Genomic DNA, 72,089 nt, shown 5'->3' on the forward strand with positions numbered 1-72,089 from the left:
TCCGGTGGTAGTCAGGCCCGATTCTATGCTTTTTCTGCCAGGCTAGATGTTGTTTCTTAAGAATCAGTGATCACAGGTATTGTCTCAGTGTGCCACAGGTAAGCTTCTATGTTATTTCACCTTGGTTCAAATTATTCGTATGTATCATCATAGTTTACTCATTATCTGAATATGCTCTGTGGGTCCTTAGTTTCACCTGTTCATGTATCTATGCCGGTGTGCGATACTATTATTGTGGACCGTGTATATCGGTATTGTGTGGTAACCATTGGGGGACTAAAGAATAAAGTTGATCTCTTATTGCTCAGTATGGTTGATTTCGATATAATCATGGGTATGGATTGATTGTTTCCATGTCATGCTATTCTGGACTGTCACGCAAAAACCGTGATGTTGGCAATACCGGGGTTGCCAAAGGTTGAATGGAGAGGTTCTTTAGATCAAGTTGCCAGTAGGGCAATTTCTTATTTGAAAGCCCAACGTATGGTTGGGAAGGGGTGTTTGTCATTTTTGGCTTTTGTGAGAGATGTTGAAGCAGATACTTCTACTATTGATTCAGTACCGGTAGTGAGAGACTTTTCGGATATATTTCCTACAGACCTGCCGGGTATGCCACCGACAGGGATATTGATTTCGGTATTGACTTGGTGTAGGGCACTCAGCCCATTTATATTCCTCTGTATCGTATGGCACCAGCTGAGTTAAAAGAATTGAAAGAGCAACTTCAGGAACTTCTTGATAAGGGGTTTATTAGGCCTAGTGTGTCGCCTTGGGGTGCACCGATTTTGTTTGTGAAAAAGAGATACGGTACTATGTGGATGTGTATCGATTACAGGTAGTTGAAAAAATTTACAATCAAGAATAATTATCCTTTGCCGCGTATTGATGATTTATTTGACCAACTTCAGGGAGCGAGGGTATTCTTCAAAATTGATTTAAGATCCGGGTATCACCAGTTAAAAATTTGGTATTTGGATATTCTAAAGACGGCATTCAGGACTCGTTATGGTCACTATAAATTTCTTGTGATGTCATTTGGGCTAACCAATGCCCCACCAGCATTTATGCACCTGATGAATAGCGTATTCTAGCCGTATCTTGACTCTTTTATCGTGGTATTTATTGATGATATCCTGGTGTACTCACGTAGCCAGGAGGAGCATGCACAACACTTGGGTATTGTATTGCAGAGGCTGAGAGAGGAGAAACTATATGCCAAATTCTCTAAATAGGAATTGTGGCTTAGTTCTGTGGCATTCTTGGTACACATAGTGTCCAGTAAGAGATTAAGGTTGATCCAAAGAAGATAGAGGCAATTCAGAGTTGGCCCAGACCATCTTCAGTTACTGAGATTCAGAGTTTTCTTCGCTTGTCCGATTATTATCGTCACTTCATGGAGGGTTTCTCGTCTATTGCATCACCTATGACTAAATAGACTCAGAAAGGTGCTCCGTTCAGGTGGTCAGATGAATGTGAAGAGAGCTTTCACAAGCTCAAGATAGCTTTGACTACAGCCCTAGTATTGGTGTTGTCTACAGGTTCAAGGTCTTATACTGTGTATTGTGACGCATCGCATATTGGTCTCGGTGCAGTGTTGATGCAAGACAGTAGGGTGATTGCCTATGCATCCAGACAGTTAAAAGAACATGAGAAGAATTATCCAGTCCACGACTTTGAGTTAGCAGCTATTGTTCATGCCTTGAAAATTTGGCGGCATTATTTATACGGTGTCCATTGTGAGGTTTATACCGATCACCGAAGTCTACAACATCTGTTTAAATAGAAGGATCTTAATTTATGGCAGCGAAGGTGGTTGGAGTTGCTTAAGGATTGTGATATCACCATTCTCTATCATCCCGAAAAGGCCAATATGGTGGCCGATGCGTTGAGTCGTAAGGCGGAGCATTTGGGTAGCTTAACATACTTACCGGTAGCAGAGAGACCTTTAGCCTTGGATGTTCAGGCCTTGGCCAACCATTTTGTTAGGTTGGATATTTTTGAGCCGAGTCGAGTTTTCGCTTATATGGTTTCTCGGTCTTCTTTATATGATCGCATCAGAGAGCGCCAGTATGATGATCCCCATCTTCTTGTCGTTAAGGACACGGTTCAACACAGTGCTACCAAGGAAGTCACTATTGGGGATGACGGTGTATAAAGGATGCAGGGCAGGCTATGTGTGCATGATGTAGATGGTTTGCGTGAGTTGATTATCCAGGAAACTCACAGTTTGTGGTACTCCATTCATCCAGGTGCTGCGAAGATGTATCAGGATTTGAGGCAGCACTATTGGTGAAGGATAATGAAGTAAGATATAGTTGGGTTTGTAGCTCGGTATTTAAATTGTCAACAGGTAAAGTACGAGCATTAGAGACCGGGAGGGTTGCTTCAGAGACTTGAAATTCTGCAGTGGAAATGGGAGCGTATTAACATGGATTTCGTAGTTGGGCTTCTGTGGACCTTGAGGAAGTTTGATGTTGTTTGGGTGATTGTGGATCGGTTTACCAAATCCGCGCATTTTATTCCAGTTGGTACTAATTATTCTTCGGGGCAGTTGGCTGAGATTTATATCCAAGAGATTGTGCGCCTACACGGTGTTCCAGTGTCCATCATTTTAGATTGGGGCATGTAGTTTACATCACAGTTTTGGAGAGCAGTGCAGCGAGAATTGGGCACACAGGTTCAGTTGAGTACAACATTTCACCCTCAGACAAACGGACAGTCCGAGCACACTATTCACATATTGGAGGATATGCTACGTGCTTGTGTCATTGATTTTGGGGGTTCTTGGGATCAATTTCTGCCACTCGCGGAGTTTGCTTACAATAATAGCTACCAATCGAGCATCCAAATGGCTCCGTATGAGGTTTTATATGGGAGACAGTGTCGGTCTCCGGTGGGTTGGTTTGAGCCGGGTGAGGCTAGGCTATTGGGTGCTGACATAGTTCAGGATGCTTTGGAGAAGGTTAAATTGATTCAGGAGCAGCTTCGCATGACGCAATCTAGACAGAAGAGTTATGCCGACACGAAGGCCTGTGATGTTGCTTACATGGTTGGGGAGAAGGTTCTACTCATGGTTTCACCCATGAAAGGTGTGTTGAGATTCAGGAAGAAGGGCAAGTTGAGTCATAGGTATATTGGGCCTTTTGAAATACTTAAAAAGATTGGAGAGGTATCTTATGAACTTGCTTTGCCACCTAGTCTATCAAGTGTTCATCCAGTATTCCATGTATCCATGCTCCGAAAGTATGTCGGGGATCTGTCTCATATTCTGGATTTCAGCATAGTGTAGTTGGATGGTAATTTGACTTATTATGTGGAGCCGGTGGATATTTTAGACCGTCAAGTTTAAAAGCTAAGGTCAAAGAACATAGCATCAGTGAAGGTACAGTGGAGAGGCCAACCAGATGGAGAAGCTACTTGGGAGATTGAGCAGGAGATGCGGACAAAATATCCACACCTATTTGAGACTCCAGGTATGATTCTAAACTCGTTCGAGGACGAACATTTGTTTAAGAGGGAGAGAATGTAACGACCCGGCCGGTCGTTTTAAGTATTATAACCCCGTTCCCCCATTTACTGCTCAAGTTATGCTTTACAGTTGTTTTATGACTTATCGGGTTAGTTGGTTCGGGTCCGGAAGGATTTCTTAGTGAAATGAGACACTTAGTCTCATAATTGAAAACATAAGTTGGAAAAGTTGACTGGATATTGACTTATGTGTAAACGACCTCGGATTTGAATTTTGATGATTCCATTAGCTCCGTATGGTGATCTTGGACTTACTAGCGTGTCCGAAAAATTATTTGGAGATCCGTATTGGAATTAGGCTTGAAATGGCGAAAGTCAAATTTTTGAAAGTTTGACCGGGGTGTTGACTTTTTGATATCAGGGTCGGAATCCAATTCTGGAAATTGGAATATGACTGTTATGTCAATTATGACTTGTGTGCAAAATTTGAGGTCAATCGGACTTGATTTGATAGGTTTCGGCGTTGAAAGTAGAAGTTGAAAGTTCTTAGTTTTATTAGGCTTGAATTGGGGTATTATTCATGATTTTAACATTGTTTGAGGTGATTTGAGGATTCGACTAAGTTCGTATGATGTTATGGGTCTTGATGGTATGTTTGGTTGAGGTCTCGGGGGCCTCGGGTGAGTTTGGGATAGGTGACAGATCATTTTTGGACTTGGCTTGATGGCTAAAGACTGCTGGTGTATTTTTTTGGTTTCCTTCTTCGCATTCGCGAGTGAGTCCTCGCGTTCGCGAAGGGGAATTTGAGGCAGGCAAGATTTTCACTTCACGTTCGTGAGGGGGACTCGCGTTCGCGAAGAGGAGCTGGGGTCAGGTGAGGTTTTTCATCGCGTTCGCGATTGGGTGTTGCGTTCGCAAAGGGAAAAATAGTTGGGATGGGTTTTTGCCTTCGCGTTCGCGAAGGGGAGCTCGCGTTCTCGAAGAGGATTCGGTAAAGCATCATATTCGCGAGCAGTGTCTCGCTTTCGCGAAGAGCAATGTTTGGCAGCACAATTTTGTGCATCGCGAACGCGAGGGACCTGTCGCGTTCGCGAAGAAGAGAGGTCTGGACAGAAAGTTTAAGTTCTGAATTATAGACAGATTGGAGCTCGGGAAGAGGCGATGTTTGGGAGATTTTAAAGGAAAACAATGGGGTAAGTGTTCTTAACTCATTATTGGTCAAATTACCCGAATCTATGATTGTTTTTAACTTAAATGGGTGAATTAAGTTAGAAAGATTAGAAAACCCTCTTGGTTTAATTTGAAGATTTCAGGGTAGAGTTGATGTCGGAATTAAGTAAGATTGGTATTGTAACGACCCGTCCGGTCATTTTGGGTATTATAACCATGTTCCCCTATTTACTGCTCAATTTATGCTTTATAGTTATTTTATGACTTACCAGGTTACTTGATTCGGGTCAGGAAGGAATTCGGAGTGAAATGAGACACTTAGTCTTATTATTGAAAATTTAAGTTAGAAAAGTTGACCGGATATGGACCTATGTGTAAACGACCTCGGATTTGAATTTTGATGATTCCAATAGCTCCGTATGATAATTTTGGACTTAGGAGCATGTTCGGAAAATTTTTTGGAGGGCCGTGGTGGAATTAGGCTTGAAATGTCGAAAGTTCAATTTTTGGGAAGTTTGACCGGGGGGGTGAATTTTTGATATCGGGGTCGGAATCCGATTATGAAAATTTGAATACCTCCGTTATGTCATTTATGACTTGTGTGCAAAATTTGAGGTCAATCAGACATGATTTGATAGGTTCCGGAGTCATTTCTAGAAATTGAAAATTCCAAAGTTCATTAGGCTTGAATTGGGGTGTAATTCATGGTTTTAGCATTGTTTGAGGTGATTTGAGGGTTTGACTAAGTTCGTAAGACATTTTAGGACTTGTTGGTATATTTGGTTGAGGTCCCGAGGGGCTCGGGTGAGTTTTGGATTGTTAACGGATCAAAAAATTTGGACTTGAACAGCTGCTAGAAGTTTCTGATATCTGATGATGTTTTCCTTCTACGCGATCGCATGAATGAGTCTACGATCGCATAGGCTTAATTGGTCAGTGGGGGTTGTGTTCTATGCGATCGCATGGGGATATCTACGATCGCGTAGGGTTAATTTGAGGCAGTGACATTTTATGCTTCGCGATCGCGTGAAGCGGGACGAGATCGCGTAGCTATGTGAGTTTGTTATTCGCGAACGCGAGAAGAAGGTTGCGTTCGCGTAGAGGAAATTGGGCAGAAATGGAAATCACGCGTTTATGCTTCGCGATCCCGTGGTTTGATCCACGATCGTGTAGGTCTGTGATGTTGTGCATCGCGATCACGTGGCAATATTCGCGATCGCGTAGAGCAAATTTTTGGACAGAGAGTTTAAGTTCTGAAAATGGGACTTAGTCCCATTTTCCGTGTTTGATGGGTTGGAGCTCAGGAAGAGGTGATTTTCGGGAGTCCTTTAAGGAAAACAACGGGGTAAGTGTTCTTAACTCAATAGTGGTTAATTTACATGAATCCATGGTTATTTTTATTATTTAATTGGTGAATTAAGTTGGAAAAGTTTGAAAACCCTCTTAGTTTATATTGAAGATTTGAGGGTCGAGTTGGGGTCGGATTTTGATAAAATTGGTATGGTTAGACTCGTAGTTGAATGGGCTTCTGGATTTGGTAACTTTTGTCGAGTTCTGAGACATGGGCCCCACAGGTATTTTTCGGTTTTTTATGAAAAATTTGTATTTTCTTATGGAATTAATTCCAATAAATTTTATTGTCTGAAATGAATTATTTATGGCTATATTCGAGGCGTTTGGAGACCAATTCAAGAGGAAAGAACATTACAGAATAAGAATTTCATGGCTTGAGGTAAGTAACAGTTTTAAATCTGGTCCTGAGGGAATGAAACCCCAAAATTTTGTGTCATTTGATTATTTTGGAGGTGACGCACATGCTAGGTAACGGGCGTGTGGGCATGCACCGAGGGGATTGTGACTTGGTCTGTCCCGGGAAACTGTAAAGCTGAATAACTTGTTGATAGTTATGTGCTCTCTATGTGTTGTGGAAACTTGACTATAAGTCATGCTAGAAACCATGTTTAGGCTATATGTTGGTTTTGTTGGGACCCACAGAGGTCGTGTACATGTGAATTATCTAATTAAATTATTGTTTTATACTCAGTCACAAGCACTCGATTATTTTATCTCACTCTCTATTGTTCATTATTGATGTATCATATCATTGCTGTTTGGGCTGATTTTATGATTGTGGATAGCCCGGGAGACTAGAGAGCTTTATGACTATGTGAGGCCGAGGGCCTGATTGTGAGATATTATACCATAACACGTGAGTTGGCCGTACACCACGTGAGTTGACCATGCAAATCTTTATATTATACTATAGCACGTTAGTTGGTCGTGCAACACGTGAGTTGTCCGTGCGGATCCTTATATTATACTATAGCACGTGAGTTGGCCGTGCGGACCAAGATATTTATATTATGGCACGCGAGTTATCCGTACAGCACGTGAGTTGTCCATGTAGATTATAGCGCTTGGGTTGTATGAGCCCCTCTAGACTCTGCATACTAAGATTCAGAGTTTTCTTGGCTTAGATGGTTATTATCATCTCATCGTGGAGGGTTTCTAGTCTATTGCATTGCCTACGACTAAATTGACCCAGAAAGGTGCTCCGTTCAGGTGGTTGGATGAATGTGAAGAGAGCTTTCAGAAGGTCAAAATAGCTTTGACTACAGCTGCAGTATTTGTGTTGCCTACATGTTCAGAGTCTTATACTGTGTATTGTGACGCATCACGTATTGGTCTCGGCGCAGTGCTGATGCAAGAAGGTAGGGTGATTGCCTATGCGTCCAGGCAGTTAAAGGTACATGAGAAGAATTATCATGTCCATGATCTCGAGTTAGCAGCTATTGTTCATGCCTTGAAAATTTGGCAGCATTACTTGTACGGTGTCTAGTGTGAGGTATATACCGATCATCGGAGTCAACAACATCTGTTCAAACAAAAAGATCTTAATTTGCGGCAGCGGAGGTGGTTAGAGTTGCTTAAAGATTATGACATTACCATTCTCTATCATCCCGGAAAGGCCAATGTGGTGGCCGATGACTTGAGTCGTAAGGCGGAGAGTTTGGGCAGCTTAGCATACTTACCGGTAGTAGAGAGTTTGGGCAGTTTGTTAGATTGGATGTTTTCGAACCGAATCGAGTTTTGGCTTGTGTGGTTTCTCGGTCTTTTTTATATGATCGCATTAGGGAGCTCCAGTATGATGATCCACATCTGTTTGACCTTAAAGACATGGTGGTGATGCCAAGGAAGTCACTATTGGAGATGATGGTGTATTACAGATACAGGGTAGGCTATGTGGGCCTAATATAGATGGTTTGCGTGAGTTGATTCTCCAGGAAGCTAACAGTTCGCGGTACTCTATTCATCCAGGTGCTGCGAAGATGTATTAGGATTTAAGGCAGCACTATTGGTGGAAGCGAATGAAGAAATATATAGTTGGGTTTTTAGCTCGGTATTTAAATTATCAACAGGTAAAGTATGAACATTGGAGGCCGGGTGCATTATTTCATAGACTTGAGATTCCGTAATGGAAATGGGAGCGTATTACCATGGATTTCGTAGTTGGGCTCCCACGAACTTTGAGAAAGTTTGATGTTGTTTGGGTGATAGTAGATCGGTTGACCAAATCTGCGCATTTTATTCCAGCTGGTACTAATTATTCTTCGGAGCGGTTAGTTGGGATTTATATTCGTGAGGTTGTTTGCCTACACGGTGTACCAGTGTCCATCATAACTTTTATGGAAAATTTATATTTTCTTATGGAATTAATTCCAATAAATTTTATTGACTGAAACGAATTATTTATGGCTAGATTCGAGGCGTTTGGAGACCAATTCAGGAGGAAAGAATATTGCAGAATAAGAATTTCACGGCTTGATGTAAGTAACAGTTTTAAATATGGTCCTGAGGGTATGAAACCCCAGAATTTTGTGTCATGCGATTATTTTGGAGGTGACACACATGCTAGGTGACGGGCGTATGGGCGTGCACCGAGGGGATTGTGACGTGGTCCGTCCCGGGGAAACTGTAAAGCTGAATAACTTATTGAGAGTTATGTGCTCTCTATGTGTTGTGGAAACTTGACTATAAGTCATGCTAGAAACCATGTTTAGGCTATATGTTGGTATTGTTGGGACCCAAAGGTCGTGTACATGTGAATTATTTACTTAAATAATTTTTTTTGTGCCCAATCACAAGTACTCGATTGTTTTATCTCAATCTTTATTGTTCATTATTGATGTATCATATCATTGTTGTTTGGGCTAATTTTATGATTGTGGAGAGCCCGGAAGACTAGAGAGCTTTATGACTGAGTGAGGCCGAGGGCCTGATTGTGAGATATTATACCATAGCACATGAGTTGGCCGTACACCACGTGAGTTGGCCATGCAAATCTTTATATTATACTATAGCATGTTAGTTGGTCGTGCAGCACGTGAGTTGTCCGTGCAGATCCTTATATTATACTATAGCACGTGAGTTGGTCGTGCAACACGTGAGTTGGCCGTGCGGACCAAGATATTTATACTATGGCACGCGAGTTATCCGTGCAGCACGTGAGTTGTCTGTGTAGATTATAGCGCTTGGGCTGTATGAGCCCCTCTGGACTCTGCACACCCCCAGTGAGCGCGGGTACCCATTGAGTGTGAGTGCTAAGAGACGAGTGTATGAGTTGTTGTGACGAGTGGAGTGATTGTTGGCCTGAGAGGTTGTACTTGTTTTCCATTTGCTGTTGCACTTAGTTGCTATCTGTCATTGTTGTGAAATTCTCTGAAAGATTTTATATCTGGATTTCATGAACTTGAACAGTATAAAATTGATTGGACTTAAACTGCCGGATTTGAAAGCATGTCTATTCTTTGTTGGAATTACTAGAATGAACTGTAACTGTGTAGCTCGTCATTATCTTCAGTTCCTTATTTATTATTGTTACTTGCTAAGTTGGTTGTACTCATACTACACCCTGCACTTCGTGTGCAGGTCTAGGTGTTCCCGGACATAGCGGGTGTTGATTTTTCTGCACAACTGATTTTTCGGAGATTCAGAGGTAGTTGTCGTATTTCGCAGACCTTGTCTCTCTTTTCCTATCTCCTTGCTTACTGTATTTTGGTCTTAGACTATTATAGACCTTATGTTCCAGATTTGTATCCATATTAGATGCTCATGTACTCAGTGACACCAGGTTTTGGGGAGTGTTCGTATAAGTATTTATGGGATTATGTATTGTATTTAAATATTATATTTTTAGACTTAAAACAATTTTTGGTTTATTGAGATAGGCGCCATCACGACGGGTGACATTTTTGGTCGTGACAGGTATGGTTAGACTCGTGGTTGAATGGACTTTCGAATTTTAAGCTAAATTTCGAATTTTACTGGAAAATTAGTATTTCTTATGGAATTAATTCCAATAAATTTTATTGACTTAATTAAATTATTTGTGGCTAGAATCGAGGCGTTTGGAGGCCAATTCACGAGGCAAAGGCATAACAGAATAAAGAATTACACTGATTGAGGTAAGTAACAATTCTAAATTTTGTCATGAGGGTATGAAACCCTAGTTTATGTGTTATGTCATTGGTTTAGAGGTGACGCACATTCTAGGTGACGGGCGTGTGGGCGTGCATCGTAGGAATTGTGACTTGGTCAATTCAATGGATCTGTGTTTTTGGATAAATTGTTGCTACCCATACATTTTTCCACGTATTAGGGAAATTGAACTATAAATCATGTTTAAACCATGTGTTGACACTGTTGGGACCCACAGAGGTTGTGTACATGTTGAATTCTCTGTTAAATTACTATTTTGTACTCATTCACAGTTTTACTTGCATATTACATCTCAGTCTCTCTTGTTCATTTTTGATGCATCGTATCATTGTTGTTGGGCTGCTTATCATGATTTCTGATAGCCAGAGAGACTAGAGAGGTTGATGACTGAGTGAGGCCAAGGGCCTAATTGTGAGGATATTTATGGGATCGGGCTACACGCCGCAACATGTTTTATTAATTTATGCCATGATTGGCTTGTTATAGCTCTTGGGCTGAAGGAGCCCCTTCAGAGTTTGTACATACCCCCAGTGAGGGCAGGTACCTACTGAGTGCGATAGCTAGTGCGGAGTGCTGAGTGATTGAGAGGATTGAGTGACTGTGAGGAATGAGTGACTGTGAGGAAAGAGTGACTGTGAGGTTGGAGTGAATGGGAGGACTGAGTGACTGTTACTCTGAAAGGATGCATTGATTTCATTATTGTTGCATTTCAACGATCATATATCACTGTTTTGGAAATTTCTAAAAGACATTATCTTCTGTTTCAGTCGAATGATATGAAATTACTGTGGAGTTTTAAATGTTGAACTTGAAAGCATGCCTATCTTTTTATGTTGGAAATTATTGTATTTGGACTTAGCTGTGAAGCTCGTCACTATCTTCAGTTCTTTATTCAATATTGTTACTTACTAAGTTAGTTGTACTCATACTATACCATGCACTTCGTGTGCAGATCCAGGTGATCCCAAACACAGTAGGTGTTGATTCTTTCGCATAGTTGATTTTTCGGAGATTCAAAGGTAGCTATCGTATTTCGCAGACCTTGTCTCTCCTTCCCTATCTTTTGTTTACTGTATTTGGTCTCAAACTATTATAGACCGCGTTTTCCAGACTAGTGATGTATAGATGCTTATGTACTTAGTGACACCTGGTTTTGGGAGTGTGTTTATTTCCAATGTTTGCGAGATTTACTCTTAAACTTAATTATTATGTTTTCAAATTTTAAAAGAAATTGTGGGTTATTGGTATTGCCGGCTTGCCTAGTATTGAGATAGGATCCATCACGACAGGTTAGGATTTTGGGTCGTGACAATCGCGAACGCGAGGGTCCTTAAGCATTCGCGTAGAAAGAGACCAGAACTGGAATTTCTGGTTTTTCATATTTAGCTCCGGGTGGTTCGAAAGTCACACAAGCCCCCCAAGACCCCGTCCAAATGTACCAACAAGTCTGTAAACATAACACAGACTTGCACGAACTCTCGAAACACATAAATCAACAAAAAAACTAAGAATCACACCCAAAAACCGAATTGGATCAAAATATGAACTTCAAGTTTCTAAATTCCTCCAAGCGCACCAAATCATACTTATACTACCCGGAATGATACCAAATTTTGCGTGCAAGTCTTAAATCACCATACAAAACTATTCCCAAGCTCGGAATTTCAAATGAACCTCGATTACTCCAAAACCTACTCCAAACGAAATTTAAAGAACCTTGAACCTTTAAATAGCTAATTTTCACTATTAAGCGCTGAAACGCTCCCGGGTTGTCCAAAACCCAATTCGAACAGACGGAAAAATCTAAAATCATCATATGAACCTATTGGAACCGTCAAATCCCGATTCTGGGGTCATTTTCTAAAAATGTTGACCAAAGTCAAACTTGGCCTTTTAAAGCCAAACTAAGGAACCAAGTGTTCTGATGTCAACCCGAACACATCCAAATTCTGAACTAACCATCCCCGCAAGTCATAAAATAGTAAAAGCACATATGGGGAGTCTTATTTAGGGGAATGAGGTTCAAGAAGATAAAATGACCGGTTGGGTCGATACAATTGGTGTTGGACCCGACCTTTGTTCCAGCTCGTCACTACTTTCAACCTAAGGTTAGGTTTATTACTTATTGAGTACATCGGGTAAGTTGTATGCTACACTTCTGCACCTTGCGTATAGATGTTAGTTGTTGTGATCGACGGGAGCTAGAATTGAAGACGTACCTGCGTTCCATTTGTAGCTGCCTCTCATTCATGGTAGCCTTAGATTTATAAAAATCGAACAGATGGTGTATTTATTTCATACCATCTTTGAAAATTCTAATCTTAGAAGCTCATGATTCGTACTACCAGTTCTTAGGGAGATGTATCAGTTTAAGATATTTTATTTTAATTAATTGCCTTATTAATTTCATTGGAATTGGTTAGTTGTTAGTTGGCTTACTTAACGGGTTGGGTTAGGTGTCATCATGACTAGTTGGATTTTGGGGTCGTGACAATATCTCTACCGGCTTTACTTGCAAAACCTAATCCTAATAATCAGGACAAGTGAACAAATTTTGTAATCAAAATCATAGGTTATGTGTCACGACCCAAAATCCAAAATGGTTGTGATGGCGCCAGACACCACTGTCACGCAAGCCAACAATAATTACTTAATTGGGTTCTTATTTTGTTACTTTTGAAATAATATTTTCCTTTAATTTAAATAGTAAAGAATGGGGATTACAGAGTAAATAATAATACTTTCAACAAATTCAATACAGAACAACCCATAATCATCCCAAAACCCGGTGTCACAAGTGCATGAGCATTAACTAGGAATATAAAATACAATACAGCAATTGTCCGGAATACAAATTGGACAAGAAAAATGTACATACTCTGAAGGAGACTCTGCTGGCTGTGGATCGACGAATGGAATGCAGCTCACCTAGATCCCCGCATGTATACATGCATCTGCTCTCACATGTCCTCTAGACATATATGTACCTGCAAAATAATGTGCAGAAAGTGTAGTATGAGTACGTAAGCAACATGTACCCAGTATATATCTAGCCTAATCCCGGAGGAGTAGTGACGAGGGGTCGACATCGACTCTCACTGGTGGTCCAACAACATAAGGTACATTAAAGAGGTAAGTAAGTATGAGGCAGAGTAATTACATGAAATAAACAAGTATAAAACACGTGATACAAATCCCCTTTTTTACGAGGAACTCAATTTCTTCATTAGAAATTTCCTCCTTAACCGGAGCATATATATAGATATAGTGGATCTCATCAAGTAGCTTACCATAATTCAAAGTCTCACACACAATTTTCATGGAGATATGATATACGAAATGCCAAGGCGTACGGCCCGATCCAACATAATAATAAAACTGTACACTACCGACGATCAAATGGCCTGAACCATATGAAAAATTAATTAACCTGCTGAGGTGAACGGCCCACTCCTATGAGAGTGTGGTGCATAAATCCTGCTGAGGTGAACGACCCGATCCCATAAGAAGTGAAATACATAATCCTGCCAAGGCGGACGACCTGATCCTATTAGAATAAGAAGCTTTTATGGGTCCTTGACCCCAATCACGAATAAACATGTGAGTTAATTGGTGAAAAAGAGTTGAAGAGAAAAGTCCCGGACAACGAAGCGAGACTTCGCCAGACAGGGACTAGAGCAGAAGAAACTAGAAAAGTCCCGGACAGCGAAGCGAGGGTCACTTCGCCAGACTGGGACCGGAGCAGAGAAATATCAGCCTTTCCAATCTGAATTAGGAAAAGGCAATTTCGGCCCAACTAACCATAAACAATATAAATATGATAGTTAGCCACTTTTTTAAGGGAGAGAAGACCCTGGGGAGGCAAGAACACACTTGGAAGCAGAGAGAATCCATAACAGAGTTCGGAAATCGAGGAATTCATCTAGAGTTCTTCTTTTTCCCTTCTATTATTGATATTTATGTATTCTTGGGAATTAATTGAGATTGCTACCATGACTATGAGTGGCTAAACTCGTTTATACTAGAGTTATGGTTTTACATGAATGTGATATTCGAATATTGATTTGATTATTTAATTTATCATGTTTGGTTGTTTATTATATCCTTAGCATAATTATTTTACTGCCTAGCTAACAGTAAAATACTATATATGAATCTTGAGTTGAACTTGAAAGAGGTAATTCTTGATTGCAATAGGATTGAATAGAGTGAGATCTTGAACCTTGTCATTGGGGAATTGATTTGCGAATACGAATAGAAATATACCTATTTGTCGTGCTTAGCCAATTGTGGAAGAGATTATTAATGCATTCTTTTTATCTCTAATTGTCACGATCCAAAAATCCTAACATGTCGTGATGGCTCCTATCTCAGTACTAGGCAAGCTGACAATTTTAATAACCCACGATTTCCTTTAAAAAATGTAATGTTTAATACAATACCAAAAATCTTGAAATTTTCGATACAACACTCCCAAAACCTGGTGTCACTGAGTACATGAGCATCTAATATGAGTAGAAGTCTGGGAAAATACGATCTATAATAGTTTGAGACCAAATACAATATACAAGGATATAGAGAAGGAGAGACAAGGTCTGCGGAACACGGCAGCTACCTCAAAATCTCCTAAAAATCAACTGCGCAAAATGATCAACACCCGCTATGTCCGGGAACACCTGGATCTGCACACGAAGTGCAGGGTGTAGTATAAGTACAACCAACTCAGCAAGTAACAATAATAAATAAGGAACTGAAGATAATGACGAGCTACACAATTATAGTTCACTTTCAGTAATTCCAGCAAAGAATAGACATGCTTTCGAATCCGGCACATTAAGTCAAATAAATTTTATACAGTTCAATTTCAAGTAATCAGGATATAAATTATTTTAGAGATTTCACAACAATGACAGATAGCAACCAAGTGCAATAACAAATGCAAAGCAAGAACAGCCTCTCAGGCAATAGTCACTCAGCTCATCACAATAGCTCAACCACTCGGCTCTCAGCCCTCGGCACTCACACTCAATGGGTACCCGCGCTCAGTGGGGGTGTGCACAGACTCCAAAGGGGCTCCTACAACCCTAGAGCCATAATCTGTACGGACAACTCACGTGCTGTACGGATAACGCATGTGCTATAATATCCTGCACGGACAACTCACATGCTATAATATCCTGCACGGACAACTCACATGCCATAATATCCTTACCTCACTAACAGGCCCTCAGCCTTACTCGGTCCATCACCTCTCTAGTCTCTCGGGCTCTCAGAAATCACAAAGATCAGCCCAAACAAAGATAACATAGTGCATCAACAAATATAAAGAAAGACTAAGGTATGATACACTAGTAAAATCATGACTGAGCACAAGATAGCAATTAGCAAATAATTAAACAAGTATGTGACCTCTGTGGGTCCCAACAATACTCTCATATAGCCTAAGCATGATTTTTAATATGATTTACAGTCAAATTTCTACAACACAAAGAGAGCTTATAACTAACAACAGGTTATTCAACTTTACAATTTCACGGGACGGACCAAGTCACAATCCCTTCGGTGCACGCCTACACGCCTGTCACCTAAAATGTGCGTCACCTCCAAAATAATCCCATGACACAAAATCCGAGGTTTCATACCCTCAGGACCAGATTTATAACTGTTACTTACCTCAACCCGTGTAATTCTTTATTCTGCTATGCCCTTGCCACGAGAATTGGTCTCTGAAAGCCTCGTATCTAGCCACAATTAATTTGATTCAGTCAATACCAATTATTCTAATTAATTCCATAAGGAGATACTAATTTTCCAATAAAATCTAAAATTTACTCAAAAATCGCCCGTGGGGCCCACGTATCGAAACCCGACAAAAGTTACAGAATATGAATGCCCATCCAACCACGAGTACAATCATACAAATTTCACCAAAATCCGACACCAACTCGACTCTCAAATCTTCAATTAAAGTCTATGAAGATTTCTATCATTTTCAACCCAATCCTTACCCATTTGAACTTAACAATCTTTCCACAACCTTATTGGTATGTATACATAATACTCTACACCCAAGAATCATACTATTAATCACCCATCTTTACTCCAAACCCGAAATTAAAGAATTAGGGAAAGAAATTCTAACCTCTTTGAATCCCTAGCAAGATCTTTGTGAAATCTTCAAACCTTGAACAAGAATTGAGGGATAAATGACTAAGTCTTCACTTTCTCTCTCTAAAATTCTCTCACCTCTCTCTAAAATGTCAGATTTTGACTCAAAAATGAGCTTCAAGGGCTATAAATCGAAGTTGGGTTGGTTAAAAAATTAGAAAGAATGGAAGCTCCGATGCAGTTATGCGGTCGCATATGCGATTGCATAACAGGTATGCGGTCCGCATACTGGCCGCATGATTTGGCCTCTAGAGTTGGGCGTTACTGACATGTTCTGCGGTTATTAAGTAGTCCGCATACTTGTTCTGCGGTCGAATAATGCACCGCAAAACAGGTCTGCGGTCACATAGTGTGCCGTCGATTTTCCTCAAATCTTGCCCTCCTCCTGTTCTACTTTGCGACTATTATGCGGTCCGCAGAGTGATTCTGCGACCGCATAGTGGTCGTAGAAATGACCATTTTACGATAAAATTTTCCTTTATATTTCGGTGCATTGTTCAACCCAAAATATCCGATAAAATCTTTGTACTAATTGATTTACCTCGGCACCACCAAACCTTAATTTCCTTAGCAAAATTTCTCCAGGGTCGTTACACATAAGTCAACATCCGGTCAACCTTTTTAACTTAAGCTTCCAACATGAAATTCATTCTTCCAAGCTAACTCTGAAATACCTTAAAGCCAAAACTGACAATTCACACAAGTCATAATACCTCGTAGAAAGTTATTCAAGACTTCAAATAGTTGAAAGGAGCGCAAATGCTCAAAATGACCGGTCGGGTCGTTACACTAATCTCATAGAAATATTGGGTTTAGAATAAATTAAATACGCGAGTAGAAGCTGTCGAATTTCTATGAGTATTATTGTCTTTGCAGGTTAATAACCCAGATAAATTAATAAGTCAAGTTAATTGAAGAATTCGACAGGATTGTTACATAACCATAACACTGGAATATTATTTCTCATTGAATTAAAATTTTTGTGCTAAGTGTGCTAGTTAATTAGTTATTCTCTTAATCGTAATTTTAGTTAGTAGAATTAATCAACAAAAATTACCATGAAATTGTTCTTGACTCGATAAATTAGAAATTGCTTGATTTAGTTGATAATTAATCACAAGTCCTCGTGGGTACGATACTCTACTCACTCTTTATTACTTGATTGACCGTGTATATTTGTGTGTGCGATTTAGGGCTAACACTCTTTGCAACGGAAAGCTGTAACCTAACGATTTTTGTGCTACAATGTAATATTTCAAAGAAAAACTGTGTGTGGAACGATGAGAGATCAACACTCTTTGCACTATGCATACTTAAGAAATTTCATGGGAGAAAAGATCCAACTTCGTTCCAATTCAGGTTTGTGGTACCACTTTAGAATTGATAGCAGTAGCTGCCTAAGCAAGATTATAGCTCCGTAGCTGTCTGTCTAGTGGGGCGTACGCACCAACCTTCTGGGTGTTTGCCTAGGTGTAAGCCCCATTGTTCTAGGCCTTTATTTGGGGCGGAAGCCCCGAGAAATATTTCAAATTGGAGCCAAAATTGCTTAATAAATCCTTTTCTAAAATTTAAATATTCAAAAAATAATTCATACTGAATTCTCAAACTAAAAAATTCAAAAGTTAATATTTTTCTAATTATTTATTTTAATTTCACAATCTTCTCTTTGTCATTTACTGAGAAACATATACACTTTAGACCTTTGTCTACAAAATGCAAAGTACAAAAAGGTTTGGCCTCTAGCTTTTACTTTCCTTCCACGTTTGCATTTTCCTTCTTTATGCTTAATTTCCTTAAAGTTTTTTTTTTGTATTCTTTAATTTATTCTTTTCAAGTAACTTTTTGATTTTAGAATATTTTTTTTGGTATCTCTCTAGCTTAGATATTATTTTGAAGACTATATTCTGGCTATTTGTAATATAATAAGTATTTGTGATATGTTATATAGTTTTAGGTTTTTAAACAATAATATTATATTATTTTAATTTTAATTTTTTGAATTATTTGAATCTGAGATATAATTTTTATAACTCTACTTATATTCCATCATAGTCTTGTTTTTTATTACGCATACATAGTAGATATCACCAAAACACCACATAATACCCCAAGCAAAAAAAAATGATTAACTAGAATAGCCCCTGCACTAAACTCCTGCTATGTGCAGGATACGGCCGGGAAAGAGAGAAACCATGACCATGTTGGTCTTTTGTAGATTGCCTTACTTTGCATTTCTGCAAAATGTTATTTATGGGTTGTACATGTGACATCCTAGTCACACGACGACAACTTTTATGGTTGCGCCAAGTTTAACCTTTAAAAATAAATAACATGAACGATTATTAAAAAACAAAACTAGTAGTAGCTTTTATTCAGCCTTCCACTTTCCATTTTCGTAACCATAACCATGCTCAGTACCATAGTTCTTCACCTTCAAGAGCAGATCTTCCAATCCCTCCTTCAACATTGAAGCCTCGATGTAGTTCATCTTCTCTATAGGACCCTTGAACCATTCTTGTTGGCTCTCCACTTTCTTATTCATTTGCTTGAGTTTGCTTTTCAAGTTTAATGCAAAATCCAGTTGGTCTTGCAGTGAATTGAGTCGTGTGTTAAGTTCTCTAGAATTGGCTTTTCGGAACATCTGGACATACTTGTCATCAATGCCTGGTGATGATGGTGATGGAGACCTTTTTTCGCCAACATATTTGTTGATGATTTCATTTACATTTGGATGACCAAAAGAGTAAGGCTTGCTACCTATAGAGCAAAAGGAGAGAAATCGGTAATATAAAATAGGGCAAGAGGAGTGAAATTAATTTATCTACTGTTATAATGCCTCCCACACCAAGTATTATTTTTATGATGCTTTAATTTTATGTGAAATTAATTATTATGTTCAAGATCTTGGATTTGCATGTTTAGTTATGATGATGCATGTACATTTATGCTTAAAAAGTAATATTTGTTGATGGTATATCATGTATATATAGATGACCAAAAAAATATAATTAGGCTTGTAATTACCTTGTGGACACACGATGATGCCAACTTCAGCACCAGTCATAGCAACAAGCTCGTTTGCTTTCTTGAAGACACCATTTCGGCGTTTTGAGAAAGTCACTTGTTGAATATTTTGATTTTCTATCTCGCAAAGACGAACACTTTTGCGAACCTTAATCCGTCTAGTACTCATTCTCAAGAATAATGATGATATAACTAGTATTAATTACTAAGAGTTACTATGTGATATGAACTTTGTAATATAGAAGCCTAGTATTTATAGAGTTTTTTCAACATATTGAAGCCTTTGGTTTTTCAATTTTGGTAGTTCATAGATATGAATCCAGTTCATTTTTGTAGTGTTCACATGTTATGAGGCAAGTAAATTTAGATAATTAATCATAGTGGTGACTGTACTCTTCATTTTTAAAAATATTTTCAAAATTTACCTCTATAATATTGTAATGGTCAAGTCAATTTCCAGGCCCAGGCCTGTACTAGTGGTGATTTGCTATTATAAGATTATTAGAATCTGATACTCTTAGTAATATCTCTTAATTTGCAAATGGATGAATAACTATCCTAGTTTAGTTTACCATTATTTTTATATAATATTATCTTTTTTAATTTCGAATTCTTTGGTAATTTTCGAGTTGTCGCTGAAAATTATGACATGCTTTTATTTATATTCTCTTTTTAGTTATTTTCAGTTTTTGTTAATATTCGATTTGTCGCAGAAGATTAGGACATGTTTCAATATTCCTAGTTCAGTTTACTATTTCTTTTATTTATATTCTCTTTTTTGGTTATTTTCCTATTTTTGGTAATATTCGAGCTGTCGCGTAAGATTATGACATATTTCAATATTTACATCAAATTGGCAGTTATTATTTACATATATTTTAATCATGTAAACATATATATATATATATATATATATATATATATATATATATATATATATATATATATATATATATATATATATATATATAAATCACCTCAATTTATTACTTAACCATATAAATGGATGCAATTTGGTACAAGCAGCAATATATGGATATATAATCAAGTTTTTTCCTATTACAACTAGCATAATTAGAAATATAGTTTCTGGGGAGCAAGTACTATAAATTTCTTTTATTTATCTTTTTTTGATAATGGAGAAATTTTCACGACCCAGAATTCCCACCGTCGGGACCGTGATGGCGCCTAACATTTCGCTTGCTAGGCAAGCCAACGTTAGAGAATCATTTAAACCAATCCTTATTTCATTCAGTAAATAACAATAATTAGCTAAGATGAAATATAGTGAGTGCGGAATAATATAAAGGCTGCATTTAATTACTACTACCCGGATCTGGAGTCACAATTCACAAGCATTCTAGAATTTTACTACAAGTAATTGTTTAAGAAAAATATAATTGTTTGAATGAAAGAAACAGGGCAATAGAAAAGATAGACGGGGAATTCAAGGTCTATGAACACCGAAAGATCTACCTTGAGTCTCCGGATAGCGGGTCCAACAGCTAAAATCTCGATCAACCCGAGCCGAAACCAAAATATGCACAGAAAGTGTAGAGTGCAGTATCAATACAACCGACCACATGTACTGGTAAGTGTCGAGTCTAACCTCGACGAAGTAGTGACAAGGCTAAGGCATGGCACGTACAAATCAACATGTACAATTTAACAGTATATATACAAATAACAGTAATGAAGAGCTAGACAGGAAATACCAGGAGGGGGAAACATGCTGAGGGAAATACATGATAAAGAACTACAACAGAATGATAACTGGAACAACCAATATACTATGAATCAACAGGAACAATGAATACAGTAAAGGAAAAATGCACGGCATCACCCTTTATGCTTTTACTCTCAATCTCACCATAAACTCAATAGAAACGGTACGGCATCGCCCTTCGTGCATTAACTCTAATATCATGGCACGGCATCACCCTTCGTGCTTTTACACTCACAATATGGAACGGCATCACCCTTCGTGTATTAACACTCTCCCTTACCATAATGCAATGAATAAATAACAACAAGGAGATAGAACAACAAGTACAAGCCTTACATCAATATTTGGTTTCACAATATCAATCTCAACTTCGAAATAAATACTCAATTATCACCAGAAGATCGTAAACATGATAAGAATGATTAATTTAATAACATTAGTCTAAACCCGTAGCAATTAGGCATGGGAAAAAGTGACAATATGAGAAAACCAGAGAAACAGGGAAAGTAGGTAAATTGGCGGCGCATAAGTACTCGTCACCTCAAATATACGATGCTCACATAAATTTCACATAGAAAATAATCTGAGGTTCCTAATTCCCTAAAGTCAGGGTTAACCACGACACTTACCTCGCTCCAAAGGCCACTCAATACTCAATCACAGCTTTTCCTCTAGAATCAACCTCCAAACCACTCGTATCTATTCAAAAATGACTCAATAATATCAAATATTGCTAAAGGAATTAATTACATTGCATAAATTTCGATTTTTCCAAACTTCCTTAGTGCAAAAATCGACCCCGGGCCCGCTTGGTCAAAACCCGAGGTTCATACCAAAATTTATTTACCCATTCACCCCTGAGCCCGGATATATAATTGGTTTTGGAATACGACCTCAAATTGAGGTCTAAATCCCCAAATTTTGAAATCCCTAGTTTTTACCCCAAACCCCCAATTCTACCATGAGAACTCTAGATTTTAAGTTGGAAATTCATGAAATGTAATGGATAATTGAAAGAAAATGGTTTAGAATCACTTACCAACACTTTGGGGAAGAAAATATATCTTGAAAATCGCCTCTAGCCCGTTTGGTTTTTGGAAAAATGAATTAATGGCTTAAGTCCCGTTTTGGGACTGTTTTATGCACTGACGACAGTGTTCATCGCGTTCGCGAGGACACTGTCGCGTTCGCAAAGAGCAGAATTGCCAATCCTTCGCGTTCGCAAGTAATCCTTCGCGTTCGCGAAGGCTACTCCCCCCTGGCCTTCGCGTTCGTGAGACCATGCTCGCGTTCGCGATGAACGATTACTGACTCCCTCCTCCTGGTCCCTAACACTACGCGTTCGCGGTGAGCTGGTCGTATTCGCGAAGGGTAACGCCCCCATCGCTTCGTGTTCACGACCAAGCCTTCACGTTCGCGAAGAAGAAAATTTCAGCCTGACCAGCTTACTCTTCGCGTTCGCGAGAGTACCTTTGCGAACGCGAAGAAGGACAAACCAGAACACCTGCTGCAGCAAAATACCAGATTTTCTAAGTCCAAAACATCCCGTAGCCTATCCGAAACTCACCCGAGCCCTCGGGGCTCCACACCAAATATGCACACTAGTCTAAAAATATCATACGAACTTGTTCGCGCGACCAAATCACCAAAATAACACCTAGAACTAGGAATTTAGCACCAAATCAAATGAAATTCTCAAGAACACTTTAAAATTCCTATCTTCACAATCGCACGTCTGAATCACGTCCAACCAACTTCGTTTCTCATCAAATTTCACAGATAAGTCATAAATATTATATTGGACCTATACCGGGCTCTGAAATCAAAATACGGACGCGGTATCAATAAGGCCAAACATCAACCAATTCTTAAAAACTATTTAACTTTTAGACTTTTAATTTTTATCAAAAATTTATAACTCGAGCTAGGGACCTTCGAATTTGATTTCGAGAATACGCACAGGTCCCATATTTCGATACGGACCCACCAGGGCCATCAAATTATGGATCTGAGCCCGTTTATCAAAAATGTTGACCGAAGTCAACTCAACTAAAGTTTTTAGGAAAATATTCTTATTTTTATCAATTTTTAACATATAAGCCTTCTGGGCCAATACCTAGACCGCGCACGCAAATCGAGGTAGGTAAAAATGAAATTTTTAAGGCTTAAGAGCGTAGAATAGAGTTCTAAAATATAAGATGACCTTTTGGGTCATCACATAAATCCCCGTAAAACCAATGGCGACGTTCAGATCTTGGTGGGTAAATTTCTTTCCTTCCTTTTCCGATTCTACTAAATGTACCCTTAAAGAAACGGTATATTCATACAATCCAAAAATTGGAATAGTCGATTATATGCATGCATGGTAACTCGAATACCACTATTATCTAATAAAATTAAGATGATTCAAAATGTAAATAGAACTTAAACTTTTGTTGTTTAAGCCTGCGGATAGTATAGAAATAACCAATATATTTTCATATATTTTGGTTTTACCAAAAGCAAGTGTTTGGTGTGGGTGACTGCAATTAAAAAATAACATTCTTATCTATTGGCAATTACTACTTTAAAAAAACCTTAACAACCTTTGAAATATATTTGTGGTTTCTTGATATATCCATGTCACAATAATAAGTCCTATAAACTACTTCGTTATCAGTCAGGTTACTAGGGGCTTACATAATATAAGTTTGGATCTAAATTATTTTTAACTAATGCTGGAATACTTTTTTTGGTAAAGAATGTAACGACTCGACTAGTCGTTTTGAGTATTACAACTCTATTTTCCCATTTACTGCTCAATTTGTGCTTTACAGTTGTTATATGACTTGCCGAGATGATTGGTTTGGGTCCGGTGAGGTCTTGGAATGAATGGGAACACTTAATTCCAAAGTTTATAACTTAAGTTAAAAAGGTTGGCTGGATGTCGACTTATGTGTAAACGATCCCGGAATAGAATTTTTATGATTCCAATAGCGCTCTGTATGGTGATTTTGGATTTAGGAGCGTGATTGGAAAATTTTATGGAAGTCCGTAGTTAAATTAGGCTAGAAATGCCTAAAGTAGAAATTTAAGTTTCGAAGTTTGACCGGGGAGTGGACTTTTTGATATCGAGGCGATTTTGGACTTGGAAGAAATCTGGAAATTTTTGCATTCTAAAAGCGAGCCTGGCATCGCAGAATCAGGAAGTCCGCAGAAGCAGACGAAATCTCACAGAAGCGAGTCCACAGAAGTGACACCAAGGTCGCAGTTGCGGATGCAAGGGGGGCTGGGCAAAATCGCAGAAGCGGACACTTCTTCGGAGAAGTGCGTCCGCAGAAGCAGGGGCAGTCGTAGAAGCAGTTGGTTTCTTGCATCTGCGGGACCGCAGAAGTAGCTAAGTGACTCGTAGGTGCAAAATTCCTGGACAGTATACATTTCGAAGGGGTTCCAAGTTTTGCCATTTTGGACCTTCAAGCACGGTTTTAAGGGCGATTTTCAGAGAGAATTACGGGAAACTTGAGGTAAGTTACTTGTGAGCATTTCTACTCTATAATATTAAATTATCATCGAATAATCCGACTATATTACGTGTTTTAGAGGTGTAAATTGAGAATTTGGATCTAGGGATTTGGAAATAAGATTTGATAATTTGGAGGTCGAGTTGATGTCAAAATTTTATAAAATTTAATTGGTTAGACTAGTTGTGATGACCCGATAGGTCATCTTATACTTTAAAACCTAATTCTGCGATCCGAAGCCTTAAAAATCTCATTTTACCGTCCACGAGTTGTGTGCATGGTCCGGGCGTGTTTCCGAAAAGCTTTTATGTTAAAAACAGTGAAAAATAAGAAATTTTGCTTTGAAAATCATTTGAGTTGACTTTGGTCAATGTTTTGATTAAATGGACCCAGATCCATGTTTTGGCGGTTCCGGTAGGTCCGTATCGTAATTTGGGATCTGGGCGTATGCCCGGAATCGAATTCCGAGGTCTCTAGCTCGAGATATGGAATTTTGATAGAAAATTAAAAGTTGAAAGTTTAATGATTTTAAGAATTTACTGGTGTTTGGTTTTGTTGATACCGGGTCCGTATTTTGGTTTCGGAGCACGGTATAGGTCCACTATAATATTTATGACTTGTCTGTCGAATTTGGTGAGAAACGGAGTTGATTTGACGTAATTCAGACGTTCGGTTGTGAAAATAGAAGTTTTAAAGTTTTCTTGAAAATTTCATTTGATTTGGTGTCCGATTCGTAGTTTTAGGTGTTATTTTGGCTATTTGATCGTGCGAGCAAGTTCATATGATGTTTTTGGACTTGTGTGCACTTTTGGTTTAGAGCCCCGAGGGCTCAGGTGAGTTTCAGATAGACTACGGGATAATTTGAACTTTGAAAGTTTACTGGTTTTTCACTTCTGCTGGTTTCTAGTATTTCCTTCTTCGCGGTCGCGAATATACTCCCGCGATCATGAAGGGTAAAATGGGCCGGAGGAGATTTTGTTGTACGCGAACGCAAAACCTTGGTCACGAACGTGGATCATTGAGGGGGCCTGCTCTATGCGAACAAAACCAGCCACACGCGAACACGTAGCGTTAGATAGACGGAGCTGGGGAGTTGAGGTAACTCTACGCGAACGCGAGCCCAGTCTCGTGAACGTGGAGGTGAGGCGGGCTAGACGTTCGCGAATGCGTGGAGTTACTCGCGATCGCGTAAGCCAGTTGGGCCATGCTCTTCTCGAACACGTCAGGTTTCACGCGAACGCGATGAACACTTAACACCAATGACTTAAAACAGTCCTAATTACGGGATTTTGCCATTCTTTCAAAAATTTCAAAATTATAAGACCTAGAGGCAATTTTCCTAAAAGATTTTCTTCCCCCAGTTGTTGGTGAGTGATTCTAACCTACTTTCTTTCAATTACCCAATACATTTCATGAGTTTTTAACCTAAACTCTAGGATTTTCATGGTAGAAATTGGGGGTTTGGGTAGAATTAGGAAATGCCGAAAGTTGAATTTTTGGAAAGTTTGACCGTGGGGTTGACTTTTTGATATCGAGGTCGGAATCCAATTCTGGAAATTGGAATAGCTTCGTTATGTCATTTATGACTTGTGTGCAAAATTTGAAGTCATTCCGGATTGATTTGATGTATTTCGGCACAAGATATAGAATTTGAAAGTTCAAAGTTCATTAAGCTTGAATTGAGGTAGGATTCGTGGTTTTAGCATTGTTTGATGTGATTCGAAGCTTCGCCTAAGTTCGTATGATATTTTAGGACTTGTTGGTATATTTGGTTGAGGTTCCAAGGGGCTCGGGTGAGTTTCGGGGTAGTTTCAGACCATTTCTAGGCTATTCTTAGTTGCTGGTTTTTGGCCATAGAGGTATGCATCGTGATCGCGGACAATTGGTCGCGATCACGAAGAGCAATTTTGCTGTTTGAGCAATGTGAATCGCGATCGCGGAAGCCTTTTCGCAATCGCGTAGAACAAACTTTTGTTGCACTGATCCGACTTTGGAAGCTTATATCTCGCAATCTATAAGGAATTTAGAGATGATCCAAAAATGAAACTTGTAGCCCTTTGTGTCTAATTTTCAGAAAGGTAAATTATTTGTCATTTGGAGTTGTGTAAAAAAGGTTATGATGGATACACAAATGATGCCCCGAAATCATAATCTCCATTAATTAAATAGTTTAAAATAGAATTTACAGGGTAAAATAATAATAATTATGTGAACGACAAAAATGAACAACCAGTAGGAACCCCCAAAACCCGGTGTCACAAGTGCATGAGCATTAACTAGGAAATATAATAAAATACAACATCTGTCATGAATACTAGTTAGACATGATAACATAAATAACTCTGATGGAGACTCTGTATATTGCGGATCGTAACATGGAATGCAGCTCACCGTAAAGTCCCCGCAAATGCCGCACCTCTGCGCCCGGAGGACCACCAAAAACATATATATACCTGCACAATTAGTGCAGCAAGTGTAGCATGAGTACGTAAATCAATGCGACCCAATAAGAATCTAGCTTAAACCCAGATAAGTAGTGACGAGAGGTCGACATCGATACTTGCTAGTGGTCCAATAAGACAGGTACAGAAAGAAGTAAATACATATGGGGCAGAGCAGATAGACGATATGAAAAATATAAATAAGAGGTACAATCCTCCTCTGAACGATAAACTCAAGCTCTCACTAAGCAGTTACCTCCTCAATCGGAGTATATATATATTGGAATTCACCAGATAGGTCGTCACAGTTCAAATCGGGAAAACTCACACATACATTGGCTTCTTGTCAAATATTACACACGATTTCATAAGAGTATTTTATAGAAATGACAAGGCGTGCGGCCCGATCCCATCATAATATGTGCACTGTCGAGGGTCAAATAACACGAACAATAGATACATCTGTTATATTGCCGAGGCGAACGGCCCGCTCCCATGACAGTGTAATACATAATCCTGCCAAGGCGAACGGTCTGATCCCATCAAAATGTGCACACTGCTGAGGGTCGAACGGCACAAACCATGGATGTATCTATTATACTACCGAGGAGAACGGCCCGATCCCATTAGAATAAGAGGCTTTAACGGGTCCTTGACCCCATTTACCAATAAACGTGCGAGTTATAAACTTTAAGGAAAACTTTTCGATGAAAATGCATTGCGCGGGAGAAATTCTTAAGAGGAGTACAATTATTTTGCGGCTAATCATGAAGCCCGTCAAATCTCTACAATAGTAAGTCTATCACTCTACACAAGTCTAGTCTCAAGTCATAATGTAAAATACAGGAATTTAATAAGCAAGGGACAACTCAAATAGTACAGTTATAGCATGGTATGAACCTAAGTCTACCCGGACAATAACATGGATTTTAGCTACGTACGGACTCCCGTCACCTCGTGCGTACGTAGCCCCCGCAACCAGTAGCACATATCAAATACATCACCTAGGGGTAGTTTCCATCTCACAGAGTTAGACAGGAGACTTACCTCACTCCGAAGTTCCACAACTGGCTCCAACACCTCTCAAACACCTCAAACCGATGCTCATCTCTCCAAAACTAGTCAAATAAATCTGCAAATTCATAAATATATACTTTATTACCCATAATCAATCAATTTATAACAATTCCCAACTCCGCTCGAAAAGTCAATAAAATCAACCCTTGGGCCCACACGCCCGGATTCCAAAAATTTTCAACGATAATCATTACCCATAACATTACGAACTCAAATATATAATTTATTCCATTTCCATGTCCAATGTCGTGGTCAAAATCCAAAATACAAAATTCTAGGTTTCTTTCAAAATCCCTCAATTTCTACTAATTTCGATGTTAAAATTCCACATGTGTTTATGAAATATAATCAAAAGTGGTTTAGAAACACTTACCCCCATGAGGTGGATGAAATAGCTCTCCAAAATCACCCCAAAGTCGGCTCAAAGAGAGAAAAATGAGATGAAATGAGCAAATTCCGCATTGGCTAGCATATATATTATGCCCAGTCGATTTTCCGCATCTGCAGAACTCCTTGCACTTCTGCGGCTCCACTTTTGTGGAAGCTACCTCGCAGATGCGGCTTTCCCCTAAGATGTCAGCTTTTTGCTTCTACGGGCCGACAATCGCATATGCGCATCCGCTTCTATGGAAACCACCGCATCTGCGGACTCCTTGCTCGAGCAGCCTTCTGTACATGCGCGCCCATGACTGCACCTGCGATCTTCCAGCCCTAGACTAGTTCCGCTTCTCTGCTCCTCTGTGCGCATCTGCATGCCCGCAGGTGCGGTAAAGTCCTCGTAGCTGCGAATCAAACAAACCTCAAACCCAACCGCTTCTGCGACACCAGGGCCGCTTCTGTGGTCTCGCACCTGCAGCTCTTTCCACGGAGGTGCGATTGCACCAGATCACAACTGCCTCAGAGTTTCTTCCAAGCCCAAACTCGTTCCGTTTCCAATCTGATTCGCATCTGAGGCCCCCGGGACCCTCTCCAAGCATACCAACAAATCCTAAAACATGATACCGACTTAGTCGAAGCCTCAAACCACGTTAAATAACATCAAAATTACGAATTGATGATCGAAACCTTTCTTTAAACTCTCAAACATTCAAAATCTACCTAACGCGTCCTAATCACACTTAAACTTTCCGGAATGGCACCAAACTTTTCGCACAAGTCATAAATCACAATACGAACCTATTCCAAGGCTCGAAAACTTAAACAGACTTCGATAACACCAAAGTCCACTTCAAATCAAACTTAAGAAATTCTTAAACTTTCAAAATGTTAACTTTCCATAATAAGCGATGAAATGCTCCCGGGCGATCCGATACTCAACCCGAATACATGCCCACATCTGAAATCATCATACTATTGGAACCTTCAAATCGCGATTCTGAGGTCGTTTACTCAAAAGTCAATCCTTAGTAAACTCTTCCAACTTAAAGCTTCCGAATTTAGAATTTTCCATTCCGATCAACTCCAAACTTCGCGAAATTCAAATCTGACCACACGTACAAGTCATAATACCTGATGTGAAGCTACTCAAGGCCTCAAACTGCCGGACGACGCGCTATAGCTAAAAATGACTGGCCGGGTCATTACATTCTCCCTCACTTAAGCATATGTTCGTCCTCGAACGTGCCAATAACTGCTCCAGAGTTGCCCCAATATCATTGTTCAACACCTTGTGCACCTACCCGTGCCACCACAACCTAGTTGAGCATATTAGCTCTAGCCAGACTAAAGATTCTCCCTTTTATTTAGTCAATAAGACTTGGAACCAAATTCCAGCCTCCAAATTTCTCTACAAGACCTGATTCTAACATACGAACACCGCATCAATCACCATATAAGTCGATTGCCCATAATAACATCCTCCGACCACAATAGCTGGAATTTCACGAATGTGATGCCCGCAATACACCTCATGACGCATATAAGTCCTGTTCCAACTCTCGAAATACTGCCACGACGGCAGCGATGTGTAGAAACTAATAACTACCTACTGAATCAACAAATCATGGAGTCTTTCCTCCTGACAAGGAACATTACCTTATTCTAAACTGAATAACGATATTTGCTCTTTAATATATCTTGCATAACACCGATCGCACTGATCCCAGGTCCAATAACCTCGTCTAACCCAGTACAAGCTTCTCAGGCAATAAGGCATCTTAGACACTGCCAAAAATCTCATATAACGCCCACAATGCGCCAACAAGCTACAAACTCGAATATGATACATAAGGAAAAATGAACTCTGGAAAAGGACTACCCAGCCTGCGTAACGAATAAAATGACCGAACAGATGCTATGAACCCTTCTTAGAGAATGAGAAACCAAATAAAGAGGAATAAATATAGGGAACCGTACTCAACATCTCATTGTTGCGGCATGCAACCTGATCTACACATGATACCGTTGCAGCGTGCCACCCGATCCAAACATGATATCGTTGTGGTGTGCAACCCGATCCAAATAATCTACTCGTGGCGGCGTGCCACCCGATCCACGCATAATAATAAATAAGGAAATACCCATCAAGCCATAATGCGCATACCAATGAAATACCGAATATCGATCACAAGCAAGCCATGTGCGAAAATACCACCCTGGGGAGACGGATAGCGTAATATGCTACAAAACCTAAGCACGGCTATGGTGCAATAAATGACCTGCATCTCGAGAGCCATCCTGCTCACACAATACCACAAGCTACACGGGACCATAACATATGTGCGAATAATCAATTCGTCTCAATCCGGAACAAACTCCCACAGTTCAAAACCAAAGGACCCGAGCGCCTTCCAGGCATAAACTCTCGCATTAGTGACAGTACCAAAATCTTCATACTTGGTTTCAATCTTTAACAATCAAGTGACTAACATGCCACACTTATACAAATATCCCCATGGGGTACGCTCCCATGACCTTCCGTACCAGGTAGCAAAGTCTACACTTCCATACCATCAACCGTACAAATCTGTAAAGCAATTCAAGAACTCGCAAATCAATACACAATGCTCCTGCCACAAAACACCATTGCCAGGCGACACTAGGATAATGTCATCTTACTCTGAACATCTAAATTCTTCCTGGTTCATCCGAGCTCATGACATTCTTGTCAACACCGAACCGCATTCTTGATCCTAAACTTTCAAATTCCCATGCCACAGAAAATACAAACCTCAAGTCATGATCTAAACCGCCATGACTCTTCCGGAATCCATTTACACCACAAGGCCATTTAATCAAATACCTCCCAAATCAATCAAGTTGTGGTGTATGTCGAGCCCGCACGTATAACCACAAACCACGTGTATAAATTTACACGCTGAAGGAACTAATCATTACCACAATCATGCTGATTTAACCATTACCAACTGTACGAACTTCTTCCAATTCACTCTTGACTTGCCTTAGATATAATAGTAGCTCCATTCATAAATCATAACGAAACTCAACAAAACTCCTCCCGAGTGACCACTTCACGAGACCACATCGTCTCAATACCCATGAATCATCTCGTACCTTCCTCATGTGCACAATAGCATCTCCAACTAGTACACCCATTCTTAATGACATTCAGCAAATACGAAGCTATTTATCCCTTTCCTCTAATACTGCTCTGCAGGCCCGATGATAACATAGAACACTCCAAGCCCCCTTTCATAATCCACTGCAACAACTCGATCCTTAGCCATACAACGGACCTGAAATACTTAGGCACTGTACTTTAATTCTTTAACCCACTAGGACTGTTGTCGAGAGTCACCCACTCTGACCTGGTCCCGAATATAACCAAACTCCAATGCTCTACTAGCACATGAACACCCACTCAAAGAAGTAATCGGCTGAACTATTTTCCTTGTACATCACATCCACAAAAAGTATAAACTTTGAGTCTTCCCAAAAACCTGAACATGAATCGATAAAGCCAGATATAGCACACATCTATCAAATTCTTTGCCCGAATTACCCCTGATGTTTTTATTCCTCAATTATAATAATCCACCAATACACCGATAACCAAGAACCACACAATCAGAAAACCACGTGATCCAATCGTAGAAGGTGGGGCTCCCCCACTTAGCTTTAAGCTACCATTACATAAACCCAGAACCCACGAGGATTCCTCCTTCTCAATTACCATGATCTCGCGCTTTTAACCCGCCAAATTTCTCAAAATCTTCTGTTAAACTTCTCATGAACATTCCGAATTATCCGCCACAATCGCATATTCGACCTTCTGTCGGGTAGTAAGTAGAACTCTTCGCAGAAACTTCATCAGAATCACACAACCGCTAATCTGCTCACAGGAGATCACCCACCTGTGGAATTCCTTACCGACATCTTCCAACGATGTTGCACTGGGTATAACTACCACGAAATCAATAAACTCTCCTGAGCCCATGCTCGCCCAACAGCTATAAAAGTCTGTTCATCCCCCATTGACATCAACTGACTGTTCAACAATACAGTTCCAAACTCGAAGTCATGTTTCACATCTCTCCATTACCAACAAACTCCCCTCTGCCATAATCAAGCTTCCTCCGTCCAGCAACCACCATCCCAAATGAAATGCATAGGCTTAGTCATTATCCATCATGATTCCCAAATCGCTCTAAACTTTCTTCAAGGCAAGTGGCTTCCTACCACATAATCTATATGCTACTCTGTCACTCCCACTTCTCGACCTCTGCTCTTCATACTTGACCTACTAGTAATTTGACAACCGCGAGACACCCCCCACCATGTCCATCCTCATCCTTCGCTGCCCAAATGTTGCATCAAATCAAAATCCATTTATGTAGCACTTGAACTAATAAATTGCTTCCAACTCTAAGCCTCCTAAAAGATCATCTTTCTCGAGCTATCAACATTAGAAGCACCGATTCGATCCCGAAACCACTAGACACCGCTATCTCTGACAACTGCTCCTCCGGCACCATTTCACAACATCCTGCCCCAAAGGCAAATTGAAAAAGACCATAACACCAGTGAACCTTAATGCGTTCAACAAGAATGACGACACCACATCACAATTGAGAATTCCACCACGCTCGAAAATACCAAGTCTCGTTACTCCATCAACCCGAACCTGAACGTCCATAGACCAATTGCCTTTCCTCTACCGGAATATAATGCCAAACCTCTAAATCATGACCTGAGAAATCCTCCTTTCGAGTCATTCACTTCCTCTATCCATAAATAAACACCCTACCATCACACATGCACTATGCGATAACAATTCATGGACATCATAATAATCTGTGCATAGCCTCAAAACCATCGGTAATACAGATACTAAGCTGAAATGACAGAACATCCTTCCGCAAGGTGATGATAATAGCCCACTCGAACATGCAGCGAAAACATCTTGCATCACATATGCGGTGCCATTTACAACTCCTCAAAGCCCAATTGATACCAAGCACTCCACGTCGCATAAGATTGAGTAGGAAGGAAATAAAGGCATAAGCCTCAAAGGAATCAAACCGCACGATACAGAATCAATAAGGGAAGTGCTCCTAATAGCCCTGTAGCCTCTCGAAGATAAGTACAGACATCTCTGTACCGATCCGCAAGACTCTAGTAGACTTGCTCAGGACTCGTGAGACCTAAGTGAACCTAACGCTCTGATACCAAGCTGTCACGACCAAAAATCCACTAAAGGTCATGATGGCGCCTAAAGCCGCCGTCAGGCAAGCCAACGGTTATGGATCAACTTAGTTACTCATTTTATTACTTTCAAAATCATAATCTCCATTAATTAAATAGTATAAAATAGAATTTACAGGGTAAAATTATAATAATTACGTGAACGACAATAACAAACAACCAGTAGGAACCTCCAAAATCCGGTGTCCCAAGTGCATGAGCATTAACTAGGAAATACAATAAAATACAACATCTATCTGGAATATAAGTTAGACAGGAGAACATAAATAACCTTGATGGAGACTATGTATGTTGCGGATCGTAACATGGAATGCAGCTCCTCATAAAGTCCCAGCAAATGTTGTGCCTTTGCGCCCGGAGGACCACCAGAAACATATATATACCTACACAATAAGTGCATCAAGTGTAGCATGAGTACGTAAATCAACGCGTACCCAGTATGTATTTAGCCTAACCCAGAGATATAGTGAAGAGAGGTTGACATCGACACTTATAGTAAATAAATATAGGGCAGAGCAGATAAATGGTATGAACAAATATAAATACGAGGTACAGTCCTCCTCCGAACGGTAAACTTAAGTTCTCACTAAGCAGTTACCTCCTCAATCAGAGTATATATATATATATATATTGGACCTCACCAGATAGTTCGTCACAGTTCAAATTAGCAAAACTCGCAGATACACTAGCTTCTTGTCAAATATTACGTACGATTTCATAGAAGTATTTTATAGAAAGGCTGTGGCGTACGACGCGAAACCATCATAATATGTGCACTGTCGAGAGTCGAAAGACACGAACCATAGATATATATATATTATATTGCCAAGGCGAACGGCCCGCTCCCATAAGAGTGTGATACATAATCCTGCCGAGGCGAATGGCCTGATCCTATCATAATGTGTGCACTGCCGAGGGTCGAACGGCACGAACCATAGATGTACGTATTATACTGTCGAGGCGAACAGCCCGATCCCATTAGAATAAGAGGCTTTAATGGGTCCTTGACCATATTCACGAATAAACGTGCGAGTTATGAACTTTAAGGAAAACATTTCGATGAAAACGCATAGCGCGGTTGAAATTCGTAATAGGAGTACAATTATTTTGCGACTAATCATAAAGCCCGTCAAATCTTTACAATAATAAGTCTATCACTCTGCGCAAGTCTAGTCTCAAGTTGTAATGTGAAATAAAGGAATTTAATAGGCAAGGGACAACTTATATAGTACACTTATAGAATGGTGTGAACCTAAGTTTACCCGGGAAATAACATGAATTTTAGCTACATACGGACTCCTGTCACCTCGTATATACGTAGCCCCCACAGAAAGTAGCACATATCAAATACATCACCTAGGGGTAGTTTTCCCCTCACGGAGTTAGACAGGAGACTTACCTCGCTCTGAAGTTTCATAACCGGCTCCAACACCTCTCAAACAACTCAAACCGATGCCCGTCTCTCCAAAACTAGTCAATAAAATGTTCAAATCCATAAATATATACTTTATTACCCATAATTAATCAATTTATAACAATTCTCAACTCCGCTCGAAAAGTCAAAAAAGTCAACCCTAGGACCCACGTGCCTGGATTCCGAAAATATTCGAAGATAATCATTACCGATAACATTACGAACTCAAATATATAATTTATTCCCAATTCCATATCCAATTTCGTGGCCAATAATCCAAAATACCAAATCCTAGGTTTCTTTCAAAATCCCCCAATTTCTACTAATTTTCATGTAAAAATTCCATATGTGTCTATGAAATATAATCAAACGTGGTTAAGAAATACTTACCCAAAAGAGGTGGATGAAATATCTCTCCAAAATCGCCCCAAAGTCGGTTCCAAGAGAGAAAAATGTGATGAAATGAGCAAATCCCGCATTGGCTAACATATATATTCTGCCCGATCGATTTTCCGTATCTGCGAAACTCCTTGCGCTTCTGTGGCTCTGATTTTGCCGAAGCTACCTCGCAGATGCAGCTTTCCCCCAAGATGCCAGCTTTTCGCTTCTGTGGGCCCATAATCGCATATGCGCATCCGCTTCTGGGGAAACCACGCGTATCTGTGGACTCCCTAGCTCGAGCAACCTTCCGCACATGCGCACCCACGACCGCACTTGCGGCTCCGCAGGTGTGCAACAACATCTGCACCTGCGATCTTCCAGCCCCAGACCACTTCCACTTCTATGCTCCTCCGCCTGCATCTGCATACCCATAGGTGTGGTAGTCCTCGCACCTGCGAATCTAACCAACCACAAACCCAACCGCTTCTGCGACACCAGGGCTGCTTTTGCAGTCTCACACTGCCACGCAGGTGCGATTGCACCAGATCACAGCTTCCTCAGCAATTCTTCCAAACCCAAACTCGATCTATTCCCAATCTGATTCGCATCCGAGGTCCCCGGGATACCGTCCAAGCATACCAACACATCCCAAAATATGATACGGACTTAGTCGAAGCCTCAAACCACATCAAAAAATATCAAAATTACGAATTGACAATCGAAACCTTTCTTTAAACTCTCAAGCATTCATATTTCGCCGAACGGGTCAGAATCAGACTTAAACTTTCCGAAATGACGCCAAACGTTACGCACAAGTCATAAATCACAATACAAACGGAAACTCAAACAAACATCGATAACACCAAAGTCCATTTCAAGTTAAACTTAAGAAATTCTTAAACTTTCAAAATGTTAACTTTCCATAATAAGCGCTGAAATGCTCCCGGGAGATCAGATACTCAACCCGAACATACGCCCACATCCAAAATCATCATACGAACCTATTGAAACCTTCAAATCCTGATTCAGAGGTCAGTTACTCAGAATTTAAACCTTAGTCAACTCTTCCAACTTAAAGCTTATGAATTTAGAATTTTCCATCCGAATCAACTTCGAACTTCTGAAATTCAATTCCCACAACACGTACTAGTCATAATACCTGAAGTGAAGCTACTCAAGGCTCAAATTGCCGGATGATGCGCTAGAGCTCAAAACGACCGGTCGGGTCATTACATTATGAATTAGGTTAACGGAAGTTGATGATATGATGTTTTGGGCAGGTGATGATCGAGTAACTCGGACCATCCGATGGAAGACTGTGACCTCAAAAGAAGAAGTGTTGACCTTCATCAAGGAAGTCTGTCTACCTCACCCTTGGCGTCGATCGATCTGCATCGATGACGCTCGATATGCAGACAAAGGTCTAAAGTATATTTTTTAATTGTTTATGTTAATTTCACAATTTTTTCTCTTTATCGTTTACGAAGTAACAAATGCACTTTAAACCTTTGTCTGCAAAATGCAAAGTACAAAACGGTTTGGCCTCTAATTCTTATTTTCCTTCCACATTTACATTTTCCTTCTTTATGCTTAATTTCTTTCAATTTTTTTTATATTCTTTAATTTATTCTTTTCAAGTTAGTTTTTGATTTAAGATTTTTTTGGTTATCTCTCTAGCTTAGATATTATTTTGAAGATTCTATTCTCATTATTTGTAATATAATAAGTATATGTGATCTGTCATGTAGCATTAGGTTTTTAAAAAATAGCATTATATTATTTTTATTTTTATTTTTATTTTTTGAATTATTTGAAACTAAAATTTCATTGTTATAACTCTACTTATTTGGTCTGTTGTAGATAGCTTTACTTTGCATTTCTGCAAAATATTATTTCTGTGGTTTATACCTGTGACATCCTAGTCACACGACGACAACTTTTATGGTTATGCACCTTTAAAAATAAATAACACGAACTATTATTTAAAAAAAACTAGCAGCAACTTTTATTCAGCCTTCCACTTTCCATTTTCGTAACCATAACCACGTTCAGTGCCATAGTTCTTCACTTTCAAGAGCAAATCTTCCAATCCCTCTTTCAACATTGAAGCCTCCGTGTAGTTCATCTTCTCTATAGGACCCCTCAACCACTCTTGTTGGCTCTCCAAATTCTTATTCTTTTCCTTTAGTTTGCTTCTCAAGTTTAGCGCAAAATCCAGCTGATCTTGCAGAGTATTGATGTCACGACCCAATTACACCTATAGGTCGTGATAGCGCCCAACACTACAGCTAGGCAAGCCAACTGATAAATTAAACGTATATTGATTAAACTTTTAATCCAAGAAAATAATAAAATACCAAATTCTACCAATGTGTGTACCAAGACGTGGTGTCACAAGTGTATGAGCATCTAGTAGATTACACAAAACTTCAAATACTGTCTGAAATAAAAATAGACAAAATAAAAAAAATATACAAGGAGAGACACTGGTAGCTGCAGAACGGCTCAGAAAGGTAGCTCACCACTATGTCCCTGAATAATGTGGGTGTAAGACGGTAGGTCCTCCACTAGTACTTGCCTCAGGTCCTGCACAAAAAGTACAGCAAGTGTAGTATGAGTACGTAAACAACGTGTACCCAGTAGGTATCAAGCCTAATCTCGAAGTGGTAGAGACGAGATGGCCGACTTTGACACTCACTATGGGTCAATAATAATAATTAAAATAAAACTAGAATATATAATTCAGCATTATTCACAGAATATAACAATAATTTATTTAACTAGCAAAAATAATTAAATTCCTTCAAAAGCAACAATTCTCAGTATATTAACTAAATTCCTTCAATTCCAATAAATTTCCAGATTATCAATTAATCTCATTTACAGGAATAACAATAATTATTATTAAGCACGATTTTTGCCGAGGTCGTTCGGGCCGATCCAGAATATTGTATACACTGCCGAGGGACGTGCGGCATGATCCATAGATGCATCTATCTTGCCGAGGCATTCGGCCCGATCCACAAAAAAGGAGGACATTTTCTTATGTACCTCCGGAATAAGAGTATTATTGTAAAATCTATTCGAGAGGATAACAATTTATTTCAACAATTAATTAATCTAAAAAAAGTTAAGCATATGAAGATTTCATATTTTTCTACCTTTCATAACAATTCACAATATATACATCAAATATTTTAATTAATAAAGAATACAATTTACACAAGTAATTCATGCTTTGAGTCGTAAACTACCCGGACTTTAGCATTAATAGTAGCTACGTACGGACTCTCGTCACCTCGTGCGTACGTAACCCCCGCAATTAGCAACAATTATTTAATTTAATCACCTATGGGGTAAATTTCCCCCTCACAAGATTAGACAAGAGACTTACCTCAGTTTGCTCCAATTTAATCCACTAGAAGGCCCTTTCCTCGATTATCCAACTTAGATTGGCTCGAATCTAACCATAAATAATTCGATACAATCACTAAAATTTATAGAAATCAATTCTATAAGAAATACTACATTTTCAATAAAAATCCCAAATTTAATTAAATATTTGTCTGTGGAGCCCACATCTCGGAATCCAGCGAAAGTTATGAAATTCGACAATTCATTCAATTAAGAGTCCAACCATACAAGTTTCACTCAAATCTAACTCCGAATCGATACCGAAATCTCAAAAATTCGTTTCTATGATATTTCTAAAATTTTCCAAATTTCAATCTTAAAACACTAATTAAATGGTGAAAACAATGATATATTTGTGTATATAGACCAAATCCGAGTTGGAATCACTTACCCCAAATGTCTTTCCTTGAAAATCTGTCAAAAGTCACCACTGCTCAAGCTCAAGTTTGTCAAAAATGCCGAATGGGTCGAATGCCTCTGTTCTTATAACTTACATATCTGTCTAGTCGGATCAGGGAGGTCGATCAGGGAGCTTGATCAGGGAGCTCGATCAGGGAGTCCGATCAGGGAGCTCGATCATGGAGCTCAATCTTGGGAGCTCGATCTTGGGAGCTCGATTAGGGAGTCCGATCAGGGAGCTCGATCAGGGAGCTCGATCTTGGGAGCTCGATGAGGGAGTTCGACCATGGGAGCTCGATCAGGGAGTTCGATCGTGGGAGCCCGATCATGGGAGCTCGATCTTGGGAGCTCAATTTTTGAGCCTCGATTTTGGACCTCGATTTTGGGCTCGATCATGTGTTCGATCACAGCCCAGAATTTCCACAGAAGAGAAAATTTGCAGCAGCTGTTTAAGTCTAATTTTTGATCTGTTAACCATCCGAAACTCACCCGAGGCCCTCGGGACCTCAACCAAATATACCAACAAGTCCTAAAACATCATATGAACTTAGTCGAACCTCTAAATCATATCAAACAACGCTAAAACCACGAATCATACCCCAATTCAAGCTTAATGAAACTAAGAATTTTCAACTTCTACATTCGATGCCGGAACCTATCAAATCAAGTCCGATTGACCTCAAATTTTGCACAAAAGTCATAAATGACATAACCGAGCTGTGAAAATTTTCAAAACTGGATTCTGACCCCGATATCAAAAAGTCAACTCCCCGGTCAAACTTCCAAACTTTAAGTTCTCATTTTAGCCATTTCAAGCCTAATTTCACTACATACTTCCAAATAAAATTCCGATCACGCTCCTAAGTCCAAAATCAACATACGGAGCTGTTGGAATCTTCAAAATTCTATTCCGGGGTCGTTTGCACCTAATTCGACATCCGGTCACTATTTGAACTTAAACTTTTAATTTTTCATCAAAATTCCATATCTCGGGCTAGGGACCTCACAATTTGATTCTGGGCATATGCCCAAGTCCCAAATCACGATACCAACCTACCGGAACTGTCAAAACACTGATCTGAATCCGTTTGCTCGAAATGTTGATCAAAGTCAACTCGGTTGAGTTTTAAAGCTCTAATTCATATTTTAATCTATTTTTCACATAAAAACTTTCCGAAAATTTTTACGGACTGGGCACGCAAGTCGAGAAATGATAAATAGTTTTTTTCGAGGTCTTAGAACACATAATTAATTATTAAATTCAAAGATGACATTTTGGGTCATCACATTCTCACCTATAAAACAAACGTTTGTCCTCGAACGGGTTTAGAATTTTACCTGAAGTGCTGAATATGTGTGGATATCTGCTTCGCATGTTTTCCTCGGCCTCCCAAGTCGCTTCCTTGACTGGTTGGCCCCTCCATCGGACTTTAACTGTAGAAATCCTCTTGGACCTCAACTGGCGAACCTGTTTATCAATAATGGCAACTGGCTCCTCTTCATAACCCAAGCTATTATCTAGCTGAACTGTGCTGAAGTCTAACACATGTGATAGGTCGGCATGATACTTCTGGAGCGTAGATACATGGAAAACCGGATGAACTCTCGATAGGCTTGGAGTCAATGCATGCTCATAAGCAACCTCCCCAACTCGTTTCAACACCTCAAATGGGCCTATAATACTTGGGCTCAATTTTTCCTTTTTCCTAAATCTCATGATTCCCTTCATCGGCGAAACTTTCAAGAGAACTTTTTCACCCATCATAAAGGATAAATCGCGCGCTTTCTGATCTGTGTAACTCTTCTGTCTGGATTGTGTTGTACGAAGTCACTCCTGAATCAACTTTACCATTTCCAAGGCATCTTTCACCAAATCAGTACCATATAACTTAGACTCACCGGGTGCAAACCACCCGATGGGCGAACGACATCGTCGACCATACAAAGCCTCAAATGGAGCCATCTCTATGCTGGATTGGTAACTGTTGTTATAAGCAAACTCGGCCAAAGGCAAGAAACGATCCCACTGACCTCCAAAGTCAATCACACATGCCCTAAGCATATCCTCCAAAATCTGAATTGTCCACTCTGACTGCCTGTCGGTCTGCGTATGAAAAGATGTGCTGAGCTCTACACGAGTCCCCAACTCACTCTGTACTGCTCTCCAGAAATGTGAAGTAAATTGAGGACCTCTATCCGATATGATAGAAATTGGCACACGGTGCAATCGAACTATCTCCTGAATATAAATTTGGGCCAACCTCTCTGAAGTATACATAGTCACAACCGGAATGAAATGTGCTGACTTGATCAACTTGTCGATAATGACCCAATCTGCATCAAACTTCCGCAAGGTCCGCGGCAACCCAACTACAAAGTCCATAGTGATGTGTTCCCATTTCCACTCCGGTATAGTCATCTGCTGAAGTAGGCCACTTGGCCTCTGGTGCTTATATTTAACTTGCTAACAATTTAGACACCTAGCTACATGCTCAATAATGTCCTTTTTCATTCGTCGCCACCAATAATGCTGCCTCAGGTCACGATACATCTTCGTAGCACCTGGATGAATAGAATACCAAGAACTATATGCCTCCTCTAGGATCTTTTTCCTCATTCCATCCACATTAGGAACACATAGACGACCTTGGAGTCACAGAAAACCATTCGCACCAATAGTAACTTCCTTGGCACAACCTCGTAGTACTGTTTCACGAAGAACCATCAAGTGTGGGTCATCTTACTGGCGAGCCTTGATCTGCTCAAATAGTGAAGATTGGGCCACAACACATGCAAGAACTTAGCTGGGCTCTGAAATATCCAGCCTCACAAGTTTGTTAGCCAAGGACTGAATATCCGAGGCTAATGGCCTTTCCTCTGCTGAAATGAAAGTCAAACTACCCATACTCTCCGCCTTTCTGCTCAAGGCATCTGCAACCACATTTGCTTTGCCCATATGATACAGGATAGTAATATCATAATATTTTAGTAACTCCATCCATCTGCGCTGCCTCAAATTTACGTCCCTCTGCTTGAAAAAATGCTGCAAACTACGATGATCAGTGTAAACTTCACAAGACACCCCATAAAGATAATGCCTCCAAATCTTAAGAGCGTGAACAATCGCAGCTAACTCCAAATCATGTACCGGATAATTCTTTTCGTGGGGCTTCAGCTGACGTGAAGCATATGCAATAACTTGCCCTTCCTGCATCAATACACAACCCAAGCCGATGCGTGAAGCATCACAATACACTGTATACATCCCCGAAACGGAAGGCAACACTAACACTGGTGTTGTAGTCAATGCTGTCTTGAGCTTTTGAAAGCTTACCTCACAATCATCGGACTATCGGAACGGAGCACCCTTCTGGGTTAATTTGGTCAAAGGTTCTGCAATATATGAAAAACCTTCCACGAACTGACGATAATAACCTGCCAAACCCAAAAAACTCCTGATCTCAGTCGCCGAACTGGGACGATGCCAATTCTGAACTACCTCAATCGTTTTAGGATCAACTTTAATACCATCACCCGATACAATATGTCCCAAAAATGCTACAGACTCAAGCCAGAACTCACATTTAGAGAACTTAGCATATAGCTTTTGTTCCCGCAATGTCTGAAGCACTACTCTCATATGTTGCTCATGTTCCTCCTTACTGCGCGAGTAGATCAAAATGTCATCAATGAAGATAATGACAAACAAATCAATATATGGCCGAATACCCTGTTCATCAAATTCATAAACATTGTCGGGGCATTAGTTAAACTGAAGGACATCACCAGAAACTCATAATGACTTTATCTAGTCCGAAAAGCAATCTTCAAAACATCCGAATCCCGAATCTTCAACTGATGGTACCCCGACCTCAAGTAGATCTTAGAGAACACCCTAGCACCCTACAACTGGTCAAATAGATCATTAATATGCGGCAACGAGTACTTGTTCTTAATAGCGACTTTGTTCAATTGGCGATAATCAATACACATCCGCATTGTTCCATCCCTCTTTTTCACAAATAATACCGGTGCACCCCAATGCGATATACTCGGTCTGATGAACCCTTTGGCTAGTAAGTTTTCAAGTTGTTCTTTCAATTCTTTTAATTCTTTCGGAGCTATGCGATATGGTGGGATAGATATAGGTTGTGTATCTGGAGCCAAGTCAATACAAAAATCAATATCACGATCAGGTGGCATACCTGGAAGATCTAAAGGAAATACATCGGAGAACTCCCAAACTACATGCACTGAATCAATAGCCGGAGTCTCTGCAGTAATATCCCGAACATAGGCTAGATAAGCCAAACAACCCTTCTCAACCATGTGTTGAGCCTTTATAAAAGAAATAACTCGATTAAATGAACTAACAGACGAACTCTTCCACTCTAGCTTAGGCAATGCTGGAATAGCCAAGGTAACAGTCTTGGCATGACAATATAGAATAGCATGATATGGAGATAACCAGTCCATGCCCAGAATAATTTTAAAATTGGTCATCTCGAGAAATAGGAGATCTGCTCTAGTTTCATAACCATAGAATGCAATAATACAGGACCGGTAGATCCGGTTCACAACAACAGAATCTCCTACAGGAGTGGACACATAAACATGAGTACTCAAGGACTCACAAGAAACACCCAGGAATTGAGCAAATAGAGATGACATATATGAATACATAGATCCTGGATCGAATAATACCGAGGCATCTTTGCCGCAAACAGAAATAATACCTGTAATCACGGCATCTGAGTCATCTGCATCTGGTCTGGCTGGAAAACCATAGAACTAAGCTGGAACGCCAACTTGCTGACCTCCACCTGGCTGACCTCTAGCTCTAGGATGACCTCTACCCACCTGTCCTCTACCTCTTGGTGGTCGGACGACTGGTGGAGCAACTAGTCCGGTAATCATAGGCTGTTGACCCTGTTGCACTAGTTTACCCTGAAGCCTGGGGCAAAATCTCAGTATGTGACTGGGATCCCCGCACTCGTAACAACTCTACGGTGCAATAGGCCGCTGACTAAAGGTATGGCCCTGGGGACCTGAATACCCACGGAAAGAATCCTGAATAGCTGGTGGGCGATAAGAACTCTCTGGTATAGCACTGAAATAAGGTAGTACTGGAGCACCCCAAGGAGGCGGTGGTGCTAGATATGGGGGCCTGCTGGAATGCCTTCTCACGAACTGACCTCTGCCCCCCGACGGAGCAGCTCTGAACTCTCCAGAATACCTGAACCGCTTATCTCTCATACCCTGCTCTCGGCTCCGCTGACGTACACCCTCAATCCTGCAGGCTATCTCCACGACTAGCTCATAAGAAGTACCTATCTCAACCTCTCGAGCCATAGTGGCCTGAATGCCAGTATGTAAACCCGCAACAAACCTCCGCACTCTCTCCACCTCAGTAGTTAGTATCATAAGTGCATGGCAAGATTACTCAGAAAACCTCGCCTCATAATCGGTCACTGACATTTGACCCTGCTGGAGCTGCTCAAACTGAAACCTCAACTCTTCCCTCTGAGAGGGTGGAATATACTTGTCCAGGAAGATACGGGTAAACCTGTCCTAAGTTATGGGAGGAGAATCTACTGGTCTGCCAAGAACATAAGACTGCCACCATCTACGGGTTCAGCCCTCTAACTGAAAAGTAGCAAAGTCTACCCCATGAGACTCAAATATCCTCATGTTGTACAGTCTATCCTTGCACCGATCAATGAAATCCTGGGGATCCTCGTGTCGCTCACCCCCAAAGACAGGAGGATGTAGTCTAATCCATCTGTCCAATAGTTTCTGAGGGTCAGCGGCTACAGCTGGCTTGGGCTCAGGTATAGCTGCTGCCACTGGCTGGGCTCCACCTACAAGTAGTGCACCCTAGGTCTAATATACAGCAGTTGCCTGTCCATGGGCCTATGCGGTAGGGGTCTGTGCTCCCCCGCCCGCTTGAGATATGGCTGGGTCTGCCGGAAAAAACCCGGCCTGAGTCATATTGTCCATGAACCGTAGCATACAACCCATAACATCCTGAAATCCTGGTGCAGATGTGAAATCCACCAGAGCTGGCTCTGCCATAGGCACCTCACCCTTTTCGTCAATAATGGAATTCTCTGCTGGACCCACTGGCGGCATAACTGGGTTGGATCCCTCGGGCTGGATCCCTCCCTCGGCCTTTGCCTCTACCTCTACCAACTGGGGGAGTAGCTCTTCCCTGGTCTGGAACCTCATTAGAGCACGTTCTCACCATCTGTGAGAGAATAAGAGAAGGATATTTAGCATTACATTAATTGCACGATGGAATATGAAGAAAGGTAGTTTCCTAACACCCTATAGCCTCTCGAAGATAAATACAGACGTCTCCGTACCGATCGGCAAGACTCTATTAGGTCTGCTCATAACTTGTGAGACCTACGTGAACCTAGTGCTCTGATACCATGTTGTCATGACCCAATTTCACCTATACGTCGTGATAGTCCCAACACTACATCTAGGCAAGCCAACTGGTAAATTAAACGTATATTGATTAAACTTTTAATCCAATAAAATAATAAAATACCAAATTCTACCAATGTGTGTGCCAAGACCTGGTGTCACAAGTGTATGAGCATCTAGTAGATTATACAAAACCTCAAATACTGTCTGAAATAAAAATAGATAGAATGAAAAAAAATACGAGAGACACCGGTAGCTGCAGAACGGCTCAGAAAGGTAGCTCACCACTATGCCCCTAGATAACGTAGGTGTAAAATGGTAGGTCCCCCACTAGTACTTGCCTCAGGTCCTACACAAAAAGTGCAGTAAGTGTAGTATGAGTACGTAAACAACATGTACCTAGTAAGTATCAAGCCAAATCTCGAAGTGGTAGAGACGAGATGGCCGACTTTGACACTCACTACGGGTCAATCATAATAATTGAAATAAAACTAGAATATATAATTCGACATGATTTACAGAATATAACAATAATTTATTTAACTGGCAGAAATAATTAAATTCCTTCAAATGCAACAATTCTCAGTATATTAACTAAATTCCTTCAATTCCAATAAATTTTCAATATATCAATTAATCTCATTTACAGGAATAACAATAATTCCTTAGCTAACAGGGATAATAATCCTTAAATTCCAAAGATTTTCAAATTTATCAATTAGGTTCACAAGCTACAATAAACTATCAAAGTATCATGTAATTATTATTATTAAGCACGATTTTTGCCGAGGTCGTTCGGGCCGATCCAGAATATTGTGTATACTGCCGAGGGACGTGCGGTACGATCCATAGATGCATCTATCCTGCCGAGGCGTTCGGTCCGATCCACAAGAAAGGAGGAAATTTTCTTATGTACCTCCGGAATAAGAGTATTTATTGTAAAATTTATTCGAGAGGATATGAATTTATTTCAACAATTAATTAATCTAAACAAAAATTAAGCATACGAAGATTTCCTATTTTTCTACCTTTCATAATAATTCACAATTATACATCAAATATTTTAATTAATAAAAAATATAATTTACACAAGTAATTCATGCTTTGAGTCCTAAACTACCCGGACTTTAGCTTTAATAGTAGCTACGTATGGACTCTCGTCACCTCGTGCGTACGTAGCCCCCATAATTAGCAACAATTATTTAATTTAATCACCTATGGGATAAATTTTCCCCTCACAAGATTAGACAAGAGACTTACCTAAATTTGCTCCAATTTAATCCACTAGAAGGCCCTTTCCTCGATTATCCAACTTTGATTGGTTCGAATCTAACCATAAATAATTCGATACAATCACTAAAATTTATAGAATCAATTCTATAAGAAATACTACATTTTCAATAAAAATCACGAAATTAATTAAAAGTTTATCCACGGGGCCCACATCTGCGAATCCGGAGAATGTTATAAAATCTAACAACCCATTCAATTACGAGTCAAACCATACCAGTTTCACTCAAATTCGACTCCGAATCGATACCGAAATCTCAAAAATTTGTTTCTATGAGATTTCTAAAATTTTCCAAATTTCAATCTCAAAACACTAATTAAATGGTGAAAACAATGATATATTTGTGTATATAGACCAAATTCGAGTTGGAATCACTTACCCCAAATGTCTTTCCTTGAAAATCTGTCAATAGTCGCCTCTGCTCAAGCTCAAGTTTGTCAAAAATGGCAAATGGGTCGAATGCCTCTGTTTTTATAACTTACAGATCTGTCCAGTCTGATCAGGGAGCTCGATCAGAGAGTCCGATCAGGGAGCTCGATCAGGGATCTCGATCTTGGGAGCTCGATCAGGTAGTCCGATCAGGGAGCTCGATTAGGGAGCTCGATCTTGGGAGCTCGATCAGGGAGTTCAATCATGGGAGCTCGATCAGGGAGTTCGATCGTGGGAGCACGATCTTGGGAGCTCAATTTTTGGGCCTCGATCTTGGGTTCGATCACAGCCCAGAATTTCCAGCACAAGAGAAAAATTGCAGTAGCTGTTGAAGTCCAATATTTGATCTGTTAACCATCTGAAACTTACCCGAGACCCTTGGGACCTCAACCAAATATACCAACAAGTCCTAAAATATCAATCGAACTTAGTCGAACCTCTAAATCACTTCAAACAATACTAAAACAATGAATCATACCCCAATTCAAGCTTAATAAAATTAAGAATTTTCAACTTCTATATTCGATGTCGGAACCTATCAAATCAAGTCTGATTGACCTCAAATTTTGCACACAAGTCATAAATAACATAACAGAGCTGTACAAAATTTTAGAACTGGATTCCGACCCCGATATCAAAAAGTCAACTCCCCGGTCAAACTTCCAAACTATAAATTCCCATTTTAGCCATTTCAAGTCTAATTTCACTATGGACTTTCAAATAAAATTTCGATCACGCTCCTAAGTCCAAAATTATCATATTGAGTTGTTGGAATCATCAAAATTCTATTTCGGGGTTGTTTGCACATAATTCGACATCCGATCACTATTTAAACTTAAACTTTTAATTTTTCATCAAAATTTCATATCTCGGGCTAGGGACCTCGGAATTTCATTCCGGGCATACGCCCAAGTCCCAAATTACGATACGGACCTACCGAAACTATCAAAACATTGATCCGAGTCCGTTTACTCAAAATGTTGACCAAAGTCAACTTAGTTGAGTTTTAAAGCTCTAATTCATATTTTAATCCATTTTTCACATAAAAACTTTTTGAAAAATTTTACGGACTGCGCACGCAAGTCGAGGAATGATAAATAGTACTTTTTGAGGTCAAGGAATATAGAATTAATTATTAAACTTAAAGATGATATTTTGGGTCATCACAATTGAGTTGTGTGTTAAGTGTTATAGAATTGGCTTTTCGGAACATCTGGACATACTTGTCATCAATGCCCGGTGATGATGGTGATGGAGGCCTTTCTTCGCAAACATATTTGTTGATGGTTTCATTTACATTTGGATGACCAAAAGAGTAAGGCTTGTTCCATATAGAGCAAGAGGAGAGAAATCAATAATAAAAAATAGGGAAAAAGGAGAGAAATCAATTAATCTATCGTTACTTCCCACGCCAGGTATTTTTTTATGATGCTTTAAAGTTACGTGACATTAATTATTATGTCCAAGATCTTGGATTTGCATTTTTAATGCACATTTATGCTTAAAAAGTTATATTTGTTGATGGTATATCATGTATATATAGATGACCAAAAAAATATAACTAGGCTTGTAATTACTTGGTGGAAACACGATGATGACAACTTCAGCACCCGTCATAACGGCAAGCTCGTTTGCTTTCTTGAACACACCATTTTGGCGTTTTGAGAAAGACACTTGTCGATTATTCTTTTTTTCTTTCTTCGCGAGACAAACACTTTTGCGACCCTTAATCAGTCTAGTACTTATTCTCAAAGATAATTATGATATAACTAGTATTTATTACTAAGAGTTACTATGTGATATGAACTTTGTAATGTAAAAGCCTAGTATTTATAGAGTTTTTCCAATATCTTTTGTTTTTCAGTTTTGGTAGTTTATATAGATGAATCCAGTTCATTTTTGTAGTGTTCACATGCTATAAGGCAAGTAAATTTAGATACTTAATCATAGTGGTGACTGTACTCTCCATTTTTCGAAAGATTTTCAAAATTTACCTCTACAATATTGTAATGGTCAAGTCAATTTTCAGCCCAGGCCTAGACCAGTGGTGATTTGCTACGTAAGATTATTAATATTTGATACTCTCTTAATAACATCTCTTAATTTGCAAATGGATGAATAAGTATCCTAGTTTAGTTTACCATTATTTTTATTTATATTATCTTTTTTAATTTCGAATTTTCGGTAATTTTCGAGTTGTCGCGGAAGATTATGACATATTTTTATTTATATTCTCTTTTTAGGTATTTTTTATTTTTGGTAATATTCGAACTGTCGCGGAAGATTAGGACATGTTTCAATATTGCTAGTTGAGTTTACCATTGCTTTTCTTTACATTCTTTTTTTGTTATTTTCCTACTTTAGGTAATATTTCAGCTATCTCGCAAGATTGTGACATGTTTCAATGTTTACATCAAATCACAGAAGGTTACATGACAATTATCATTTACATACAATTTAATCATGTAAACATAGTTAATTAATATATATATATATATATATATATATATATATATATATATATATATATATATATATATATATATATATCACCTTAATTTATTACTTAACCATATAAATGGATGCAATTTGGTACAAGCACCAATATATGGATATATAATCAAGCTTTTTCCTCTTACATATAGGCATAATTAGAAATATAGTTTCACGGAAGCAAGTACTATATTTCTTCTTCTTTTTTCTTTTTTTGATAATGGAGAAATCCTCGTAAAACCAGTGACGGTCAGAACTCGGTGGGTAAATTTCTTTCTTTCCTTTTCCCATTCTACTAAATACATCGTAGTCTCTTTAATTATCTATTGACTCTAATATAGGACCCAGATCCACCGTGATCACTAAAAGCTTATTAGGATTTTTAAGATTTAGATGCTTCAAACACGTATTGATAAGAAAATACAAAATCATGTCAATATTCACACTTAAATAAACAGTATATTCATACAATCCAAAAATTGGAATAGTCGATCACATGCGTGCAAGGTAACTCCAATACCAATATTATCAAATAAAATTGAGATGATACAAAATGTAAATAGAACTTAAACCTTTTGTTGTTTAAACCTGCGAATACTATAAAAATAACCAATATATTTCCATATATTCCTTTTTTACCAAAACCAAGTGTTCGGTGTGGATGACTGCATTTAAAAAAATAGCTTTCTTATCTATTGGCAAGTACTACTTTAAAAAACCCTTAACAACCTTTGAAATTATACTATTTGTGGTTTCTTGATATATCCATATAACAATAATAAGTCCTATAAACAACTTCGTTATCAGTCAGGTTACTAGGGCCTTTTAGAATAAAAGTTTGGATCAAATTATTTTTAACTGATGTTGGAATACTTATTTTGGTAAAAAAGAATTAACCTAAATAGTCGTTCACCCGCAATTACTTAAACTAAAAATAGCTGGCGAAAGTACATTACATGTATAATCCATGTATAATATGTGTCGAATCATGTATAATCTATATATAATCGATGTATACTAACTAGAAAAAATAAACAATAAATCTAACGACTATTTGTGTAAAGATACCAATTAATATGGCAAATGCCTACTTGCGGGAAAATTTGGAAAGAACATGTAGGTTATGCTTATCTAATTATTTTATTAGTTTCTTTGAATTATCTATCTCCGTTTTTTGTAATATTCTTATTAGAATCATTGAAAGTTATATGTCATCTTATTAAGATGGCAAGGTAAGATTTATACTCCTATCAAATTGAAAAGCAACATTAAATTTGAAGAAACGCCCCTCTATATATCAGATAGAAAGTTATATATTTTATGCTAGAACTCTTTTTTTGGGGGGGGGGGAGGGGGGAGGGGGGAGGGAGGGGGCACATGGAGGAGAGTTAGACTTAAAACGGCCTTGTTTCCATGGAAAATATAACAAGGGCTTAGATTTAAAGCAAATTACAATGCAAAATGAACCAATAGTAGTAACATATAGATTACAATGTAATATACAGTTAATTCTAAAAAAGATAGATTATTTCACGTACAAATTAAATCAATCACATCTTGCAGCCACTATATAAGTATATATATCTAGCACACAATATATAATATATGCAGACACAATATATATATATATATATATATAATTATATATAATTATCAGTTCTCACAAACTTCACAATTGTAACTGAGAGGTCCTTTCGTTACTTCTTTAGAAGAAATTATAGATATATACTACGAACTTAATAGTTAATATTTACCCACACAGAGCTATCACTAGCAGTGAGGATAAAATCTACATGTAATTGTCTATGTATATATAATAAAATAACCTTAGATACTTAAAAGTTAAAACCACCTTGTCTCTGTATGGTTGATTCTTGTTGGAATTTAAACTAGGGCGCTCTACCACTTTATGGTAAGTTAAAGAAATGAGTAACACCATTCAAAAATATAAAACTTATAAGGCACAAAAGGATGGAATAGCAGGACAAACATAAAACATACTGATAATATTATAAATAACTCCACCCTTACGACAATACACTGGGATGATGTCACGACCCAAAATCTTACCTGTTGTGATGGCGCCCATCTCAATACTAGGCAAGCCGATAATCCCAATAAAATACCATATCTTTTAAGTTTGAAAATATAATATTTAAATTCAGCGGAAGAAATCTCACAAATATAGATATGAATACTCCCAAAACCTGGTGTCACTAAGTACATGAGCATCTAATATGAATACAAAGTCTGAGTGATGAAAAAACGTTGTCTGACAGTATAGAACAATACAATAACTGAGAGAAAGAGAGATTTAAGGTCAGCGGGCGCCAAGCAGCTATCTTGATAGTCTCCAGCGGATTGCACTCTGAGATCTAACAATCGCCGTGTCCGAAAGCATTTGGATCTGCACAAGAGGTGCAGAGTATAATATGAGTATAACCAACTCTATAAGTAACAAGACTAACCTCTGGGCTGAAAATAGTGACGAGCTCCGCAGATACAGTCTAGTACATAAATAATGGTATAGAAATGTAGGCATGCTTTCAAGTTCAACAGTTAAACTCAGTACTAGCAAAATAGATCAATTTTGCATGATATGAGAAATGTGACATCTCAGTGGAAAGACCTCATGTACTACTGGTTAATTATCATTCGGTCACTCGGTATTGTTTATGGCCAATCCAGCCCAGGGATATTCCATTCCGTATATATATACACATCGACTAACAGTCAGTCACTCAGTACCATATAAGACCAATCCAGCCCTGGGATAATTTATTCCCCAATGTAAATGATACGGACAAGATCCATGTTTAGGGAAAATTTATCACAATATAAATAAGTAAGGCAAGTCCATGCCCTGGGAAGTCCATCCCGAATATATAATCATCTACGCTCGCTGGGGGTGTGTACAGACTCCGGAGGGGTTCCTTCAGCCCAAGAGTGATATAAAGCAGTTATGGCCTACTGCAGGCGCGCAGTCCCGATCCGTATAATAATAAAGCCTATAAGGCCTGCTGCACGTGGGCAACCCCGTTCCATATAGTAATAATATATATAAAGCCAATATGGCCTGCTGTAGGCGGGAAACCCCGATCCCATAATTATAGTCACAATGGATGAACATGACTGAGTATGAAATATACATTTTTAAAACATATAAATTCAATAGAACACGACCCCGTGGGTCCCAAAATATCGGCACGTAGCCCAATCATAATCTTTAATATGAGTCTCAGCTCAATTTTCCTAACACGTGAAAAATATTCGGATAATAACATGATTCTTTAATTTTTATAACTTCACAGAATTTGTTCAAGTCACAATTTCTATGGTGCATGTCCACACGCTCGTTAACCATCGTGTTAATCACCTCCAAACAATTTATATAACACCAAATTCGGGGATTCATACCCTCAGAACCAAGTTTAGAAGTATTACTTACCTCAACCTTCAAGCTCCGAAAACACTACAATGCTCTAATTGATTAAAATGTCCAAATACCGTCAACAATTCAATATCTACCATTAGATACCCCAACTACATCAAAACAAATATGAAAAGATTCATAAATATCCATGTAGGTTTCACAAATCGTTAACAAGCCTTCAACCATCACAAATTATCCAATGGGCTCGCCCATTAGACTATTCAATTCCATTCTTATCATTTAATACTCATTTGGAGTCATTAATAATACTATGTTAATTACCCAACATCATCAAGTCACTATTCATTGCCTTCTCCAACAAAACTCTAGGTTCAAGAACATCCATTTCAAGAACTAGTGTTGTATCTTATCCAAATGGTGATTCCCAATTAAATTCGCTCATCAATTAAGTTATCAAGTCTATTGGAATCATTAGAAACTCAAGACATATGTATTTATATCAATTCATCTCTATTCATCTTCTTCTTTAACCAAAAATGGCATTCTCAAGACCCACTCTCAGGATTCATACAATATCCCATTATAACTTCAAATAAAACACATAAACATGCTACCCATTGTAATGACCCAAAATTTTCACCTTCGGGACCATGATTGCGCCTAACATTTCACTTGCTAGGCAAGCCAATGTTAGAATAATATTAGCCATTTTAAACTATTTTAATTTAGTTAATAACAAAGAAATAAATGCGGAAATAAATTCTGAAATAAAGTGATTAATCCATAATAATAGCGGTGTCTAAAAACTATCCAAGAACTGGTGTCACAAATGCACGAGCTACTAGAATAATACAAATAAAAGTCTGAATGAAAAAAAAGCTGTCTGAAAGAAATACACAACTATGATGAAATGGAAGGGGACTTCAGAACTGCTAACGCCATGCAGCTATACCTCAAGTCTCCTGCAAATAGCTGAATCCGAGCAAGTCTATTGTGCGCCGCTAGGATCAACTCCGGTATCTACACAAGAAGTGCAGAGTGTAGTAAAAGTATTACCGATCCATGTATCCAGTAAGTGTCGAGCATAACCTCGACGAAGTAGTTACGAGGCTAATGCAGGTCACTTACATTAACATGTACGCAATAATAGTAATAGTAACGATAATAGGAAAACAGAAATAGAAATTTAATAGGTAAATCATTTCAACGGTCGAAGCCAACTCGACAGTCATAATCAATTATTATTTCAATCAATTTTTATTGCGGAGTGCAACCCGATCCCATAATATATTCATATTCAATTCCGTTGTGGCGTAAAAACCGATCCTCAATATATGTTTTCAATCAATTCTGTTGGGGCGTGCAACCAACTCCTCCAATATATTCATCTCAATCAATTCTGTTGCGGCATGCAACCCACTCCTCCAATAATATAATTTACCAATTCTTATAAAACAAATTACTCTAATAAATGCAATAATTAATATGAAATTATAAGACAACAAACATACAATAATTATAATTTATTTAGAAATAAGTGATGACAAGTAGCAATTAATTATGGAAATTAAGGAGGAAATATGCAATTGAATAATTAGTATGCTAAATGTCAAGTAGCAATTAAGTCACACAGATAAAATAAGCATGTAGCAATTATAGCATGGATCCAAGGCATACTATTGATCAAGGAATATGAGAGAAATAATTAATATAATAATTAATTCATGATTTAAAATAATTTATGATTTTCAAATAATTATGCAAACAATTAATTTGACGATGTATAGACTCTCGTCACCTCGCCTATACGTCGTTCACATGAATTTAACATAACAAATAATTCAAGGGATCTATTCCCTCAAGTCAAGGTTAACCACGACACTTAACTCGCTTCCAACCATATTCAAGATTCCAATAAACCTTTGCCTCGCGAATTTGTATCCGAAACCTTCAAATCTGATCACAAACAATTCAATGTACTTAACACGAATCGTAGGAATTAATTTCATATGAAATTATAAATTTTTGGGATTAAAATAAGAAATTTATTTTAAAAATTGACAGTGGGACCCACATCTCGAATCCCGAAAAACTTACGAGATCCGAACACCCGTTCCGATACGAGTTCAACCATACAAAAATTATCGAATTCCGACATCGGATTGCCTTTCAAGTCCCCAATTAAAGTATTTGAAGATTTCTACCATTTTCAACTCAATCTTTACCCATTTGAAGTCAAAAATCTTCCCACAAACTTATTGGTACAAACATGTATAACTAATACTCTCCCATCCAAGAATCACACTCCCAATCACCCATCTTTACCCAAACTCGAAATTGAAGACTAGGGGTTAGGATCTTACCTCTTGGGTGAAGATCTTGTGATATTTCTTTGTTGTATTTCAAAGCTTGAACAAGATTTTTGATGAACAAAGTACTTGAGCTTCTTACTCTCTCTAGAACTCTCTCACTTCTCTCTAAAAACATCTAGATAATTGCCCCAAAATAAGCCCCAAAGCCTATTTATCAAAATGGGGTCGGGTTATGAAAATAGGAAAATGGACCCTCCGAACTCAGGTATGCGGTCGCCCAATGGACCGCACAATGGGTATGTGGGTCGCACAATGGACCATAAAACTGATGCATAGAACTGGGCTACATTGGTTAGGTCTGCGACCATTTTGCAGTCGCACAATCGGTTTTGCGGTTCGCATAATGATTCTGCGGTCGCACATCTGACCGCAGAATCACATTTTTTCAGCCATTGGTAATTTGGTTATAACTTCTTGTAGGATTGTCCAAATGACGAACGGTTTGAAGCGTTAGAAACTAAACTCGAATACCGTTCATTTGATAGGCTGATCATCATATAAATCCTTATATATATTTAGATATGCTGTCTAAAGTTTGGTCTTGTGCGTACTCATTTGGAACTTTAGTCTATTATGAAATTATCCAACTTGACTTAGACTTAGGCCTCTCCTTAGACCCCACATCACTTATAATATGCCTCATACACTTATTATCATATCAAATTGATATACATCATATTAAAAGTCCTCGAATGAGAAGTGGAGTCCGCCCCCAAACACATAACATAACTTATCTCTTCTTTCAGCAATTTCAATTTCCCGAATTTTTACTAACTCCCAAAATTTCAAAAAATTTCGCCAGAGTTTCCTTTGTAAATAGGCCTATCCACCTGCTAGAGAATCCCATAAACCAATCCTAACAACACATACATAATCCATTCAATGTAACACAACATGAAAACAATATTAACAGTAGCCTCATAAGCAATATATTACTTGAAAAGGAACACGATTAACGTCAACTATCCAGGTGATACGTAACTCATAACAGGTAAGCTCTCAACATCTTCATAGAACACAGAAATAAACATTTAAATTAAAGATGACATTTTTGGGTCATCACATTCTCTACCTCTAAAACAAACATTCGTCCTCGAACATAATTAAAGAATTACTTGAGCTGGTAAAAAGATGTGGATATTTGCTCTGTATGTCAGACTCGGACTCCCAGGTAGCTGCCTCAATCAGCTGACCTCTCAAATGTACCTGAGCTGAAGGATAACTCTTAGACCTCAACTGACAGACCTGCCGAGCTAGAATATCTACTGGCTGATCCTCATAAGTCAAGTCTTTGTCCAATTGAACTGAGCTGAAATCTAACACATGGGACGGATCACTATGATATTTTTGGAGCATGACTACATGGAATACCGGATGAACTGCTGATAAACTAGGTGGTAGTGCAAGCCTGTAGGCTACTTCACCCACCCTTTCAAGAATTTCAAAGGGTCTGATATACCTAAGGCTCAACTTGCCCTTCTTTCTGAATCTCATTACACCTTTCATAGGTGAAACCCGGAGCAATACTCTTTCTTCTTCCATGAATGCAACATCACTAACCTTACAGTCGGCATAAATTTTTTTCCTAGACTAATCCTTGTGAAGTCGATCCTGAATAATCTTGACCTTATCAAAGGCATCCTCTACCAAATCGGTACCCAACAACCGAGCCTCTCTCATTTCAAACCAGCCAACTGGCGAGCGACATTGCCTCCTGTATAATGCTTCATATGAAGCCATGTGAATGCTCGACTGGTAACTGTTATTATAGGCAAACTCCACAAGTGGCAAGAACTGATCCTAAGAACCTCCAAAGTCTATAACACAAGCGCGAAGCATATCTTCCAATATCTAAATAGTGCGTTCTGACTATCCGTCTGTCTGTGGATGAAATGCTGCACTCAACTCAACCCGTGTGCCTAACTCACACTGTACAACTCTCCAGATGTGCGAAGTGAACTGCGTACCCCGATCTAAAATATTAGACACGGGCACACCGTGAAGGCGGACAATCTCTCAGATGTAAGTCTCTTCTAACCGCTCTGAAGAATAGATAATTGCCATTGGAATGAAATATGCCAACTTTATCAACCTATCCACAATGACCTATATTGAGTCAAACTTTCTCTGAGTCTGTGGGAGTCCAACAACAAATTCTATAGTACTACGCTCCCACTTCCACTCAGGAATTTCTAACTTCTAAAGTAAACCACCAGGTCTCTGATGCTCGTACTTAACTTGCTGACAATTCAAACACCAAGCTACATATGCAACTATATCATTTTTCATTCTTCTCCACCAACAATGTTGCCGCAAATCTTGATACATTTTTGTGGCACCTAGATGAATAGAATACCGGGAACTATGGGCCTCTTAAAAAATTAATTCAAGAAGCCCATCCACATTAGGAACACAAATACGACCATGCATCTGTACAACTCCATCATCTCCCACATCTGCCTGCTTGGCACCACCATGCCACACTATGTCCTTAAGGACAAGCAAATGGGGATCATCATACTGTCGTTCTCTGATGTGCTCATACAAGGAAGACCGAGCGACTATGCAAGCTAGAATTTGATTGGACTCTGAAATATCTAACCTCATGAACTGATTGGCCAAAGTCTGAACATCTGCAGCTAATGGCCTCTCACCAACCGGAATATACGCAAGGCTGCCCATACTCACAGCCTTTCTACTCAAAGCATCAGCCACCACATTGGCCTTTTCAGGGTGATACAAAATGGTGATATCATAGTCCTTCAACAGCTCCAACCATCTTCTCTGCCTCAAATTGAGATCTTTTTGTTTGAACAGATATTGTACACTACCATGATCAGTAAATACCTCACACGAGACACCGTAAAGGTAATGCCTCCAAATCTTCAATGCATGAACAATGGCTGCCAATTCTAAGTCATGAACAGGGTAATTATTCTCGTGAACTTTCAACTACCGCGACGCATATGCAATCACCCTGCCATCCTGCATCAATACTGCACCAAACCCAATGCGAGATGCATCACAATACACCGTATAAGATCCTGAACCTATGGGTAATACCAACACTGGTGCCGTAGTCAAAGCATTCTTGAGCTTTTGAAAGCTCAACTCATACTCGTCTGACCATTTGAATGGGGCACCCTTCTGAGTCAATTTTGTCCATGGAGATGCTAAAGATGAAAATCCCTTCACAAACCGGCAATAATAACCTACCAGACCCAGGAAACTCCGGATCTTTGTAGCTGAAGTAGGTCTAGGCCAATTCTGAACTCCCTCAACCTTCTTAGGATCCACTTTTATGTCTTCTGCCGATACAACATGCCCCAAAAAGGTAACTGAGTCTAACCAAAATTCACATTTTGAAAATTTGGAGTATAACTGATTATTCTTCAAAGTTTGAAGCACAATTCGAAGATGTTGCTCATGCTCCTACCGACTGTTGGAGTAAATCAAGATATCATTAATGAATACAACCACAAAAGAATACAGATAGGGTTTGAATACCTGGTTTATCAAATACATAAATACTGCTGGGGCATTTGTCAGCCCAAATGACATCACTAGAATTTCATAATGCCCATACCCGAGTCCGAAAAGCTATCTTCGGGATATCAAATGCCCTAATCTTTAATTGATGATAGCCAGACCTCAAGTCAATCTTCAAAAATACCTTGGCACCCTGAAGCTGATCGAATAAGTCATCAATTCTTGGCAATGGATACGTATTCTTGATAGTAGCTTTGTTCAACTGCCGATACTCTATACACATTCGCATTGAACCATCTTTCTTCTTTAAAAATAACATTGGTGAACCCTAGGGTGAGACACTAGATCTAATGAATCACTGATCAAGCAAGTCTTGTAACTGCTCCTTCAATTCTTTCAACTCCAACGGGGCCATATGGTATGGTGGAATAGAAATGGGCTGAGTACCCGGAGCCAAATCAATATATAAGTCAATATCCCTGTCGGGTGGCATCCACGGCAAATCTGCAGAAAATACTTCTGGAAATTCTCGAACAACTTGTACTAAGTCCATAGAAGGAACATCTGTACTAGGATCGCGAATATAAGCCAAATAGGCTAGACAACCCTTCTCGACCATACGCCGAGCTTTCACGTAAGAGATAACTTTGCTAGTGAAATGGCCAAGAGTCCCTTTCTACTATATTCGAGGTAACCCTGGCATGGCTAAGGTCACCGTCTTGACATGACAATCCAATATAGCATGATAAGGTGACAGCCAATCCATACCTAGTATGACGTCAAAAACTACCATGTCGAGAAGTAGAAGATCCACACTAGTCTCAAGACTCCCAATAGTAACCATGCACGAACGATAGACATGATTTACCATAACAGAATATCTCATAAGCATGGACACATAAATAGATGCACTCAGAGAATCACGAGGTACAACCATATATGAAGCAAAGTAGGAGGACACATAGGAGTGAGTAGATCCAGTATCAAATAAAACTAAAGCATCTATGTGGCAAACTGGAATAATACCTGTGATCCCGACATCGGGTGACTCGACCTCAGTTCTAGCTAGAAAAGCATAAAATCGGGGCTTGGCCCTACCAGTCTGAACTACATCTCTAGGACAGGCCATAGCTCGCTAGCCTCCACCTCTAACAGTCTGACCCTGGCTCTAGCTGGTCGGGTGGGCGGTGGAGCAACCGGTGCCGGTATGATGGCACAAGAATTTTGCTGAGATATGTTGCTCAACAACCTAGGTCAATGCCTCCTGATATGACCAATGTTCCCACACTCACAACACACATCCTGCTGTCGTGGCTACTAAAGCTGAAGCTCACCCCAACGGGTCGGAGAGCCGCCATAGTGACTATGGAGTGGTGGTGCACTGATAGGAGATGGATGTGCACTAAATGTTGGCTGCACAGAGTAAGGCATAATAGGACTATGACTCCTTGAATCACCGTGAGATGCCTGAAGTACTAAATAAAATGGCCTGGGAGGATGACCCCTACCCTAAGTACTCCTGCCTCTAGATGAGGTGCCTCTGAAATTACCGGAATAACGGGGCCACTAATATGACACTGGCCCTCTCTCCTGTTAAAGAACCATCTCGATCCGCCTGGAGACATTAGCAGCCGTCTGAAGAGAAATCTCACTCCCAGTCTCCTTGTCTATCTGTAGGTTGATAGGTTAAACGAGTCCATCAATGAACCTCCTTACCCACACTCTCTCGGTAGGAAGCAGAAGAAGAGCATGACGGGCTAGATCCATAAAATGGGTCTCATACTGAGTGACTGACATACTTCCCTGCTGGAGACGCTCAAACTGCTTGCGATAATTCTCCCTCAGTGTGATATGAAGGAACTTCTCCAGAAATAGCTGCGAGAACTGCTCCCAGGTAAGTGCAGGCTAACCAACTAGTCTAGTAAATACAAAATCTTTCCACTACCTCTTAGCGGATCCAGTCATCTAAAACACAACAAAATCAACCCTATTGCTTTCGACTATCCTCATGTTTTGCAATACTTCAAAGCCGCGGTCAAGAAAATCTTATGGGTCCTCAGAAGGTGTACCATTGAAATGGATAGAAAATAGCTTGGTAAACTTGTCCAACCTCAACAAAGCCTCAGAAGACAAAGTATGCCTATCACCGACTTGTGTTGCAATAACTGGTTCAACTACCCAAACTGGATAGGCTATTGGAGCCTGATACTGTGAAGCCATCTGCTTCGGAGCATGAGTAGTGGGAGTATGTGCTCCCGCTAGCCCGTGAGACGGCTGGTGCAACTGGAAATGTACCATTTTGGGACACGCCCTCCAAAAGGCTAACCAAACGGACTAGAGCGTCCTGAAGCACTAGAGTAGCTATGTATCCTTCCGGGACCTGAACTGGTCCAACAGGTATAGTCTGAACCGGAACCTCCGCTCCCAAATCCTCCTGAGGTTCTACAACAGGTGTTGCTTTTCGAGCTCTAGACTGAGCTCTACCTCGGCCTCTGCCTCGGCCTCTAGCGCGAACTCGACCTCGACATCTACCCCTGGTCATAGTTGTCACCGGGGGCTCTGGTGCCTGTCCGTTGGTAGATGTATTACGTGTTCTCACCATCTGCGAGAGAATAAGAGTAGAATGGCTCAAACATCGATGATAGAATAAAATCGCACGATAGAGTAGAATAGAAGTGAAATTCTTCCTAAACTCTATAGCCTCTAGAAGATAAATACAAACGTCTCCATACCGATCCTTCAGACTCTACTAAGCTTTCTCGTGACTCGTGAGACATATGTAACCTAGTGCTCTGATACCAACTTGTCACAACTCGAAATTTCTACCTACGGGACTGTGATGGTGCCTAACATTTCACTTGCTAGGCAAGCCAACGTTAGAATAATATTAGCCATTTTAAACATTTTTAATTTAGTTAATAACAAAGAGATAAATGTGGAATTAAATTCGAAAATAAAGTGCTAAATCCATAATAGTAGCGATATCTAAAAACTATCCCAGAATTGGTGTCACAAGTGCATAAGCTAGTAGAATAATACAAATAAAGGTTTGAATGAAAATAAAGTTGTCTAAAAGAAATACACAACTATGATAAAGTGGAAGGGGACTTCAGAACTGCGAACGCCATGCAACTATACGTCAAGTCTCCTGCAAATAGCTGAATCAACAAGTCTACTGTGTGACGCTAGGATCAACTCCGGTATCTGCACAAGAAGTGCAGAGTGTAGTATGAGTACAACCGACCCCTTTTACCCAGTAAGTGCCGAGCCTAACCTCGATGAAGTAGTGATGAGGCTAATGCAGGTCACTTAATAGGTAAATCATTTCAACTAGGTAGTCATAACCAATTATTATTTCAATCAATTTCCGGCATGCAGCCCGATCCCATAATATATTCATATTCAATTTCGTTGCGGCGTGCAACCCGATCCTCAATATATGTTTTCAATCAATTATGTTGCGGCGTGCAACCCGCTCCTCCAATATATTCATCTCAATCAATTCTGTTGCGGCGTGCAACCCGCTCCTCCAATATATTCACTTTCATTTCTGTTGTGGTGTGCAACCCGCTCCTCCAATAATATAATTTACCAATTCATATAAAAGATATTACTCCAATAAATGCAACAATTAATATGAAATTATAAGACAACAAACATACAATAATTATGATTTATTTAGAAATAAGTGATGACAAGTAGCAATTAATTGTGAAAATTAAGGAGGAAATATGCAATTTAATAATTAGTATGCTAAATATCAAGTAGCAATTAAGTCACACAAATCAAATAAGCATGTAGCAATTATAGCATGGATTCAAGGCATAATATTGAGCAAGGAATATGAGAGAAATAATTAAAATAATAATTAATTCATGATTTAAAATAATTTATGATTTTCAAATAATTATGCAAATAATTTATTTGGCGACGTATAGACTCTCGTCACCTCGCCTATACATCGTTCACATGAATTTCACATAACAAATAATTCAAGGGTTCTATTCCCTCAAGTCAAGGTTAACCACGACACTTACCTCGCTTCATAACCACATTCAATATTCCAATAAACCTTTGCCTCACGAATTCATGTCCGAAAGCTTCAAATCTGATCACAAACAATTCAATATACTCAACACGCATCGCAGGAATAAATTCCATATGAAATTACAAATTTTCCAGATTTAAATCCGAAATTTATTTTTTAAAAATCGACAGCGGGACCCATGTCTTGAATCCCAGAAAAACGCATGAAATCCGAACACCCGTTCCGATACGAGTTCAACCATACAAAAATTATCGAATTCCGACATCGCATTGCCTTCCAAATCCTCAATTAAAGTCTTTGAAGATTTCTACCATTTTCAACTCAATCTTTACCCATCTGAACTCAACAATCTTCCCACAACCTTATTGGTACAAGCATGTATAACTAATACTCTCACATCCAAGAATCCCACTCCCAATCACCCATTTTACCCAAACTCGAATTTGAAGACTAAGGGTTAGAATCTTACCTCTTGGGTGAAGATCTTGTGATATTTCCTTGTTGGATTTCAAAGCTTGAACAATATTTTTGATGAACAAAGCACTTGAGCTTCTTTCTCTCTCTCTAGAACACTCTCACTTCTCTCTAAAATCATCAGATAATTGCCCCAAAATATGCCCCAAAGCCAATTTATCAAAATGGGGTCGGGTTATAAAAATAAGAAAATGGACCTTCCAAACTCAGGTATGCGGTCGCACAATGGGCCGCACAATGGGTATGCGGGTCGCACAATGGACTGCAAAATTAATGCCCAGAACTGGGCTACACTGTTCAGGTCTTCAACCATTTTGCAGGCACACAATCGGTTTTGCGGTTCTCGAAATGATTATGCAGTCGCACATCTGACCACAAAATCACATTCTTCTAGCCTTTGGTAATGTTGTCATAACTTCTTGTAGGAGTGTCCAAATGACGAACGGTTTGATCATCATATAACGCCTTATATATATTTAGATATACTTGTCCAAAGTTTGGTCTTGTGCGTATTCATTTGGAACTTTAGTCTATTATGCAATTTTTTTGGTCTTGTGCGTATTCATTTGGAACTTTAGTCTATTTTTCAACTTGACTTAGACTTAGGCCTCTCCTTAGACCCCACATCACTTATAATGTGCCTCATACACTTATTATCATATCAAATTGATATCCATCATATTAATAGTCCTCAAATGAGAAGTAGAGTCCGCCCCTAAACCCATAACATAACTTATCTCTTCTTTCACCCATTTCAATTTCCCGAATTTTTACTAACTCCCAAAATTTCCAAAAATTCCCCTAGAGTTTTCTTTGTAACTGGGCCTATCCACCTGAAAGAGAATCCCAGAAACCAATCCTAATAACACATACATTGTAACGACCCGACCAATCGTTTTGAGTATTTGCACTTCGCTTGGTTGTTTGAGGAAACGAGTAGCTCTATATGATGTATTATGACTTACGCGAATCGTCGGTTTTGGTTTTCAGGTTATTCGAAATTGATTTGAATGAATGATTCTCAGCTAGAAGCTTTAAATTTGAAAGGGTTGACCAAGTTTGACTTTTAGCATTTGAACTCGGATTGGAATTTTGATGGTTCCATTAGCTCTGATGGGTGATTTTGGACGTCGAAGCGCGTCCGGATTTTGATTTGGAGGTCCGTGGTTGAATTTGGCTCGAAATGGCAAAAGTTGAAATTTTGAAAAGTTTGACCGGGAGTGGACTTTTTGATAACGGGGTCGGCTTTCGATTCCGGAAGTTGGAGCAGGTCTGTAATGTAGAATGTGACTTGTGTGCAAATTTTGAGGTCAATCGGACATGATTTGATAGGTTTCGGCATCGATTATGGAAGTTTAAAGTTTCAAAGTTCATTGAATTCGAATTGAGGTGTGATTCATCATTTCGATGTTGTTATGTGTGTTTGGACAGTGTCCTGAGGGGCTCGGGCATGTTTCGAATTGATTTCGGAACATTTTTCTTCATTTTGGTACTGTTGTGTTCTGGTGTCTCAGCTCTTCATCGCGTTCACGTGGCAAGTGTCACGAACGTATAGTGTATTTTGACGGCAACAACAATTGTTCTTCGCGATCACGTAGAGTTGGGGCAAGTCCTCTTCACGTTCGCGTATGGAGGATCGCGTTCACGTAGTGTTGAGGTTGGCAGCTGGGAATTTGAGCGTTCTTCTATGCAATCGCGTAAGATTAGTCTTATTCGCGAAGCTTTGGCAGCAGTGTTCATCACGTTCGCGTGGGGTGTATCACGAACGCGTAGAGACTTTTGTGGCAGTGTGAGTTTTATTCATCGCGAACGCGATGGTTTTCTCGCGTTCGCGAAAGTGGATGTCTGGACAGTTTATATAGTACTCTATTTCGAAGGTTTCAGACATTTTTATATTTTAGGAGCTATAGAGCTCGGATTGAGGCGATTCGTGGAGAAAGTTTCATCACAAGGATTGGGGTAAGTGTTCTCTACTCGGTTTTGGTTATATTTCATGAATCTACCTTCATTTTTGGTAATTGGATTGTGGATTTTAAATAGGAAATTGGGGGTTTTGGCCTAAAGTTTCATAATGTGAATTTTTGAGTTTTGAACATCGAATTGGAGTCGGATTTGAGTGAAACTAGTATGGCTGGACTCGTAATTTAATGGGTTGTTGGATTTTGTAAATTTTTTCGGGTTCTGAGGTATGGGCCTAGGTTGGGCTTTTGGCCGATTTTGGGCTTTTGATTCAAGATTTGATCTTTCTCGACCAGGATTGGTTCCTTTAGCATTGTTTGATGTACTTGAGTTGTTTTTTGTTAGTTTCGATCTATTTGTAGGTTAGAACTCGCGGGATGGCATTTTGGAGCATCGCTTGGCTTGCTCGGTGTTGGAATTGGTTTGTTCGAGATAAGTAACTCTTCTAATCTTAGTGTTGAGGGTATGAAATCCCGCAATACGTGTTATGTGATTGGTATTGAGGTAACACACATGCTAGGTGACGGGCGTGTCGGCGTGCACCATGTGAATTGGGACTCTATTGTTTCTATGGCACTGTATAGTTGTCCTATTTTGTTGATATCCGTGTTTTCACCGTGTTATAAAGTAATTGAGTTGTCAATCATGCAAGATATCATGTTTAGGCATTATGCCGATATTGTTTTGACCCATAGTGGTTGTTTCTTACTATCATCTCAGTGATTTCATTGATATTTCGTACTCAGTCATATTCATGCATTCATATCATATCTCAGTCTCAGTTGTTATTTTTTGATACATCATATCATTGTTGTCGGGATTGTTTCATGGCATTGTGAGCCCGTGAGTGAGACTGGAGAATGATGACTGAGTGAGGCCGAGGGCCTGAGTAAGATTGATATTTTGGGATCGGGCTGCACGCCGCAACATGTTATATTGATATTTTGGGATCGGGCTGCACGCCGCAACGATATAGCGCTTGGGTTGAAAGGAGCCCATCTAGGAGTTTACACCCCCCCAATGAGCGCAGTCGACTATAATCAGGGATCGAGCTGCACGCCGCAGCGGGTATTGTACATCGGTGAGTGATTGAGTGTGCTGAGCATAGTGAGAGTGAATGCGGGACAATGAGGTTAAGTACTCGTAGAGTGTGAGTACATGAGCTCATCATTGAGATGCATTGCATTTGACATGCGTACTTGTGATACATGCATAGAGGTGCATTTACTTCTGCTACCCATTTGTGGGGACATTTATGATTTTACCTGTATCTTGGCATGTAGGCATAGAGACGTACTTTCCTCATGCTATATGAAAATGAGACATCTTACTTATTATTGAAAGAAGTTTTGGGAAAAATCATAGTTTTCAAACTTACTCGTATTTTGGCTTTTTCGGTAAAAGATTTGGGTTTTCACTGAGATACTTGAAAAGAAATGCCTACTTTTCTGGAAATGTGAACAAACTGAGCCTTTTATTTCTGAGATACTCTTTTATTACTTGTACTATGCTGTTATGTTGAGTTGTGAAATATTGGTGTTGGACCCGACCTTCGTGTTAGCTCGTCACTACTTTCAACCTAAGGTTAGGTTTGTTACTAATTAAGTAAATGGGGTCGGTTGTACTCACACTACACTTCTACACCTTGTGTCCAGATGTTGGATGCTGATATTGCTGTATTCGATGGGAGCTGGATTGAATATGTACCTGTGTCTTGGATGTAGTTGCCTCTTGTTCGTGGTAGCTTTAGATCTGTAAAAATCTATTTATGTACTATTCAAACAGACTATGTATTTATTTCATTTCCCCTTTGTAAACTCTATTCTTAGAAGCTCATTATTTGTACTACCAATTTTTTGGGAATGTATTAGATTCGGATATTTCTTTACTTAATTGCTTTATTAATTGTTACTTGAATTGGTTAGTGGTTAATTGGCTTACCTAGCGGGTTAGGTTAGGTGCCATCACGACTAGTCGGATTTTGGCTCGTGACATACATAATCTAATCAACGTAACACAACATGAAAACAATACTAACAGTGGCCTCATAAGCAATATATTACTAGAAAAGAAACGCCATTAACATCAACTATTCAGGTGATACGTAACTCATAACAGATAAGCTCTCAACATCTTCATAGAACATACAAATGAACGTTTAAATTAAAGATGATATTTTTGGGCCATCACACCCATACTCCAATATGACATATATATGAAGCTCAAGTGAAGGGATTGCCTCTTGGTGGAAGAATCTAACTTTTTCTCTTTTTGGTGTTCTTGAAGATTCAACCCATTTCCTGTGGATTTGATCCATAATAATGTTAGTGTTATCACTAAATGATGTTATATAATCATCCTTGTGCTAAAACAACTTACCTTGAAGTGTATCCATGGTGGAAGAGCTCATCCTTCTCTCTAGAAATCAATTCCAAGTTGAAGAACTAATATTTTCTCTCTCTAAACCCCTTGTTTCAGCCCCTTTAAAATGGCCCCTAAAGCTGCGTAGGCTACGCAGGGTGGACTTCTATCCCCCTTTAGTTAGAAGCTGCTGGATTTGACTACGCAATGGTGCGTAGGCTACGCTGCTATGTTGCGTAGGCTACTCTACTATGTTGCGTAGGCTACACAAGACTCGCATAGCTGTTCTTCCACCCTTTAGTAAATAGGTCCTAACTTCTTGAGGGAATCTCTAAATAACAAACGGTTTAAATCAGTAGAAACTACACATAGACCTTGCCTTTGATAGGCTATACACCATATAAACCTTCATATCTTGAGAGTTATGATCATTTAAATTTAGGTCTTGTGCGAACTTACTTGAAACTTTACCCTATCGTATAATTTCCAACTTGACTTAGCCTTGGGGCTCTTCTTAGACCATAAACCATTCTTAATGCACCTCATACATATATTATCATAATCAATTGATATTATTCATATTATTAGTCTTGTTCATACCCGAATTAATATAATTAGTACCTGCCAATCTTCTTATTGGTCTTAAAACACTCCGAAATTTTTCGGGGTGTTCCATTCTCCCCCACTTAAGAACATTCGTCCTCGAATGTTTTGCAAGTCACTATTAGGCACAGTATTATCCTTATTTCACCTTAACCATCATCGTTAAATGTTTTTGACTTCATATTGATCTTAGATATTCTTCCTACATTTCAACTTTCTTAAGGCCCCAAAGTTTGGCTAACACTCTAAATTCTTAAAAGTTTTGGCAGAGTATCCCCTGTAACTGAAACCATCCAAATAATTCAACTTGTCCAGAACAAGCCCCCACATGGGCACCAATTTCAACATAATTCAACAACCAAATATCTTTACATAATATGATGTCTAGGCCCCACACGGCCTCACATATATTCTCAATGTACAACAACAAACTAAGCCCCACATGGCTGTGCATATACAAAATTACATCAAACAACACTAAAACCATGAATCATGCCCCAATTCAAGCTTAATGAAACTAAGAAATTCCTACTTCTACATTCGATACCGAAACCTATCAAATCAAGTCCTATTGACCTCAAAATTTGGACACAAGTCATAAATGACATAACGGACTTATTCAAATTTTCAGAATCGGATTCCGGTCCTGAGATCAAAAGTCAATTCCCCGGTCAAACTTCCAACTTAAATTTTTATTTTCACCATTTCAAGCCTAATTTATCCACGTGCTTCCAAATAATTTTCCGAACATGCTCATAAGTCCAAAATCACCATACGGAGCTATTGGAATCATCAAAACTCTATTCCGGAGTCATTTACACATAAGTTGACATCCGGTCAATATTTTAACATAACCTTTAAACCTTGGGACTAAATATTCCAATTCATTCCAAAACCTTGTCGGACCCGAACCAATCACCCCGCCAAGTCACATAACAACTGTAAAGCACAAATTGAGCAGTAAATGGGGGAACGGGGTTGTAATACTCAAGACCAACCTCTGGGCTCAAAAACAACCATGGATTCGGGTAATTTAACTAATATTGAGTTAGAAACAATTACCCCGTTGTTTTCCCTGAAAATCTCCTGAAAATCCTCTCTCCGAGCTCCAAATCGGTAAAAATGGATGTCCAATTTTCAGAACTTAAACTCGCTGCCTAGTGATTTCTTCTATGCGATCGCGGACCAACTCACGCGATTGCGAAGCACAAATTTTCATTGCCCAAAAATAACTCTACGCGATAGCAGAAAATTCCTCGCGATCGCGAAGCACAGTCTCTGCAAGCCTACACTATCACGAATCTTCTCATGTGATCGCGAAGCATTAAGCACGTGGCCCAGCTCCTCCCTCTATTCCTCTTCGCGAACGCGGCCTAGCCCACACATTCGCAATGCACATCCTTGCCAAACCTACGCGATCGCGGTTAACGACACGCGATCGCGAAGAACAAAAATCAACACTGCCTCAATAAGCCTACGCGATCGCCGGTGCCTTCATGCGATCGCATAGAACAAATCTTACCTCTGTCCAAAAAAGCCTATGCGATCGCGGACCTTCTCACGCGATCGCATAGAAGGAAACGAGTAACAGAAAACCAGCATTTTTAGCAGTTTACCAAGTCCAAATTTCGATCCATTAAGCATCCGAAACTCACCCTAGGCCCCCGAGACCTCAACTAAATACACCAACAAGTCATAAAACATGATACGAACTTAGTCGAAACCTCAAATCACATCCAACAACGCTAAAACCACGAATCATTCACCAATTCAAGCCTAATGAACTTTGAAACTTTCAATTTCTACAAATGACGCCGGAACCTATCAAATCACGTCCGATTGACCTCAAATTTTGCACACAAGCCATAAATGACATAACGGAGGTATTCCAATTTTCAGAATTGGATTCCGACCCCGATATCAAAAATTCAACCCCAGTCAAACTTCCAAAAAAATTGACTTTCGCATTTCAAGCCTAATTCCTCTACGGACCTCCAAATAATTTTCCGGACGCGCTCCTAAGTCCAAAATCTCTATACAGAGCTATTGGAATCATCATAATTCAAATCCGAGGTCGTTTACACATAAGTCAATATCCGGTTAACTTTTCCAACTTAAGTTTTCAATTATAAGACTAAGTGTCTCATTTCACCCCGAAATCCTTCCGGACCCGAACCAACTAACCCGGTAAGCCATAAAAAACTTTAAAGCATAAAGTTAGCAGTAAATGGGAGAACGTGGTTATAATACTCAAAATGACTGGCCGAGTCGTTACATTCTCCCCCACTTAAACATACGTTCGTCCTCGAACGTGCCAAGAGTTATTTCCAAGCCACCAAATCACTATTCCATCATACCACGCACGAACCCGGGGGTGATCCCACGTCATCGTATTATATATAGGCGTGACAACACAATACAACTGAAAATCATTAATTTAACCTTAGCCCATAAACTTAGAACCCAAATTTCCGACATCTAGAATTCTTTTCAAGACACGAATCTCATCTCTACACATTGTATAAGTTTGAACAAGTTGTATCAATCCATAACCATAACCCCATATATAATCACATAACATACTACACAACTCACATGCTCGCAACACCATTTCTGATCACAGTAACTACTCAAACCAACCGGTTTTGGTATTAACCCCATATCAAACAAAACCTCATTACAAAACCTTCGTACACTGCTGAAAATGAAAGACATACGCAAAATCTCATAACCCTTTATCAGATCAACAAGTCATGGAGCTTTCTTGCCCTAACAAGAATCATAATCTCCTTCTAAGATGACTTTCAATATTATCCTCCCAATAAACCGTAATAAATTCTGATAGTACCCATTCTAGGTCCAATGACCATATATTATTAAACACAACTATCTCACTGACAAGCCACACCAATACAACTCTAGCCACAACTGCCCAACCTGGTACCCAAAATGGAAGATGTCTCAAAGTAGAAAACTGCATTACAAGTTCAACAAGAACTACCACAACTGCAATGCTATAAGCTCATTATATATAGTGGAACCAAGACACACTAATTTAATAATAGTAACCAGCTCTTCTAGAGCTCCCATTAACATCACTCGCAGGGACAACTCGCGTGCTATAGTATCAATATCAGTATATGGATTCGCACGGACAACTCACATACCAATAATATAATATCTAGATTTGCACGAACAACTCACATGCTGCATGGACAACTCACGTGCTATAGTATAATATTTGGATCCGCACGGACAACTCACGTGCCATAACATAATCAGCCCGATATAGTCCCACGCCTCCAGTCCAAACATATCATATGGGAGCATTTAAACAGGTATATATGTATAAGCTAAATGAAAGAAGATTCCCATGCATCTGGACTGGTATAAATAACA

The 72,089-nt window shown here is 39.3% G+C and overlaps 1 protein-coding gene across 1 annotated transcript; it reads right to left on the reverse strand.

Moving 5' to 3' along the window:
• Positions 1 to 18,487: 18,487 nt before the first annotated feature.
• Positions 18,488 to 19,604, reverse strand: LOC104095113 (agamous-like MADS-box protein AGL62). The gene is made up of 2 exons (XM_009601160.3): positions 19,330 to 19,604; positions 18,488 to 19,062 (listed from the first exon to the last, which is right to left on the reverse strand). Exons 1-2 carry the CDS (start codon positions 19,496 to 19,498, stop codon positions 18,674 to 18,676), a joined length of 558 nt encoding a protein of 185 aa, XP_009599455.1. The 5' UTR covers positions 19,499 to 19,604; the 3' UTR covers positions 18,488 to 18,673.
• Positions 19,605 to 72,089: the final 52,485 nt, after the last annotated feature.

The sequence above is a fragment of the Nicotiana tomentosiformis genome, chromosome 1 (assembly GCF_000390325.3).
Source record: "Nicotiana tomentosiformis chromosome 1, ASM39032v3, whole genome shotgun sequence".
In the NCBI taxonomy this organism is placed as follows: Eukaryota; Viridiplantae; Streptophyta; class Magnoliopsida; order Solanales; family Solanaceae; genus Nicotiana; species Nicotiana tomentosiformis.

Coding starts and splice junctions, on each gene's coding strand:
- LOC104095113 (XM_009601160.3), bottom strand. CDS start 19,498: ATGAGTACTAGACGGATTAAGGTTCGCAAAAGTGTTCGTCTTTGCGAG. Junction 19,063..19,329: donor CATCATCGTGTGTCCACAAG/GTAATTACAAGC, acceptor TTTGCTCTATAG/GTAGCAAGCCTTACTCTTTT.